The sequence below is a fragment of the Melospiza melodia genome, unplaced genomic scaffold (assembly GCF_035770615.1).
Source record: "Melospiza melodia melodia isolate bMelMel2 unplaced genomic scaffold, bMelMel2.pri scaffold_51, whole genome shotgun sequence".
In the NCBI taxonomy this organism is placed as follows: domain Eukaryota; kingdom Metazoa; phylum Chordata; class Aves; order Passeriformes; family Passerellidae; genus Melospiza; species Melospiza melodia.
The window spans coordinates 4089344-4160177 of record NW_026948797.1 but is presented as its reverse complement, the minus strand read 5'-3'; the positions used below and the strand labels follow the sequence as shown (position 1 = coordinate 4160177).

The following is a 70834-nucleotide window of genomic DNA, read 5'->3' as shown; positions in this document are numbered from 1 at the left end:
ACAGTGGCATTACATAGGTTAAGCACAAAGGCAGTTGCTACATTAGAAAGAGGATCATAGGTGAATTTCACCATAGTCTGCCAGGATTGAAACTTCCTTTCAAAATCAATTGCATTGTCCCACACGATTTTCCGAATTTCAGCTGGAAAATTACCTTCACCCCCTTCCCGTATGATCAGAGCTGCTGTTGCTTGCATCTATAACTGTGCTTGTATACAACTGAAAGCTAAAGACACATTATCTTGAACTGTACTAAGTGCTTCTACTATTAACTTGTAGTCTTGGTTCCCGGCCTTTTCATGCTTTCTTACTTTGGCAGTACTTTTCAAATCTGTCACTGGCTAGTTCCTAATGCCAATAGAGATTACTATAAAGGCTGCTTCAATTTTGTTAGGCTACCTGCTGCAGTGGCCAGTCTATTCATGAGTATTTCTGAATCAATTCCATTAAAAACCTCTAATTCTGTCCCTAATATGCCAGTTAGATGTTTGTTATGGGGAACAGGAACTGCTTTCTGTCCATGACCATCCCTGCCAGAGGGGCTCACACTGCAAATTCAGACACACTTCACAAGTGTATCTGACAGAGGTTTAGGTCATACTTAAAGCAGATGTTTGTTGTGAAATGTAGAGACCTCAGGGAATCTAACCTCTCCTTCCCCCTCCAAAGCACCTGATTTCCCAGATGTGTGGCAAGCAGGAATGTCTCTCCTGGTCTACAAAACTTCACCCACCTTGCCCCTAGCTAAGATCAAGCTGTGGACTGTGTTCAGGGCAGGTCCAAGCCTCAAGTAAATAATGAAGGGGAAATCTGAGAGAAGAGCCTAAATTCATTGCAGTGCCTCAGAAGAAACTGGGATCAGGTTTCTGCTACTTGAAACACTCAGCACAAAACTGATTCTAAAAATCCCACAGCCTGCTGCTGAGCTCTGAGGGGGGGGTCTCTCTCTCCCTCTTTTAAGCAGAATCCAACTGCCTCAGACTGGGACAATCACTGATCCAAATCTCAGGAAAAGGGATAGCTATAAATTAAGAAAATCACCTTCCTTGCTTGGGTTAATAATGCTGCAGTTCAGCACCCTTTACCAGCCATTGCCTGGGTGTTCAGCCAACCAGCTTAGAAAATGACTTAAGGAAACTGATTTCTTGGTGTTCCTGGTTTTAAGCACCAGGAGAGCTGGCTCCTTCCTTTCTTGTTCTGCTCCTGAGATATGCCTGTTTTTGTAACCATATTGTCCAGCCCTCAAAGGAAGTTTTTAGGAAGGATGGGCAGGCTGGTTGGATTTTTGAGATGTTAATTTGCATTATCAACTCTACACGTTTGAGAGACCATTCTGGGTTGAATAATAGCTGTTGTTCACTCGCATTCTTTACTACATAGGGGCCTATTTCATACACTTTGGGTGCAAGTTTGGGTAGACTCTGAACTAGTATGGGTTGTATAAGGCCCTGCTGTGGTAAAAAGTGCAGAGTCCACTTTGAATGCAAATGAAAGTCTGATAGTAACTCAAGCTCAAAGGCAGGTCACTTCTACAGGCTGTATCAAGGTGAAATTACACCAACAGTCTGATTCACTTAGGCTGTCACAGACTTCCTGGTGTTCATATACTACAGGGGAGGTTCAGACACTAATTACATCTGGTCTCCCATAAGCCGTCCTATTGATGGCCCAGCACTTTACTTTGATTTCTTCTCCTCAGATTCCTTGAAGGGTCCACAGTTCCTGTTCCTGCCATTCTTGCTCCTCACATACCTGATTCTTGTGGATTACTACAGTAGATATGTTTAAATCTTTTATCTCAGAAGGTTTTCTCATGGATCTAGTATACTGATTAAACACGTGGGACCAAGGCCATTCACAATTGCTTTGGATAGAGGTACTCTCTAGTTCTAAAACTTCAGTTATAATTACATACAAAGCAATTCTGTAAACTAAAGTATGAACTACTCCCAACCGCAATATACCCATTTTGCCCGAGTAAGTTTTAGTCTCAGTTCATTGTCTCCTGGCATCACTCCTGAAGGGGCTTCTGGGCCTTCTTCACCCGAGAGTGATGGATCCAGGCATTCTGCTCCTTGATTTTGATTGCAGTGAAGGCGATGAGAAGTACTTGCAGTGGTCTGTCCCACTGTGGTTCCGAAGTCTTCTCTGTAAGAGACTTAACATATACATCATCCCCAGGCTATCTAACTCCCTGCTCCAAGTTCCAGCCACATGTTTCTCAATTACTCTGAGCTGTTTGCTTAATGCCACCATGTAGGTGGACATTCTGGACATTCCCTTTGTATTCTATATGGTCTTCTATAAGGCATTCCAAAAGGACTCAGCATTCCTTTAGCTCAAGGTTTAGTTTGAATTTGCAAGAGTGCTAGTGGAAGAGCTTGGGCTAGGGTAGGTTAACTTCTTGCCCCAGTCTTATGATTTGCTGCTTAATCAGCGAATTGGGGGTGGTATGGGGTGTGAAGTTCCTAATCTATGCCCAGATGGCTACTAATCTGTTGCACTATTTTGGAAATGAAATGTGATTCTTTATCTGAGGATATTGTGGCTGGAACTCCGAAGCGTGGTATTATTTCTTGTAAAAATAATCTGGTCACCTCTTGAGCTTTGACAGTTCTGGTGGGGAATGTTTCTGGCCACCCTGAAAATGTATCTATCAATACCAGTAAATACTGATACCCCCCTTTCCTTGGGAGTTCTGAAAAGTTAATTTGCCACTGCGGTACAGGCCCATGGCTTCTCCCAGTCTGATCGAGTTTTGGCCAGGGGGTATTTTGGGGTTAGTCTGGAGGCAAGGATCACATTGTCGGCTTACCTGAGTCATAGTGGCATATAAATTCCTGACAACGATACAACGATTCAACGATTCTTTCAATCAGATGTGTGTTCTAGAAAGCTTGTGGAAATTACTGCTTCAAAGTCAACACTTCATTTCAATGCACTCTGTATCACTCGCAGCCTTGGTCATTTTGAGAAAGGAGCCACACTCTATAAAAGGCTTCTAAGTAGTTAGGCCCTAGTGTGCTTTCTAGTGCCCTTCCTTCACTAGTAACCACGAAAATGGGAAGGGATTACTAGCTCTCCTTTCAATGGTAGCCCACCCCTTGCAGTTGTACGTCTCTTTTGATTAGTATTATTGTATTATGGCTTACCTTCGAGGAAAATCTGTACCTCACCCTTTGCTGCTTTCTTTGCCTCTCCATCCGCCAGCTCATTTCTTTCCTCCATTTTTAAGCTCACTCTCTGGTGTGCCTTAATATGCTTTTTCAGGTAGCTGAACTGCTTCCAGCAGCTGGATTGTCTCTTCTTTCCCTGTGAGGTCAGCAGTCCCCTCTCCTTCCAGATGGCTCCATGTGCATGTATGACTCCAAATGCATACCTTGGGTCTATGTAGATGGTTATTCTCCTCCCTCTTGCCCTTTCCCGGGCACGGGTCAGGGCAATTATCTCAGCCTTCTGCGCAGAGGTACCTGTTGGTAAGGGTCCAGACTCAATTACCTCTGTGTAGGTGGTCACTGCATACCCAGCATGTCGCTTCCCATTGGCAACGTAGTTGCCCTTGTCAGTGAACCAGGTCTCTGCATCATCCAAAGGAGTGTCCTTTAGGTCCAAGTGGCTGGAGTAGGTAGCTTCAATGGTCTCTAGGCAATCATGGTGTACTGCTTCTCTTTGATTTCTGCTGAGAAAAGAAGCTGGGTTGACAACATTAGTCACCACTATCTCTACATCATCTTGCTCTACCATGATGGCCTGGTATTTCAGAAACCTCTGTGGTGAAAGCCAGTGGCCACCCTTTACTTCCAGTACTGCGGACACTGTGTGGAACACTAGCACAGTCATTTTTGTCCCAGGGTAAACTTGCGTGCCTCTTGGATATTCAGCACAACTGCTGCTACAGCTCTGAGGCAACCTGGCCATCCTTTGGCTGTTGCATCTAGTTGCTTAGAGAAGTAAGCAACTACCCTTTCAGTATGGACCCAAGTCCTGAGCCAATATTCCCATGGCAATCCCTTGCGTGGAAAAATAGAAAGAATGGTTTACTTACATCTGGAAGTTTCAAAGCTGGAGCTGACATGAGGGCACTCTCTCTAGCTGGCGAAAGGCCTGTGTGGTGTCAGGGGCAGGGGGGATAGACGGACCTCCAAGGCGCACCCTAGGATTTTTTCCTGGTGGGCTCCGCTCGTCTCCACTTGCCACCTGCAAGGACAGACAAGGACCTGCTGGCCTGTGGAGGAAGATACGGTATGTACTGAGGGGCCCCCGGGGGAGGAAGGAGAGCAAGGGAGTAAACCACCCCGAGACATCTGGGTTCAGCTGATGGAGCAGCTGTATTAGAGACGGAGTTCATCGTTCTGATAGAGCAGACCGCAAGCGGTTCTGGGGTGAGCCGGGTGAACTCATGTATGTGTGTATTGGGGGTTCATTGTTCTGATAGAGCAGAACTGCTGAGCCCGTGTGTGTTTTGTTTGTGTGTGTGTGTGTGATGTCCGGACACTGTGTTGCTGTATGGTCAATGCATTGTGTGGTCAGTGCACTGCGTTTCTAATCCTGCAAGTGTTTAAGTGTATGGTGTATAAAAGGGAGTAGATCTACAGTGCCCTACAGTGCAGGGGGGGGTCAGTACTACCCGTGTTTGAAGCAGCCAAGTGAGGCCTGAGGCGCCGGCTGCAGCAGGCTGCGGGGGCAGGGAGAGAAGTGCCCTGCGGAGAAGTGAGTGGAGGAATGTCAGTGATGGTATTTTTTGTGTTTAAATGTAGTGATTTGTGTAGATTTGGTACATTTTAACTGTGAGTACGAGCTCAGAGAGTTCCTTTGCCTTGGATGTTTGGACTTGTTCTCTAGACTGTGTGCTGTTATTCTGATTGTGTCCAGGAAAAATTGATGTAAGTAAATGCTGAATTATGGTATGCTGTCTTGTGTTGAGAAAAGTGAGCATTTTGAGAGATATGCCCTTTCCCAGTGATTTTGTGTGGTGATTTTCTTCCTCTGCATTGTGGTAATTTGATTCTCAGATTGTATAGTAGTGTTTGTGGAGATTTTAAGATTTCATTGCAACAAGAGTAGCATCTTACACAGGAGAACTATAGTACGGTGATTTTTGCTTAACTACGATAAAGCGAGTTAAAGGAATTCCAAGAATTCCCCCCCTCGCAGCAATTCAAGCCTTGGCTCTAGTGAATTTGAGATAAAGCGGGGGTGCGGGTGGGTGTGTCTGTGTCTGTGGGCATATCAGAGTTTCGGCTGTGACTAGCACAGCCTTTTTGCAAAGCAGTAAAACAAGTGTAAGTAGACACAGTGCTTAATTAGATTGTGCAAGAAGAGAACAAGAAAAGACTGATATTTTGTAAAACAGAGTTTATATAGAAGAGATGAATGAGATGAATTAGTTAATGAGACTTATGAGATTTATGAGACTTCAGTTGGTATTGCAGTAAGTCTGGAATGGAAACAATCTCCTGTAGGGATTTAAAATTCTCTGTAAGAAACAGAAGAGCCTGCCTTTGTGGTTGATTTCGGGGAGCCTTTGGTGCATCGAGAGGCTCGCACGCTGCGTGAGGTGACAGTGGCTGTCCCCTGGGCACAGGGACAGCTCTGGCTGTCCTGTCTCCCCAGGGAACACGGGAATGACCTGTGGGCAAAAGCTGGATGTGCAGGTATTATTGCAGTGCGGTGTTTGTGAGAAACTCTAGTTCTAATAAGGATCAGGGCACATGCCCCGAGTGCAAATTTGAGGTTTCTGATCAAGCGGATTCAGAACCTAAGGTCTTAGAGCTTGTGTGTGGGAATCACATCTGATACCTGCCACCTGGAGCTGTGTGTGTGTAGGAGGAAAACTGAGAAACTACTGTGAAGGTCTGTGAAAAGAGGTTTGAGTGGAAGCGAGATAGAGCAAGAAGAAAGAGGTAATGAGAACTGACCAGAGCAAAGAGTTTCCTAAATTAGCCCCTTTTGGGAGGGGCTCACTGGGAGAAGGCTGCCAGTAGGAGAAGCTCAGAAAATAAAAAGATTTATAATACTTCATTGCAGTTAGTACTGTTTTAAAATAGGAAGATAAATGGGATGGGGTTTTTGTCTGCTGAAATGTCCTTTTGTTTTAAGAAATCACCCAGAATGGCAAAGAGACTGTAAGATCAGACCGCCCTCTGGTCTTGGCCCTTGAAAAAGGAAAACAAGGCAAAGAGAAAGCAAATCAAACATGTTGTTCAGCATGCAGCATAAGATAGCAACGTATGAAATCAGGCAAAGATTATCATGCTAAAATGCACTCTGTCTCATTACTGTGCCTGTGCACACAATTCCTTCCCAGGAGTAATCCATGAAGCAATGCTGACAAATCCACACCAGCAGCTGCTGCCACACAGTCATGAAGCAGAGAATATGTATTTCTGCTACACTTGCACAGCTGAAGATGCCTCTGCTGACCTAATTTTAGTGACTGCCCACGACAGATGAGACCTTGTGGTCAGTCTCCAACAAGTGAGGGCAGTTAATATTCTGCCTAAAAGAAGTAAGTCTAGCAATACATAGACCATGGAGCCTGAGGAAAGCCAGCAGCTGTGCGAGATTTAATTTGTTTCCATACCTTTCTTTTTACTAATTTATTGCAGTCAATTATTTAAAGAATGGAAACTTATGGCATACCATTGGCTGGAAAGTTGGTCAATTTTCCATTCATGACTGCTCTGAAAGCATCACCCCAGTGTTTTTATCAGTAGCTCTTCCATCATCATGGCTCACACAGCATTTCCTGCAGCTCTTGCTGGAGTCAGGGAAAGGCACCAGGAGAAGGGGCAGAAAGCTGTGTGCAGAGACTGTGTCAACTGAAGAGACATTTGTTTCCTCTGATTTGACTGAATCAAATCAAGGTTCCTGAAGCAGGAACCTTGCTAGCACTGCTGGCGGGGTGGCCTTTTGCAGGGCTGGGCAGAGTTTGGGGCCCAGGATCCCTCCTCTCGGTGGGACACCAGGGTGAGCAGCCCCTGTCCCAGGCAGGAGCAGAGGTTCTGTGGCTCTGCCCTGGGCACAGGGACCTGCCACTGCCATGAGCTCCTGCCGCGGCTCCTCTGGGGCAGCTCCTGCTCTGCAGCGATGATGGGCGCAGCTGGGGGTGGCTGCAATGGAGGGGGGCTTCCAGTGGGTTCTGTTGGTCTTTCACACTGGAGCCAGCAGAGCTTCTGGAAGGAGTCTCCTCTTGTGAGCTGCTGGAGCTGGCACTGGCCACAGAGCCGCTGTTTTCATCCCTGACAGGACCAGAGCACAGCAGCCTCTGGGCCTCCTTGCTGCACGATGGCACTGAGGAGGCCATGGAGCAGAGGTTCAGTGTGTATGACTCAGTTTCCTGATAAACTGTGCTAAGAAAACCCTGCATCCCTCCTGCCAGATCTAAGACACTCCAAGAAATCTGTTGGCACACTGGGAACTCAGAATTGTTTGCATTTTGAACAATTGTCTTATGAGTGCTTTTGATTGTTTTTGTCATTTTGTGTTGATTCAGTTGATCCTTCAGAGAAGCTTTCCTAATAATATAAAACACGGGGAATTGTGGAGACCCTGGGGGGGCATTCCCTGGTCTAGGGAGACCCAAGAAGCTTCCCTCAAAAAGCTGTTAGACCCCATTGGTTCCTTCCCCTGTTCCTGTGTCTGCTCCTACGTTCCTGAGCCACACCTTCCCTATTCCCTGATTGGCCTCCTTATCTTTGTACTGCCCCAAGATCAGGGTCAGCCCCCGGGCCCCTGCGGAGACAAAGTGAGACCCTCTGTATGTGGGTGCTGGGACCTGAACATCTCCCTGCACAGCTGAATAAAACATCTGTGGAGATTATGCAAAGGTCCTTTTTGCTTCTTTACCCTGGGCTATGCTAGCAGCAATTCAGATTGCTCCAGAGGAGAAGCTGCAGTACTGGCACCAAGATTTTGGCAACTTGACCATAGGCACAGAGGGCGTGCAGGATGCTGCTCTATCAATTCCTTAACCAGCCATCTCTGCTGCTGGCATATTCCCTCCAGCTTCTGGTGCAGCCAGGGCCACCTTTGGTCCAGTAGATGACATTGTTATTTGAAAAATTCGGCCCACTCCTTGGGCAGGAGGCCATCCACAGGCTCTGGTCCTGCAGCCCCCTGCTCAGCTGGGGACAGTGTTCCCTGTGGGGAAGATGGAGCAGCCATCACAGGGTCTGGGGGGCTGCTTTCAGCATGGTGGCCAGGCTCTCTCCTGGCTGGACTCTAGCAATTGTTTGGGGGAGCTGATGGCAAATTGTATGTAGTCCTGTTCATCCTACTCAGAACACCTGACAGCTTCTATCATTCTTCTGCAGAGTGGGCACGCTGGATTTCTCTCTGCCCACTGCAGGATGTAGCCCAGGCAGAACTGGTGGTGACAGGGCAGAGAAAAATTCACATCCTTCTTAGTGACCTGGCAGATGGGGCAGCTCCGTTCTGTCCCCATGGCCATGTCTGTCTGTCCCAGCAGGAGGGAAGAGCTGAGGACCATGAGCTGCTCTCATCAGCAATCTTGCTTGGCCAGAGCCCAAGCTCCAGCCAGAGTGGTCCAGGCTCTGTCAGTGCCCAAACAGAAGCAGAAAGGGATGTTGTATCACAATCCATTCCTTGGTGAAGGAGGTCCATAGCAGCCTCAAGAGGCACCTCAGACACTCAACAGTCAAGGCAGTATCATATGGACAGGACACAGATGGCAGTTCATGGCTGGGAGAGCATTTGTAGGCATATCCAAGGACAAATTTCCCAGGAGCTCTCCACAGCTCTGGGATCTGCCCATCAGCTCTGTCAGAAGCTTCAGCAGAACAACCAAAGTCCTAAAAAGCAGCTCCCAGACACTTTTCCTACCATCCTGCCTGAGTAGCCGGGTTGCTTGTTGCAAAACACTCTTCTTCTCCTCTTCCCCAATGCCCTGTGGACACTTGTGGCCAAAATAAAAAGCTCCTGGCCCTCTGAGTGATGTGATAATATAGTTTTTATATTACCATGCTGGGATGAAAGAAAGCTGTGCTGTGGGTCAGAAGAGGCCAGGACCCACTTGGCCTTTCCGCAGGCTGAGGTGGTCCCAGCAGACATCCTGCTGCTTTTTTGGGGAATGTGTGAGGGGGAGTGGAGGGGGTGACAGAGAGCCCGAGATCACAGGGTGGAAACTCAGCTCCAGAGAGGCAGTGCAGACTGTCCCTGCTGAATGCCTGCTGGGGCTGACAAAGAAGGAAAATGCCCCAATAACAGCCTGGTGGCACTGTGTCTCAGGGACAGGTACAGGGAGGTGACAACAAACAGCAGCATGGCCCGGTCTCACAGCTCCTAGAAAGCAGTGACAGAGGGGCCTCATGTGCCAGAGATTTCAGAAAGGCTGTCTTCTCAAATGGCCACTCTAAAACCCCTCTCTTTGCCTCTTGGGTTTGTGAATGCTTTTGACAGCCACAGCATCCTGGGGCAATGCGTTCCATGATTTCATTAAGCACTCCTTGAAAAGCACCTCCCATTGTTCACTGAGCTGCCAGCCTGGTCATTTCAGAGGGTGCTGCCTTGGTGGAGAGGAAAATCAAACTTCTGCCTTTCAGGGAGCTGAAGGAGAAAGGACTCTTCACCATCCAACACCTGGCTGGGTCCCATTCAGAGGTCCTGCTTTGAAGCCTCCGTGAGGTTTGCTTGGCAGTTACCAGCGAGGTGAGAACATTGTTCGGAATTGTCCCCCATACTTCATACATGGTGTGTAGAGTAGGTATGTGCTTGTTCATCTCCATGTGTGCTCAGGGTCTGCCTTCATTTCTGGTTTTAGACCTGAGATTTCCAATGTCTGTCAGCTGTCTGTAGGATCTGTGGGCACATGCAGCTGTATTTACTGGCAGGTCAGGTATGTGGCACTCATCTTTGAGTGTGGTGCCTTTATAATGCAATGTGCAAATGCAGAAACTGAGACACTGATGATGTTATTTGCCAGAGTCCCAATCTCTGCCCAAGCTGTAATTCAACACTGCAAATTATTCTGTAGACCGAGCCTGTGTTTTCTGTTTCCTGCTGAGTGCTTCAACTGCTGGTGTTGCTTTTTTGAACAGGAGCACCTGACTCTTTTACCTTTATGACTTGTGCATTTATGATTTGAAAGAAGCTCTTAATTTAATTTTCTAGTAAAAGGGCCTAAAATCAAAGGTGGACATTTTAGAAGTGTTAAGTAGAACACTTAATGAAATTTTTATTTTAGGCTTTTATTTTAGTGAGCAGGTCTGAGGCCAGAAATTGGTGCCACAGTAAGTGCCTTTCTGTGCTGGTACTCTCCTGCTCTTCTTGTACTTGTATGTTCCTCTGGACACAGTGGGATGTGTTGTCATTTCCTGGGACTTCTGTTGAAGGCAACTGGTTTTCTTTTCAAGGTGATTCCTATGTTTCCCCTCATGACTTCCCCAGGTGACCAACCTCTGGTCCAAGGTGGTCTACTCTGCTGTTGTCACTCTGGGAGAGCTCTTTGTGACCTTGAAGAAGGACATGGACTCTGAGGTGGATGAGGTTGCTCGGATCCTTCTCCAGATGGTGTCCAGCTCCCCAGAATTTGTTCAGAAAGCAGCCAGTCAGACCCTGGGGGTCCTGGTGGAGAATGTGACTCCTGCACGAGCAATGACTGCTCTCATGGACATGGGAGTCAAGTAGGTTCTTCTTTTTTTAGTGATATTCTTCACCTTCGTGTGTGTGGGAGGGAGAAGGGGTGAGACAGAGAATGGGAATGCTGGGAGGGAAGGGTCCTGTATCCTGCATCTTCTGTGAACTCAGTGACTTGATTCTCCAACCAACCTCACTTCTTTCCTCTTGTCACCTATTTCTGCCCTCCTGCAGCCAATCAGTTCTCAGAATCACAGAAGTGCAGAATATGGGGAGTTGGAAGGGGCCCATCAGGACCATGGAGTCCAGCTCCTGGCCTTGCCCAGAACAGCCCAAGGGTCACACCAAGTGCCTGAGATTGCTGTCCAAATGCTCCTTCAACCCTGTCAGGCTTGGTGCTGTGACCACTGCCCTGGGGAGCCTGTTCCAGTGCCCAACCACCCTCTGGGTGAAAACCCCTTTTTCCTGATATCCAAACTAAAGCTCCTCTGACTCAGCTTCCTGCTGCTTCCTGGAGTTCTCCCAGTCTGTCAGAGTTTCCTAGATGTGATGATCAGTGGGGAAGGGAAAGTGCCTGCAAAGGCCAAGTATAGAGCCTTGTGCTTTTGTGGGAAGAGGGACAATTGAAATTGCAGCTGTGAGCAGTGTTTGGTATTTCACAGTGTTAACCACAGAGGCCCTGGGAAAACCATGTCTCCTCATGATGCCATTAACTTGAGAAATGAGGAGGGTCCTTGCTGGGGCATGGAGCACATGGGGGACAATCTGCTGGGTGTTGCACAGCCTGCAAAGCAGGTGCAGCTCCTGCCAAAGGAGTCTTGTATGACTGTCCTGGCCTTAGAGCTCTACTTTCTATTCAAACTGATGTTTCACGTTAGCCTTGAGATGATGAATCACTTTACAGGCACCTTCACAGGCTGACTGCCATGGGACAGTTGGAGCAAATGTTGCCTTAAATGTTGGTGCTGGGCCTGATAGTTCCCAAGAGACACTCTCTAGAACAGGACAGCCTGGCTAACCTGCCTGGCACCCTTTCCTCAGCTTTGCAATAGGGTAAAACAGTCAGATGGATCCATTGCCAAGCCCCACAGAAGAAACAAGCTGCATTGCTGGATATTCTGCAGCTTCACGGCCCAGCAACGCTTTTTCCCTGCATTTGTTGTTTTCCAAAGGTCTGCAGATTTGGGGATAAATGGGTGGAAAGAGCCTCAATCCTGCTGCAGCTCTGTGTACTGGGTGCTCTCTGATGGGTCAGAATGAATTGTCCTTAATCTCTATGTAATTAATTCATATGTAATGTATTTCTTTAATCTTTCCCTGAGTAAATACTGTGAAAGAAACCGAGTATCAGACAGTGCAGGGAGACTGAATTCCTCCCTCTCCCGTGCCGGCAGGCCTAGTGTGCAATGCTACCTTTGTGTTTAGCTGAGGACAGAGCCTTGTGCAGGTGTCTGAAGGTGCAGGGAGAGCCCAGGCTCCTTCCCCCAGCAAGGGCAGGGAGCGGCTCTGGCCAAGGCCGGCGCTGCCGCTGCTCCTTGTCCCTGTGCCCAGGGTTTGCTCTCTCCTCCCCAGCAGCCGCCACGCCCCGGTGCGCGAGTGTGCGGCCCAACTCCTCCTGTCCCTGGTGGAGAGAATTGGAGTCACCCAGCTCGCAGGCACACCCAGGGCTGAGAGGCTGCCACACGTGGCAGGGAAGCTTGCTCAGGACTGTCACAAGGACACAATGTAATGATCTTCATTTCACCTCCCAAAACAGGAAAAACATTTTGTGTCTGCCTATAAAGTTGAAACCACACAAGAATGGAAACTAAAGGGAATATGAAGTTACCTCACAGTGTGAATAAGGGTCACAGAATCATGGAATATGCTGAGTTTGAAGGGACCCATTAGGGTCATCGAGTCCATCTCCTGGCCATGTGCAGTGACCCCAAGAGTCACTCCATGTGCTTGAGAGCATTGTCCAAACTCTTCTTGAGCTCTGTCAGCCTTGGCACTGTGACCATTGCTCTGGGTGGCCTGGGCAAATGGCTGTACTGGGAAACCTGAGGTTGGCCAGCAAAAAAGGAGCATTGCCAACTTTTTGCTGTGGCTTGAAGGATTCTTTACTGAGATCAAAAGAGTTCAGATCAGCCAGTCCAACAGTTTTGATTTGCCTTAGGTGCACAAGAGAAAGCCAAAGTGTTGGCTAACCTTCATCACTGAAGGATCCCAAACATGCATTTCTCATTAACTTCAGACTTTCCTAGAAATATTTCAGGGGTCTTTAGCCAACATATTCAGTCTTTTTTAACCTGTTCTGCAGATTTCTAGAATGCTGTTATCTGTGGCTCAGTGAGCTCCACATTTCTTCTTGAAGAAAACTGTGGTTTCCTAGTGGCAAAATCAACCAAAATCCCCTTTCTTTGATGATGAAATTCCCATGAATAGCTGCCAAGAACACCAGATCAACTAGCTGTCCCTGTGCATACACATAGCATAGAATATTCAAGAGGAGCACAAGAGGAGCATGAGGTGATTTGTCCTGGCTTCCCTGCCAGTTAAAGAAAGGCAAATTATTGTGCAGTGGCAGCAGGACACTGCTAATAGGTTCTGACAACAAAGCATATGTGTTTTGCTTGCTCCCTGGGATCCTTTGATGCCACAGAAGCACACCCTCAGTTTCAGAGTGAAATGATATTTTTCTGTTGTCCCACATTCTCCTCTTGCCTCTTGTGTAAATCTCCCTCTTTGCGAGTAGGTAATGCCTTCTAGTGCAGGGATTGCACCTGATGAGTTTAAGGTGCACTCTCCCTTTGTTTGTTCACTTTTCTCCTTCCTTCCTTCCTTCCTTCCTTCCTTCCTTCCTTCCTTCCTTCCTTCCTTCCTTCCTTCCTTCCTTCCTTCCTTCCTTCCTTCCTTCCTTCCTTCCTTCCTTCCTTCCTTCCTTCCTTCCTTCCTTCCTTCCTTCCTTCCTTCCTTCCTTCCTTCCTTCCTTCCTTCCTTCCTTCCTTCCTTCCTTCCTTCCTTCCTTCCTTCCTTCCTTCCTTCCTTCCTTCCTTCCTTCCTTCCTTCCTTCCTTCCTTCCTTCCTTCCTTCCTTCCTTCCTTCCTTCCTTCCTTCCTTCCTTCCTTCCTTCCTTCCTTCCTTCCTTCCTTCCTTCCTTCCCTCCCTCCCTCCCTCCCTCCCTCCCTCCCCCAATATGGACAGGAGATGGTGAAGATGTTGCTCAATCATCAACTATTTAAAATGCATCTGGAACAATGTCTTTCCCCCCATTACCTGGAAGATATTCTGACAAGAATTAAGAAGAAAGTAAGTGCTTGGCAGGAGAAATGTCTCCTTTGTGCAAATATTACCACTGCTAATATGAGATCAAACATACCAAATCTGTCTTAAGCTCATTCCTCTTCTGCTGAATCATTTTGCTCCTGGGAATGAGCTCTTAATCCTCAGCCAATTCATCTGTAGACCACAAAGGAACTGATATTATTAGGAAAAAGTGGGGTTTTGAATATTTTCAATATCAGTCACAAAGAGGAAAGGGAAAGAGGAGAAAATGGGTTAACATTTAAGCGTAAGCCCCCACCATGCTCTCCCTACTCTGCCCCCTGTAAAGCAATTAAGTGAGAATTGTGCTTCTGAAGACAACAGTCTTTGCAAAGGACACTGGAAGTAGTAGTACCAAGAAAATTTCCAAATTTACAGCAGATGTCCAGGTCAATCCTAGTTCCTACAATGACGGTCTGCCTTTTGGGAATATTGCCCTGCTGTCAAGCCCTGTGGAGCTGGAAGAAGCTTGGCGAATTCAGCAGCATCCACTGGAAAATCCTTTGTTTGTTTGAGGGGGAGGATTTTATTTTTTTATCAACATTTTAGAAGGGAGCCTGCCTTTGTACAGGCACAGGGAGAGTGAGTGTTGAACCAAATCAACTTCCAACACAATGGGCCAACCCCCAAAGAATCCAGTGATTTCTGCTGCTTTCTTCACAAACACTCATTGCCTGCAAATTTGCATTATTCCCATTTCTGCTCAAGACTAAGGAATTTGGGATTTTAGATTGCTGCTCAGACTGGTAACACCCATAACCTGCCTTGGGTATTGAAAACAAAGAGTTGGCATCACTGAATCTCTGGTCTGTTTCCATCTGTAAGTTAGGAAGTGTTTCCCTAAGCCTTGGTAGCAGTGATCCTGGTTCTAACTTGTGTTCTCAACAGGGAATTTCCTGGTTTATATTCTAAAGATTGATGGGGTTTCTCTATGTCTTTGTAGGGGATGGAAAACCAGAAGGCTGAAGGCCCATCTTTCAAGGAGCCGGTGAAGGAGAGAAACAATGGCTCAAAGGAGCCCCAGGCCACATTGTCTTCGAGCAAACGGTACTGAGCACTTTTGTCAGATGTGACAAAGCACATGACAAGCTTTACATGCCTCTTCCTCAGGAAAATCTTTCTGGCAGAGATGACCAATGCCACAGATTGTTTCCTTTCCCTACAAATGCTCTAGGATAAAAAAATGTCTACTTCTGCATTGTGCTGACCACAACTTCTCTGGAGGGCTTTCCACAAAAATGGAGAGACAAAAAGACACCCATTGGTGGCAGCTCAGACGATCCAGTGCAGTGGCAAGGGCAGTGTTGTCGAGGCTGTGAGAGGGTCAAGTCTCTGCTGCCTGACTTGGGACAAGTAAATTCGACCAGGGCTTTTTTTTCATCTTAGTGGAGTCTTTTTCAGATGGGTGTTGTGATGAGAAATCTCAGTCCGGAAGCAAGATGGCATTCCACAAAGATGCAGTTCTCATCCATGTGCTTTGGCCTGGCTGAATCATGGTTTTCTTACCCTCAAACAGAACCAAGCTTGAGTAGCAAGGAGCAAGACAATTCCTGAACAACTTCAGTCAACAGGTGTCTGAATGTGGACTTTTTGTTTTGATATTCTTTTCCTTCATGTAATTTGCTTGATGGACAGCATGTTTGGTTTATTTACCCCTGTGCTGCAATCAACATTTAAGACAGGAATTGCTCCTTGCTGTCTCTTCATGGCAGTTGTACCTGTTCTCCTCTGCTAGCAGAGAGGATTTATTTAGCTCTGTCCTGCTCAGCAGTGGCAGGAAAGTGACCACATGCCTCAGTAGCACAGCTAGCATCTTCCCGTGCTCATGGAAGAGACAGGTTGATCAGGAGAATTGTTCCCAGTGGGGTTGTTAAGTTGAGCATCTAGTATGTAGGGAAGCAAATGAAATCTGAGAGTAGTTCTGGGATGTCTGACTTCTGTTTTTATCTCTCTTACTGATTTTCTGAATCCTTCAAATGTGGCCCTGTTCATCTATTCAGGTGCATCTGAGCTACTTTTCCAATTGTCATGCCTGGTTGTAGAGACACTTCTCCAGAGTGATGAGTTTCCTTATTCTAAGACACACACGTCCCATATGAGGAGGCATTTAAACTTGGCAGTAGTGTCTCTCTTTCTCCACAAAGCAATGTGACCTGTGTTCCTTGGCAGCCATCTGAAGACAGATCAGATGCATCTCATCCTTGGTTTTCCTGAGTTAGCAGTGGTGAGAATGTCACTGGCAGATTGTCTCCAGTAATGATTGTCATGAGGTCCACGTTGTTCTTCAGACCCTCATGACTTTCCAGCTTGAAATCACATAATTAGGAAAGCTGCTCAAGATGTTTTGCTCACAATTAACTGAAAGCATTGTCTGTGGCTGCAGCTCTCTCCATAGAGAGCAGCAGGCACAACTTTGCCAGGCATTGTCCTGGGGAAGGCTGTGAGAAGATCAGAGAAACGAATGAGAAACAATTCTTATCTTCACTTGCTGCACCTGTTGTTGTGAACATGTGGAATGTGTTATGGAGATTTGTTTACCAAAGGGTGATTTCTTAATTGGCCACTTGTTATGGTGTTTTGGATTCAATTGTCCAATCTGGTCTGTCTGTATCAGACAGTCTGTAAGGCCAAGGAGTTTCTGTATAGTATAGTATAGTATAGTATAGTATGGTATAGTATAGTATAGTATAGTATAGTATAGTATAGTATAGTATAGTATAGTATAGTATAGTATAGTATAGTATAGTATAGTATAGTATAATAAAGTGATTGATCAGCCTTCTGGAATCAATGCTAATTATTTCCACTATGGGGATGCCATGCTATGATAATTATCACCACCAGGTACTCATTTGGTTTTATTTTCCAGGGTGAAATCTCCTTCTGATGGACACCTCCTACACTGTGCAAAAGCCCAGGTCACATCACCTACAGCTGTGGAAGAAATGGAGCTGCTCCAGAAGCTTTACAATCTCCTGGAAGCCAAGGGGTTTCAGGAAAGGATGGAAGGAGTGGAACTCCTCCATGCCCTGTGCAAAACCAGCCCCCAGCTCATCTCCACTAACATTGCCCAAGTATGTGGGGTATCTTCACTGCTCCTTTCCTTTAGCTCCTTTCCTAAGCCTGTAGCAGCAAAGTTAATTCAGTGTGTCTTGGCACTCTGTGCTGGCTGTTTGGGACATGCTGGTCCCTCTTACCCAGACAAATGTAATTCATGTCCAGGCTTCAGGACAAGTTATTTCAGTCCAGCTGTTTTATGTCTGGCAGGTGCCTATTGATGCTGTTCATCAGATGATGGCAGAATTTTCTGCTGGTGTAACTGCTGCTCTCTCCTACTCTCAGTTGGGTGAAGTTAAGGGAATCCAGTCCCTGAAAGCATGGTAATTGTTCTCTAGACCAAAAATGGGTTTGCATGGGGAAGAGAACTATCAGGCTGGGTTGGTTAAAACCCAGTTGTTTTTTTTTAGAATACTTCTATATACTCCATCTTGTCTTACACAGGCACAGATCTGGCTACTCATTTCCATCCTTGTTCCTATTTCTCTTTGTAAAGACGGTGCTCACCCTTCTTAGGAGATCTTTCTTTCTTTTTGCAAAAGGAGGAAAACAGCTAAGGACTCATTTTTGCCTTCTCCTCCCAGTAGCTGCTTTTTCCCTTTTTCCAGGGAAAGGTGCCTGATAATGTGGCTGTCAAGGGACTGAACCTGCTCTAATGAGCACTGAACAGTACATTACATTTCAGATATCTACCTATTACTTAGAGAAATGATCTGCATCCTGGAAGAGTTGATCAGAGCCCTGCACTTTTCCAGACACTGGCTCTGAGACAAATAAAAGAAAACTTAGATCTCCTCTAGCCATAGTTTTAGCAAAATCATAACTGCCCTCAGTACTTGAGGCAACTGTATAGAAAACCAGGCATTGTAAACATCTGCTTGCATTCAAAGCAAAGGTACTCTTTAGCATTAATAAATGGAGTTGATTTGATGATAATAGATGGAGAGAAATAACATAGGAACTATTTTGTCCCCAGCCAAACCTCCAGAAAACAGAAGAAAATCTTTCAACTAGCATGAGGTTGTGCCACCATTCCAGTGAGTGGCCCACAGGAAAACAGTGAAATTGTGCAAGCAAGGGCTGACCTGACAGAAAGGATCACTCTCATCTTTGACATTGCTGACTGCTACATCCACTCTTCAAACACGGACATTTGAATCCAGCTTTCACATTGCTTGTTCTCTTCACAGCTTTTTGATTATTTTGTCCTGAGAATATCTGACAGCCACAAGAAAGTGAAGCAGAGGGCGCTGGACGTGCTGGCTGAAATCACAGGAGCCCTGGAAGATGCCTTGAACCCGGTGATCATTGGTTTAGTGGAAGGAACACCAAAGAACCTGAATTCAAAGGATCCCAGGGTTCATGGGGCAGCTGTGAAAGCACTGGAAGAATCCATTGCTCATTTGGGTAAGGCTGAGCCCTGGCAGGGACTCTCCTCAACTTCGTCTCTGTCTCTCCTGCACAAGTGAGCGCTGAGTGCCTTGACAGCTGCTTTTGTCTGTGGAACACTGCAGCTGACACCCACCAGAGGCTGTGCAGGTGCAGTCCTTATGCACCATCCCCAACAGGCTGGAATGGGATCAGCATTTCCCAACAGTCTCACGAGCCCTTGGCTCTGTGCTGCTTGTCTGAAGAGCAAGTCCTGGGCTGCAGCTCTGCTACAGTTCAGGGGCAAAGGGGGTTTGGAGTTTGCTTGGGCCCCGTCTGACTTCCCAAATGAACAGCCTTGCTGTTGGCATGAAGGGACACTCACCCATCAGAGCTTCTGCAGAGCAGCCACCTGCAAGGCTCTACATTAGCTCTGCATTAGCTGCCTATTTTCCACTTTTCTTCTTTGTCTTCTATTTTCAGAGGGGAACTTATGATACAACAAGCTAATTTCTTTAGTACAAACAGGCAAAAACCCAGCTGTCAATGATGCCATTTTCCACATGTTGTTTTGCATGGAGCAAGATGGCCACAGCAATTAACTACATAGGCAAGGGCTGCTCTAAATTCCTTTGCCACACAGATTTATGTCAGCTCTGAGAATACTGCACTGGGGAAATATGCCTGAAAAAAGGAGTGTTGAAGAGGCAGGTCTTCAAGAGGAGTTTCCACTTTCTCCTCCCCAGCTGCTCTGTGAGCTCAGGAACTGCCTGACTCAGTGCCTTTCTGTGTCCTAAGTATGGGGCTCTTCCTTTTAGCTCTGGAATGCAGAACCTTTTCACTGCTTCCATGTGACTGAACTCTTGAGGTCCCTGATGTGAAATGTTTTAACACAGCTCCTGCTACAGCAGAAATGTTTGGATTTACAAATGTGAAAGGAGAGCTTTGCTTTTGGAATTTAAAACCCTGCCAAGTAGGCTGGAAGGAAGAAAACTATTCAAAAATCAGCAGAAATGTACATGATTTTATAAAATGTGGTTGGCCCTGCCCTTTCCCTCCCCACTGTCCTTTCTCCTATGACCTAAGAAAAGTGAGCAGAAATGTGTGTTTTCCTTGTAGATAAAGTGTCCCTGCTGAAAGAGTTCAGCTACCAATGGAATCACCTGAGTGGCCAAGCCCTGCTGGATGTCACCGAGCGTATCACAGGTATGGCCTCCCCTTCTGAGCCAAGAGCTCTTCCCAGGGAGCATTTACAGGGAATGCCTGTGAGCAGACAGCAGAGCAGCTCCTCCAAATCAGGAGGTGCTGAGCTTGTCCCTGCTGCCCTATAGCCAAGGCAGGTGGGTTTGGCAGGTTTTCCCTGGCTGCTGCAGAGCTGGGCAGCATCTGAGATGGGGGCAGCGCTCGGCCTGGGGCTGAGCTCTCACTGGGGCATCTCAGAACCACCTCCAGCAAAGGGAGGGGCTAAAATACCCCAGCTGGCTCCTCTCTGGGAAGCTCAGGGACATCTGTGACCTTGAGGGGAAATGGTGGCAAATGCTGTCTCAGGGCATCAGTTTGTTTTGTCCTCACAGAATTCTTGCTTTTCTCTTGGAAAGTTTTGAGGCTGAACCGTGCAGAGCCTGGGGGTCACAGCTTAGGCCAGAACTCAACAGAGGTATCAGAGGCATGGGTTTAGTGCAAGGCAGCCTCTGGGGCACAGGGACAGAAGCAGAGTGCTGAGCTCCCTGCCTGTGCTGTCAGAGGGGCCTTGGACTGAGCCTTTCAGGGTGTGCAAACAGTGTCTGCCTGTGTCAGCGCTGTCCACAATGCTACAAATGCAGCTGATAATTGATTCCTCAGAGGAGCTTGCTATGCCAGCAAGAGCCAAGAAATGGAAAAATGATAATCTCAATATATAGTAGAGAAGACGATTGATAGCCTTGCTTTTACTGGGGCTAAATCCACTTCTAACTATGCCAATGTCTTTGAATGCAAGGTTTAATACACTTTGTGTCTTCATTAGGAATCTCAAAAGGGCATGTTCAGAGATTGGGAATGTCAAAGGCCCTTAAAGAGCATTTGAATAAAGTAGATCTCCAGGAACAGGGAATTTAGTTTAACAGTTCTTTTGATCTCTTTTTCAAATAAAGGAATTAACCATACATTAGGACTACTTTAGAAAGTGCAGATGTTCTCTCTAAGGTTTAATAGGAACAGGCAGCTGTTCCTCATGTTCAGTAGTCACCGATGCCTTTAATTATACTTAAACTCAAATGAATTCCCATTTTAAAATGGGTACCATAACCCTTTCCTGCTTAGCAGAATTGGTTTTGGGTACTTGCAAGAGCTCTTTCAATGTTGATGAGTGCTGGTGTATTAACAACATAGAGAAAATGAAGTCTCTTCCACCACAGAATATTAAATGGCTGCTAGACAACATTTTGTCTGATCAGAAAATAAGAATGGTCTCCAAAGCATTTCAGGTTTTGATCTCTCAGCCAAATCTGCCATGCAAGAAGCCTGTTGGTAGTAAGTATTTGTCTGTGTTTCATACAGTTCACTTCAGAAACTGGGCTGAGATTTCAGAGACAATATGAGAAAACACTCATGTTTCGATTACATTTCAGTCCCCCATGTAGCATTTTTCTTTCTCTATGCCCCTATTTCAGTGGACATTATAAGAAAAAATGCCATTAACTTTGAGAGGCGAAATGGCATTAAAATGTGGAGATGCTCAAATGCCACAGCAATGGGGTCTGGGTAATTCTCTAAGACACCCTGAGGTTTGAAACAGCTCTTTGTTGGAAGCCCCAAAAGCATTCTGCCAAAGACACCAGCTGGTCACTGATGTTTCTCATCCAGCTGTCAGGCAGCAGCCATCTCTGGTGGGCTGGAGTTTTGAGGTGTGTTCTAATCCTGCCCTTTGCTGTGTGCCGCTGAGCACAGGGAAGAGCCAGATTAGACATTTGGCACTTGACATCAAAGTTACAAAAATGGAATCATCCCTTTTATTAGGAATCTCTCCATTTCCTCTCTACGGTGCATTTCCAAGTCTTCAGTGTGGGTTTAGACAACTTCCTAATGGAAATCAAAGGCAATTGGACATTTCATTTATTGTTCATACAGAAAGAGACTGTGAAATAATTTATTAAAGGTAAGAAGTGTGCAACAGGGACAAGGCTCTGGTTGGAGCAATTAGTCCTGAGGGGTTGGTGGTTCTGTTTCCAAGATGATCAGCTGCTTTGCCTGTTTCTGGATCAAGGGGCTGTGGGTGCTATTTTGCTGATCTTGGCCACAGAGGCTGGCAAGAAGCAAAAGCAGAGGTAGATCCTTGTTTGCAGTGAGGCTGGTGGGTAAGGAGCTGTGTCTCTGTCCCGGCAGTGCTTGTGCAGTGGGTTCATGCCAGGAGCCCTGAAGTCGTCCAGCGTGATGCCCTGCCTGTGCTCTGGGCCTTCCTGGGGAACAAGGCGCTGCCTGTGCGGAGCGCCAACGTCCGCACCGTGGCCACCAAGCTCGCCTCTGCCCTCTACAAGTTGATGGGCACCCAGCTGAAGGAATGTGCTGCCAGCAAGCCTCCACATGTGCGGGAAAACCTCTCCAAAATGTTTGGCTGGTGAAGGCGAGATGTTCTCCAGAAGGCTGAGGAAGCACTGAGTTGGACACCTCTGGATTTGCCTTTTGAGCTGTGCCAAAAATGATGAAATCATAAGCAACAGTGTGCATCTGTCCCCAATCTCTCCATTGCCCTTCCTAGTCATGGCATGGGGGGCCTGAAGCAGCTCAAGATTGAGAACAAGGTGAAGGCAATCATGGCTCAGCCTCACACAGAGGTGAGGGGGCAGCTGGACCAATCTCTGCTGGGAGGAAGGGTCTTGTGGCAGCCCAGAGAGGCTGTGCACATTGCCAGGGAACAGCTGTGCCCTGCATGTGCCCCTGCAATGAGCTGTGCTGCTGCCAGTGCCCCTGGAGCTGTGGGGCTGCTGAGCTGTGGGGCAGGCAGAGGAGCAGGAGGGTGCATGTGCAGCTGAGCCATTCCTGGGGAGCACAGGGCTCTGGGCTCCCTGCTGTCCCAGGGCAGCCCAGAGGCCAGGCTGTGCCTGTGCTAGCCCTGGGCGAGTGGCTCAGGGTTGTGCCCTGGCCTGCCTCAAGTGTCTGCCAGCAGGAGCATGTTTCCCTGTGCAGCTGTTTAGACATTTCCAGAAAAAAATATGTCCCATTAAATAGGGAGCTTTAGCTGCTTTACGTTTGCATGGAGGCCTCTGTTTAACTTTGTGTCTCCACTTTGCAGATCTGACTGGTTACAGTCTTACCGAGAAGTTTTCTCAGGACTTTTTTGATGTTCCCTCACCCACAAAGTCCTTGCCTCCCGTCCAGAAAAGCTCTCTGTCCTCCAAGGTCAGGAAGAAGCTGCCGCCTGTATGAAGAGTGTTTGAAGAATACGATTGATGCGTTAGGCTTCATAGTTACAGCTATACATATGTTCTGATCTTTAGAGGTAGTTTTGAATTAATGTGTTTTGATTCTGTCTTTAAGTTTTGATGACATATTTATAATTTTATGTATTTTATTTTGATGATGAAAAAAAAGTAAATAAATAAATAAAATTAAAATAAACCAAGAGGAGAATGTGAGACCAGGACCTGCTAGCCTAGAGATTATGGGAGTGCAGCTCACTCGATGTGCCAGTGTCTCACCACATCCTTTCCTCATTGGGCCTCTTCTCTTCCTCTTTGGCCATGTTTTCTTTGTGTCATTTGTGCTGCTCTTTGTTACTTGGCATTACAATGGGGTCACCTGTTGACCTGTTTGGGGGACAATGGATCCAAAAGATCCTGTCTAGTCAAAGGTTTTCTACCTAGGTGTGTTCTGTACTCACCAAAGGCCTGAGCAAAGAAACCAAGAGAGGTGTGCCCAAATCCCAAATCTTTGCTCCTTTGCAATCTCCCACAGATCTGGTTCACAGGTGTCTTCAATCACAATTCCATAGGTAAGAAGAGGTCATGTATTTCACTGGGAAATGATGCACTGCTTTGGCAAAGTCACCTGTATGTATATTTACTGGGGACAGAAGTCCAGCTGTGTTGTTTGCACCTTGTCTGCAGAAGGATAAGTGCACTGGGAGGCCAATAACAAGTGACAAGGTCTCCTCAGATCTGCACTGCAGCCTGGGTGCCATTCAGCCCAGAGTTAGGGGATCATTTGTTCCCATGGACAGTGCTTGCCAGTGGAATGAATTCCTGCACAGCTGGAAGAAGCAATTCTGGATTCAGCTCCAGCTCTTGGTGGGCTGCATGATCATTGACAATGCTGCCCTTCCAGAAATTATTCTGCAGTTTCCTTTCATAGTCATTTGAAGCTTTTAAACTTCACATTTCAATTTCCTTTGCCTTAGGGAAAAACACTTCTGGGCCAGTGCAGACTGTAACCTTTTGACAGCAAAGTCCTCATGGTTGCCAGCTTCTGATGTTACACTGTGGAGAGCATTATTAATAATTGGTTAGCTGAGAAAGGCCACACTGATATAATGCCACTGGTTAAACTGAAGGAGAAAAGTCAGCAGTCAGCAAGCTAAAAGGAAGAGTCAGCAGCGACCTTGCTGCAACATGAGGATAGGGAGTTGAGATTAGTCCTGAATACATCCTAAGAATACGTAGAAAGTATCAAAAGTAGAACCATAGGAATGTAGAAGTAGGCGTAGGTGCTGATATGCAAGCTGACCAATCCTGAGCTCAACTTTTGCAATATGTATGAAGCTCATTATTAACTGTATTTAACCCGCCGTACTGATCAATAAAATTGAGCCTGTGATGATCAAAATGATGTCCTGGTTCCCTTCCGTCGACAAATGGTGGAGAATGCGGGCATAACCGAATCTCTGCCCTTTTTCTCGGATTAAAAGAAAAAGGGATTACGCCACGGTCGGGAAGTTGGGTTTGGGTCCCAGCAGCCGGGACGGTGCCGGAATTTGAAGCACCCTTAAGGTTCACAACTGTGACTTAAGCCAATACGTGTCCGCCGGAGCCTGGAGAGCTGCAACAGCGCGCGCTGATTAATAGGTATGGATAGGCAAGCGGCATATGATTTATTTACCGCCTATTTAGAGCGGCGTGGGATAAAAGGGATAGATTTAAAAAAGGAGTTACCAGGGTTATTAGCTTATGGCCATGCTAAGGGTATCTTTTCTAATCCTCATACAGTTCATGAGTTATCAGAGTGGAGAAAGTTTGGGGAAATATTGTGGGATACAGTACTAGACGATGATAAGTCAGCAAAGAAATTCGGGAAGTTATGGCGGGTGGTGTATAACACGTTACTTCAGCAGGTCTCTGAGAGAAAGGCAGCAGAAAGGGCAACAGAAGCTCATAAGAGGAATATAGGGTATGGTCGTGAAGATGATCCCCTGGCACCCTCTGTAACTAAAGTACTTATGCCTAAGAGTCCCCAGCAAAGTGGTGTGGAGGATTTCTCTATAGGCGCAGTGGAACCGTCTGCACCTTTCCTGTCAGAGGGGGAGGGCGAATCGGATGGTGGAGGTAGGAGCAAGCCAGCTTTGCCTCCGCCACCAGCTTCAGGCGGGTCGGATGATGGGAGTAGGGGCAAGCCAGCTTCGCCTCCGCCGCCAGCCTTGCCTCCGCCGCTACCCCTCCGTGAGCCGGCTCAGGTTACAGCCTCGGTGGGGGGGTCACCTCCCCCGCCCGAGGCGGCTCCATCGGGGGGGCGGATTGCCCCCCGCAGGCCTGCTCCGCTTGAGTCGGCTCCGGTTTCACTGTCAGCTCCAGCGCGGCTTCCCCCGCGCGAGCCAGCCTCTGCTTCACTGCCCCCCCCGCGCGAAACCTCGGTGTCTGCACCGAAGCGCCAGCAGCATAGCACCCTTAAAGGGCCAGATCCTATCCCAGGGGCACACCGTGATCCATGGGGGGAGATGGCTAAACAGAGGAGGGAAGCTTGGGCTGCTTTGGCGAAAGAAGTAATGCAAATGGGGGATGGTGAGGTGGTGGAAATAGCTTCTAGTCTTGCATGTCCGGTCACATACACACCACAATATGATGCGCAGGGGAACCTTACGCATAATATAGCAGAATATACTCCCTTAGATTGGAAGCTGTTAACTCAGCTACGTTCTACGGTTAGTCAGTTTGGAGTAAAAAGTGAACCTGTTAAGCAAATGTTAGATTATCTTTTTAATATACAGGTTTTATGTCCTAATGATTTAAGAGGAATAGTTCGGTTGATATTTACTCAGCATCAGCAGTTATTATTTAATGCCCATTGGCACGCGTTGGTAAATGAATCGGTTGCTGTACAACGAGCCCAGGGAGACCCATTACATGGGGTGACAGTAGAGGAGCTGATGGGCTTAGGGGCATATTTACGAACAGAGGCACAGATGATATTGGGAGCTGATAAACTTAGAGAGTCTATGAGGTTGGTGCGTGCTGCAATAGATATGGTTAAAGAGCCAGGAGGGTTACCGGCTTATATGGGTATTAAGCAAGGAAGGGAAGAATCATTTGGAAATTTTATCGATAGAACAGCTACTGCTATAGATCGGGCTGGTGTTGCAGGGTGCTATTGAAGCAGGTGTGCTTTGCAAAATAGCAATCCAGCAACCCAAAGAGTGTTAGCTACTTTAGGGGCAAATTTGACTATTGAGGAAGCATTAGAGTGAATGGCATTAATGCCAACAGCTTCACAGGCATTTATAGCAGAAGCCTTAAAGGAATTAGGATTAGGGTTGCAAAAGCATAGTCTACTCAAAATCAAGTGTTAGCTGCTCTTGCTCCTCTCCAAAGCGGCTCACTGGCAGTCACGTAAAGAGGCTCGAGACCATTCATCAAGTGTTACCGATGCGGCAATGAGGGACAGACACAAGTTACTGCCATGACATCGCTGCTACCTCCTGTCTGCAACCCGCAACAACACAGAACTTCGGCTTGGACTTATCAGCAGCAGTAGAGGTCACACTAATGACGAACCAGCCTGAGAGGATACCCACTGGAATAAAGGGCCCTCTTATATTAAATGGACAAACATGTGGAGCATTATTGCTGGGACGTTCCTCTATAACTATGTTGGGATTATTTGTTTTGCCTGGTGTTATCGATGCGGACTTTACCGGGGAAATACAAATTATGGCTTACACCCTTTATCCTCCGATTAAAATTACAAAAGGACAACGCATTGCACAATTGGTACCACTGTCACAAATGACATCGGGAATACAATCATTTACTGGTCAAGCACGGGATGAAAAAGGTTTTGGCTCTACTGGTGTTACACTTTTAACTGTGGATTTACAAAATAGACCAAAACAAAAGATTGAAATTACCTATGGGCATCAAAGCATAACCCTTTATGGATTATTGGATACAGGAGCAGATACTAGCATCATTTCTCCAGAAGCATGGCCACAACATTGGCCTCTATTTCCTTCATCAAACATGTTCACAGGAGTAGGAGGATTTACATTGGCAAGCAGGTCGCCGTCTTTGTCTGTGTGCATTGAGAATCAACAAATATCTGCTGTGTTTTCAATTGTTCAACTGCCTCCTACAGTTTCCTGCTTAATTGGAAGGGACATTTTAACACAATTGGGAGTGGTGTTAACTAATCAGCACCCTTTGGGGTAATTGCCATTGCTTGGACTTTCCCCATTCCACTCACCTGGAAAACGGATACACCGGTGATGGTTAAGCAATGGCCATTAAAAGGGGAGAGTCTTATGCATGCCCATGAATTGGTACAGGAACAATATACAAAGGGACACCTGCGACTGTCCACAAGCCCTTGGAATACACCTATTTTTGTAATCAAAAAGAAATCAGGGAAATATCGTTTGATACATGATTTGAGGGCTGTAAATGACCAAATGGAACCAATGGAGGCCTTACAGCCTGGTCTTCCAAATCCAGCTATGATTCCAGAACACTGGCCACTTTTAATTATTGACCTAAAGGATTGTTTTTTCACTATTGGCCTGCATCCTGATGACATGAAGAGATTTGCTTTTACTTTACCAGCAATAAACCGTGGGGAACCAGATAAAAGATTTGAATGGACATCTCTTCCGCAGGGCATGCGCAACTCTCCCACTTTATGTCAGCTTTATGTTGATGCAGCATTACAGCCACTACGTCGTAAATGGCCAGCAACTATAATATATCATTACATGGACGATATTTTGTTTGCACAGCAACAGCCATTCTCCTCTTTACAGATTAACACCATTAAAAATACTCTTGCTGCATATTCACTTGTTATTGCTGCAGAGAAAATTCAGACTACAAAGCCCTGGAAATATTTGGGATGGACTTTGACGGATCAAATAGTGATACCACAAAAATTGGAATTACAATTGGACATTAAAACTCTACATGATGCACAGAAGTTGCTGGGAGACTTACAGTGGCTGAAGCCTATTGTGGGAATACCAAATCACTTATTAGAAGCCCTACGACCTTTGTTAAAAGGTGTGGACCCTACTACTCCTGTACACCTGACAAAGGAGCATCATCTTGCCTTGCAGCAAATTAGTAACTGTGTACAGCAAGGGTATGTGTCTCGTCGACAACTCGACCACCCCATTGACCTTACAATTTGGAATAGCCCTTGCCACTTGCTTGGTGCTCTCTCTCAGTTGCAAAAGAAAACGGGGGAGATACGGGTGTTGGAATGGTTATCACCACCACTACAGCATAAGAAAACAATATCTTCAAAAATTGAACAATTGGCTGCATTAATCAAAAAGGGGCGTCTCAGAATTCTTGAAGTGGATGGTAGAGAACCTGCTACTATTAGATTACCTATGGAAAAAGAAACCTTGGACTGGTACTTGATAAATTCAAAGAATTTACAAGAAGCATTATTGATGTCACCTGCTAAAGTAGAGACTAGTAAATTAGTGCCTAGAGTTTTGCAATGGATGACAGAATGGAACTGGATTACTCGACCTTTAAGAGAAGAAAACCCCATAGAAGGAGCTATTACAGTTTTTACAGATGCAGGAAAGAAATCAAGGCGTGCTGCTGTTACCTGGCAAGAAAAAGGACAATGGAAGCATCAACTCCTCACAGCAGACCCTGCAGATAGCTTACAAACTTTGGAATTGTTAGCAGTAGTATGGGCGGTGTCCAACTTACAGGAGCCTTTAAATGTGGTCACAGACTCTATGTATGTTGCAGGAGTAGTCAAACGAATAGAGGAAGCAGCAATTAAGGAAGTGAATAATAAACGATTGTATGAGTTACTGATACAGTTAAGGAAAGCTTTACGGGAAAGAGCAAACGGTACCCTTAAGCAGTATATTGAAAAACATCAAGATTTGACAGATCCACAAGCATGTTTGGCTAAGGTTTTGTATGTGATTAATCATTTATGCATTTTTGGGGAAGACGATACCCCCCCTGCAATGAAACATCATCCGAGGTCAGGTCAGGAAAATACTAAGGAAACAGAGGTCTGGGTTAAGTATAAGAACCCAAGTACAGGATTATGGGAAAAACCTGCAAAAGTATTATATTGGGGTCGGGGTATCTTTGTGTTTCCTCACCTACAGGGCCTTTGTGGGTGCCTGCTAATTGGACTAAACCTGTTTTTGATGCAGCCTCTGGTGGATCACCTTACGGAGGAGGACAAGGAGCGACTGGGGAAGAAACTGCTTCTAGTCCTACAACCACTACTGTTACAATTGAAGGGGTACTCGGAAGCGGTGGACAGAGCACTGACACGTCACTACCGGACGGTCCAGGAGTTGATTGGTTTCATTGACTCATTATCAACTTTTCACTTAACAGATCCAGCGAAACTACATTGCCTTGACTGTCACAATCCACATTGTGCTGCCTGGATAGCTCTACGTTGTGGGGGTTGTAAAAGAACTTTTTGGATAGAACAATCATTATTACGGGATTTGTGGTGTCATACTTGTGAACACGAGCATACGTGGGGAAAAAGCTGGCAAGATGAATTAAGGAGACAAACGGGGCAAAACGCATATATAGCTTTAAATCTTTATGAGTCTCCTGAACAGAAGGTTCTTGCTTATTATCGATGGGAAATACAATGTATTGTAAATAGAATTAAGGTTCAAAGTAAATCACGTATAGTTTCTATAAGGTGTAGGAAATTAGTGCCTTTAACACAGCATTCAGTTGTAGGACCCTTCCAAGGGGATCCTGATAGAGCATTAGATTGCTGCATTGATAAGTTGCAAAAATTAAGTTTGAAAGTGGCAGGACCAGTGAAATTAGGAGCAGCAAGATTGAAGACAGATAAGAAAAAGAAGGCAAAAAAGGGAACGGTCTCATTTGAATAGGGGTATCAGTGATTGCTAATTAATTTTCTATGATTAGAACAATTTTACAGTTGTGGGACCCTCGGGAGGATATAGTTGTTGAGGAGGATAACGAACAAGAACTACGATTACGAAATAAGATACACCTTGTGTTAAAGAAAGACCTTGAGCTGTTAGCCTCATATAGTAAAAAGGCTGAAGAGGCTTTGCGATCACCACCATTGAATTGGTTGCTTTGGGTTGAAGATACACAATTTTATACTGGTCCTTACTTACATTCGCTTCCTTGTTATGTTTGCAAAAAGGATAAAGATAAATGCTATGCATGGGTAGCTTTGCATTGTGCAGATTGTAATCAGATTTATTGGTATTCACAGAAGTCATTGGGATATTTATGGTGTACATCTTGTTTTGGAAAGTGGATTCAAAATCATATCTGGGTTAGAGCTCTTGAACAAAGTACTGGCCTGCCAGGACGGACCGGATTACAGCTCTTTGAGAGTGCAGAACAAGTGGTTATAGCATATCTTAGGTGGAAGTTACAGGAAAGCCTTAGAATATTTGAAATTACTAAAGCCTCACGCATCATAGCAGCTCGCTGCAAAGCTGATTTGCCTTCAAACTTACCTCGTGCTATACCTGTGAGCAAGGATGCTGATTTAGAATTAGATCAGTATATCCAAGAATTGACTCAGCCTTACAATAGACAATCTAGCAAACCAGGGAAAAGACAGCGAAGAAAGGAAAAACAACGTAAGCAGAGGGAAGAAAAGGAGAAGCAAAGCAAGCAGAAATAAAAATGAGGTTTGTTTTTGTAATACTGCTCAATGCTGTAGCAAGTGAAGCAGTAGGAGTAACACACTTTAGTCAACCAAGGGAAAATTTATGGGTAACGCTTGCTAATCAAACTAACCAATCATCACTTTGTCTTAGCCTCGGAGGAGTCACTAACCCATTTCGAAAATGCCTGGTGGGACTTCCGGTGTGGTCTCCTGGAGAATTTTGTAGTTTGATAAACAATCAAACCTTATGTATGTCTAACATGTCAAACATCACATTGCCAGTGCAACAGGGGTATACTGCAGGTCAGAGTGATGGCTATCGTCAATGCTTACTAATCCAATCACTTAACACCTCTTTGCATTCTCCTCCTGAAGAATTGGATCTTTTTGGAAGTACAAATGCCAGCATATCTAACACTACAGCTGGTGGATGGTTTAGCTTCAAACTTTCGGATGCTCAGAATTTAAACCAGCCTAAAGAAACATGGGCCACCCTAGATTCATCCCTGAATGTGAGTGAATTCTCTCCACAGCATTACAGTCAATGTAACGGCACAAATATCACAGCACCAATGAAATTACCCACAGGAATATTTTTGATTTGTGGAGACAGGGCATGGAATGGTATACCAGCTAAACCACAGGGTGGACCCTGTTTTTTGGGAAAATTGTCACTGTTTCATCCTAATGTGTCCTTGCTAATGCAGCTGAGTCAAAATTCAAACAGGAGAAAACGTAGCATACATGACTTAGACTGCAGCAAGATAGGAGATCCACGGTTTTGGGGCACATTCAAACAGGTGGTGGTTTCAACTATCTTACCAGGAGGATCTGCCAATAAAGCTATGAATTTAGCAAAACAACTAGGATGCTGGGCAAAGAATGAGCTGAACAAGACATCACAAATTCTAGACATGCTAACTGCAGATGTGCAAAGTGTTAACCATGCTGTTTTGCAAAATAGAGCTGCTGTAGATTTTTTGCTCTTAGCACAAGGGCATGGATGTGAAGAGTTCGAGGGAATGTGTTGCATGAATCTGTCTGATCATTCAGTGTCCATTCACACTAAGATAAAAGAGTTACAACAGGGACTTCACAAACTTAAAGAAGAAGACGGTTTAGGAATTGACGAATGGCTTAAAGGCTTAAGACTCGGACCGTGGCTGAGGAACCTTGGGATCTATGCTATAGGATTGCTGGGTGTAATTTTACTGTTTTTGCTTATTTTGCCTTGTATCTTTAACTGTATCCAAAACATGGTCAGCCGTACAATAGCAAAAACATGGCAAACTAATCTCCTTGCACAAGAAGAAAACGGGGGAAATGTGGAGAGCATTATTAATAATTGGTTAGCTGAGAAAGGCCACACTGATATAATGCCACTGGTTAAACTGAAGGAGAAAAGTCAGCAGTCAGCAAGCTAAAAGGAAGAGTCAGCAGCGACCTTGCTGCAACATGAGGATAGGGAGTTGAGATTAGTCCTGAATACATCCTAAGAATATGTAGAAAGTATCAAAAGTAGAACCATAGGAATGTAGAAGTAGGCGTAGGTGCTGATATGCAAGCTGACCAATCCTGAGCTCAACTTTTGCAATATGTATGAAGCTCATTATTAACTGTATTTAACCCGCCGTACTGATCAATAAAATTGAGCCTGTGATGATCAAAATGATGTCCTGGTTCCCTTCCGTCGACATTACACAATGTCACCTGGCTGTATGTGTTTGCTTAGCTCTGGGTCTAGTCCCAGTCTAGTAAAACAGTTGGTAGCTCTATACCTTCCTTTCTCTTCCTCCCTCCTTTTCCTTATTTTTTCCCTTTCCCCCCAGTTTCTCCTCAACACATTTTGTTGTGGATATTCAATAATGGTACATTTGTTTTGATTATCACAGCAACCCCGTGTACCGTGTCGGTGTTTTTTGCACTCTGAGATCAACCCACAAACCATCACAAAACCAGTTCATAAAGACGGATCATGACACTTGTATACATACTATAGAAACCTTCTATCAAACCTTAAAAAATCTCTACAAATTCATTTCCAACATTACTGGGTCTGGCACCGCCCCAATCTGGTGTTTGCTGCCACCACCAGTGCCCAGATCTGGAAACTCCCTTGTTCTGGCAGAGCCAAGTTCAGCAATTTTCTGGTAAAGAAAGCCAAAATCTGGCAATTTCCGCTGCCAGCACTGGCAATTCCAAGATCTGGTGTTTGCTGCCACCGCCCGTACCCCAATCTGGACATTTCTCGCTTCCAACACAGCCCAAGTGCAGCAATTTTTTGGAAAAAGGAGACAAAAGGCAGCAATTTCCTGGTGCCAAGACTGTCACCACCCAGACCTGGTGTTTGATAGCACCGCCCATGCCCAGATCTGGACATTTCCCTGTGCCACCACAGCCCAAGTGCAGCAATTTGCTGGCACGGAAAGCCCAAACCCGGCAGCTTCCTGGTGCTGCCACCAGCAGCACTGTCTCTGTCTCTCTGGGAGCCCCTCAGGATCTCCGGCCAGTCCCGAGTCGGCAGACACCTGGGGGCAGCCCCGACATAGCCGACAATGGGGAGACGCTCTCTGTGCCTCGAGGGTACTGAGGGCACCTGGGCTGGGAGCCTTTGCAGCACAAGAGACACCAGAGACATCGGTAGGAGATAAAGGGCCGACTCTTAGCAGGGGTTAATCCAAGGTTTTATTCTAGGAGTCCCAAAGGAGCCCCTACACTTAAGGGGGCTTCTGCTGAGAGCCCCTGGAGATGTGCCAAGGTTACATTTAAAGGGAGGTGGAAACCAAAAGTAGATAACATTTTACTGACCAATAAGTTACCTTAAGGGATGGGTACTGGGGGATTGATATTTAGGACAGCATATGGGGCAAGGCTTGGGGCACTGACCCCTGGCCTCTGGCTGATCACTCAACATCCTGGACCGAAGCTTCTAGATAGAGGGGATGGTATGCTGTGCAACTGACAGAGAGCCAGGGTGGGGATTTGGGGATGATCTCAGCAAGGGAAAGGGGTTACACAGGTAAAGGAAGGGGTACACCATCTGGGATGAACCATTTGGGAAAAATACAGGGATTCAAAACCAAAACTATTGCAAAGTATTACAAAGTATAAAACCCCACTACAACACACCACCCAGGTCTGGTGTTTGCTGCGCAAGTGCCCAGATCCGGAAATCTCCCAGGGCCAGCACAGCCCAAGTGCAGCAATTTGCAAAGCCAAAATCCGGCAATCTCCTGGTGCCAATACAGGCACCCAGACCTGGTGTTTGCTGCCACTGCCAGTGCTCAGATCTGGATATTTCCCTGTTCTGGCAGAGCCAAGTCCAGCAATTTTCTGGTAAAGAAAGGCACAATCTGGCAATTCCCTGCTACCGTCATTGGCAATGCCAAGATCCAGTGTTTGGTGGCACCACCAGTGCCCAGATCCAGAATTTTTCAGATGCCTGCACAGCATAATTCCAGTTATATGCTGGCGCAGAAAGTTCACATTTGGCAATTTCTTGGTGCTGGCACATTCCCCACCCAGATCTGGTGTGCGCTGGCACTGCCAGTGTCCACATCTGGCAATTTCCCTCTTCTGGCACCGCCCATGTCCAGAATTTGCTGGCAAAGAAAGCTAAAACCTGGCAATTTCCCCTTGCCAGCACCGCCCAATCTGGAGTTTGCTGGCAGCAGGACCCCAGGAAGGAAGGAAAGAAAGAAGGAAGGCAAAGAAGAAGGCATCCAGATGCAGTCCTGCCTGGAGCCTGAAATGGGCTCTTTGCTGGCACTGCCAGTGCCCAGATCTGGAAATTTCCCTATTCTGGCACAGCCCAAGTGCAGCAATTTGCTGGCACAGAAATCCAAAACCCGTAGCAGCTTCCTGCTACTGGGTCTGGCACCACCCACATCTTGTGTTTCCCGTACCAAAACCCAGATTTGGAAATTTCTCAGTGCCAGCAGAGCCCAAATCTGGCAGATTTCTGTCGCTGGCGATGACATCACCCAGATCTGGTGTTTGCTGGCAGCGCCAGCGCTCAAATCTGAAAACTTCCTGGTGCTGGCACAGCCCAAGTCCAGTGATTTGCTGACACAGAAAGCCAAAATTTGGAAATTTGCAGGTTCTGGCTTCAGCACCATCCAGCTCTGGTGTTTGCTGGGACCGCCAGTGCCTAGATTTGGAAATTTCCCGGTGCCTTCACAGCCCAGGTCTAGCAAAATTTTTTTAGCTAGCTGGGGCAGAGAATTTCCTTGGACTGTGACTTTCCTTTTTCTTGGAACTGTTTAAACCTGCTCTGGACTGAAAACCCAGAAAAACACCGGCAGCAGCTCACACCTGTGGCCCACTGAGCTCTGGGATGCTGCATTCCAGCACCAGAGGGACTTAGAAGAGACCAAGTGAGCCAACTACAATGCACAAAAAGGACTTTCTGAATTTGCCATCTCTTCGGCAGTGTCAGAGGTTTTTGTTTAATATTACTCATTTTTCATGCTTGTGAATACTTTACTTGTTAAATAAACTGGGTTTTTTTCACTTTTCTCAAGGGAAGTCTTTTCCTGAACTAGTAGGGGGTGGGGACGCTTGAACTTGCTTTCTAGACGGACCCCTTTTGGAGATTTCCTCCCAAAATTTGCCCTAAGCCAGCACAAACAGTCACAATGAAAACTTCACCAGTGGCACAACTCCCCAGCCCACCAGGAAAAAGAAATGACATGTCAAGTTCTCCAAACATTTGTCCTGCTTTGCAGCAAAAGTCCTGCTGCACACATTGTGCAGTGTGGAAAGTCAAGAGAAGCTGCAGCTGGTGGCAATCTTGTGACAGAAGCTTGACCTTGTTCTCTATGAGAGATTCTTGAGAAGAGCAGACAGGAGAAGATTCCTGGAAACTTGAAATGGCTTTCTGGAAGTGAAATGAAAATGAAAGAAACAATCCAAGATGTTTTCCTCAATTTATTTCTATACTCCCCTTTTCCATGTTGCATCCCAGTAATTCAAGATGCACAGCACCTCTAAGATCGGTGACTTAGGGATTTTTAGACACTCTAAAATACCATGAGCCACACACAGTTTTCCTTCCCTGTTTTTACTGGAAGGCAACACTGGAGGTGCAAGTGCAGTGCTGGGCTCAGGTAGGAATCCTACCCCAAGGGAAGGTAGCCCGGCAGTGTCTGACCCTCAGCAAGGACAATGCACAGCAGCAAGCGAGGGGATCGCCGCGCCAGTGTGCAGGAGTCAGGGCTCTGCATCCGGGCTCAAGGCTGCAAAGTTCCCGTGTTTGGACAGACAAAGGGGCTGTCCCCGGGGCGCGCGGGGCTCGAACGTGGGGCTCGTGGGGCGAGCGGGGAACGGACACGGGGACGAACGGCCCCGGTGCTTCAGTTGCAGCGGCGGCAGCGGCGGCAGCGGCGGCAGCAGCGGCAGCAGCGGCAGCGGCAGCAGAAAACAGATAGTTTTGAATACTCTTTCTCTCTTTCTTTCTTTTTCTCTCCCTTTCCCGCGGTCGGGCACCCTTCTCTCGGGGTCCCTTGCCCGGCATCCCTCTCCTCTCCCCGCCTCCCTCCCCCCTGCAGGGCTGGGCCATGCCCCCGGCCCGCCCCCGGCCCCGGGCGGGGCTGCCCCGTGCCCGGCCCCGGCCATCCCGCCGCGGTCTCGCCTCCGCCCGGCTCTGGCCGTACTGGCGGTGGCGCTGCCGGGCGAGCATCAGTGCCGGGGGCCGGGGCGGCATTGCCGCCCTTTGCCTCCGCCTGGCCCGAGCCCGGCCCCGGACCCGAGGCAGGCTCCAGTCCCGGCCCTGGCCCCGACTCCTCCCGGGGCCCGCGGAGGACACACGCGGCGCGGCCGCTCCCGCCGCCTCCGCTGCGGCTTCCCCGGCCCGAGCTCCGCCGCTCGGCAGCGCGGCCGCCGGCCCCGGGCCTCCCGTTCCGCATTCCAAGGAGCGAACGCCGGGGCATGGCCGGCCCGGGGCGGGTGAGGGGCGCTCGGGGGCCCTGGCTGGCCCCGGGCCGAGCGCTGACAGCCGCGTCCCGCCCGCAGGGACGGCACAGGAGGCCCTGCAGGAGCGGCACCAGCTGGGCTCGCTGCTGGGGCGCGCTCCAGGCACAGACATGGAGCAGAGAGCCCCGAGAGTGCCCAAGCTGGCCTGCGTGGAGGAGGAGAAGGAAGAAGGCCCTGGAGCTGCTCCAGCGCAGGACACGGAAGAGGTGGTGCCGTTTCCTCCACCGCAGGAGGGTGAGTGGCAAAGCTGGGCTGCAAGGCTGGAGCCTGCAGCCAACCTGGCCCCAAGCCATGCCATGCCATGCCATGCCATGCCATGCCATGCCATGCCATGCCATGCCATGCCATGCCATGCCATGCCATCCCCTGGGGAAATGCTCAGGGACAGCACGGAAGAGGGGCCGGACAGACACCCCGCAGTGCCCTGCTCCATCCCCCTGGAGCATCCCAGGGCTCTCTCTGCCTTGGCAGTGCAGGGCTGGGCTGTGTTCTCCGGCCTCTCCCTCAGCCCCTCAGCTCTGGCTGCACTTGCTCTTTGCCAGATGCAGCCCTGGAGTGCACCCAAGAGCAAGAACACACCCCTGGCTGCTTCCGAACAACAGCGCAGGTACCTGCAGCCACCCCCACCTGGGCTGGGCCTGCTGTCCCTGCTCAGCCCAGCACCGTGTGTGCAGCGCGTTTTGCAACATCCCCAGCTTCTTGCCCTTCTGCTACAGCTCATTTGCGACTTCATCAGGAGCATTCGGCAGGAAGAGAGCAGCACCATGGGCGCTGGGCTCAGAGCACACTCCGAGCTCCTCAATCATGAGACCAGTGCCGCCCTGCTGGATTTGCTTCTGGAGAAGGGTGTTGCCAGGGCAGAACAAGTAAGCAGCCTGGGGCCAGGCTTCAATTCCCCCATGAGTCCCGTGGCTTCCCCAGCCACGCCTGCTGGTCCCTGGGAGCCTTTTTGGCCATGGCAGTGCGCTGGGAAGGGAAGCATTCTCTGGGGACCCTGGGGACATTGCTCCCTCTGGCAGCTTTCCAAGGCTCCCCATGCCCTCTCCAGGTGCCCGCCATGGTCAGGTACATTCACCGATGGCTCAAGGCCAACGATTCTGCTGAGCACAGACTGGACAAGGCCCTGCTGAAACTCACCAAAGCACACCTGGATGACGCAGTGGTGACGCTACTGCGTGTGGCCCCGTCCTGTGACAGGTATGGGGCCCACCTGCCCAGAGGGCTCAGGCCTCCCAGCCCATCACCCTGTACAGCCTGTCCCAGGTGTCTGACCAACAGAGAGTTCCAGGGCCCTCTGGCTGCTGCCGTTCCCAGCCCTGGCACGTCAGCCCCTGGAGCCTGCTGCCATGCTCCCTTGCTGCCCCTCAGGGCCCTGTCTCCACAGAGCTGGGCTGCCTGGGTGCTGCTGGCAAGGGCCAGTGGGCAGAGGCAGAGCTGGTGCTAAGCCCAGGCCCCTAGGGATGCCCAGGCCACAGTGCTGTGTCTGAGACACCCCTGAGCCAGAGCTCTAACCCTGCAGAGCTGCCATCACCATGTGGAAGAGCATCATGTGCTCGCCCAGGACTGCGGAGCCAGTGCAGCTGATCCTCCTGGATGTGCTGGGGAGCTGGCCAGAGCGCAGCACGTGCACCTCCGATGGGGACAAAACGGGTGTCTTTGGCCTGGCTGTGAGTTTCTGCAACTGACCTTTGCTGGCCCCAAGGCCTCCTCTCCAGCAGCTCTCCTTCCTCCTTCCCCCACTGCATCTCCCTGCCTCAGGCGCTGGCCTGAAACCCGGCCCAGGGGCAGCTTCAGGCCCACCAGGCCCTGTGCTCCCCCTGCTAAGGTCTCTCGGGGCCTCTCCCTGCCAAGCTCAGGCCCTGCCACATGGACACCTCGGCACTGAGCGCTGTCTCGGGGGGCTTTGTCCTTTGCAGGCAACCGTGGTGATGTGGAAGATCCTCCAGGAGCCCCCTGTCCCACGTGTTGTGACGCTGTATTTCCCCCACCTATTTGTTCATCTGCTCTTCCAAGTGTTCTTCAGCACAGAAGAGATGCCAGAGGAGGTGGATACCTTCTGGAAGGGATGCCAGGAAGAGCATGGCCTTGCCACCAGCCCCAACAGGTGCTCCATGCCAGTCCTCCTGTCCGTGCCACGTGGCCCGCAAAGGAGCCAGTGCTACCAGTGTGACCTGGGCCTTTGCTGTGCACACAGGTTTGCAGTGCAGACCCTGAAGTCCCTGCTCTGCCTTCTCCAGTGTGAGCATGTGGTGGTGTCAATGGAAGGCAAGCGTGGCTGGGACACGCTGCTCTGTGTTGATACCCACCACTTTGCTGTGGCTCTGCTGGCCAGGTGAGACCCCCCTTCTCCCCATTGCTCCTGGCATTTGTGCCCTGTGCCTGGGCTGTCCCACACGGTCCCCGTGGCGGTGGGCCAAAGGGACGAGGGACAGCCAAGCAGACTGGAAAAGGCTGGGAAAGAAGGGTGCCCAGGAGGGACCACATCTCAAAGGGCCCAGGTCCCCTGGCAGGGTGTTAGGGAAAGACAAGAACTGTATGATTCAGTGCTGGGAGAGGCTTCCCCCCCTGGCTCAGGGTCTTAGTGCCATTTTCTGCCTTCCAGGGAGATGTGCCATGCATCCAGGCCCTTGTGTAAAAGGATCTTAGACTGCCTCCTTGAGATGCTCAGCAGAAAGATGCCATACTGGGATTTCCTTGCTCTGGCATTCCTTGCGGAGGTGAGCCTGAAGGCCAGCGCTGCCTGGCTGAGCTGCCTCCCCGCTCTCTGCCCTCTCGTCGCCGCAGCCGCCTGGGACGGTGCCCGTGCCCTGCGCTGCTGCCTGGGCCCAGCCCTGTGCGGCTCTGGGCTCCTGCCGGCTGGCTCCGCCATCACTGCCCTGTGCCTTTCAGGGCCTCGAGTGCCTGGACTTGAGGGAATGCAGGGACAGCATCATGGATGTCTTGCCAAGGCACCTGCGGAGGGAGCGCGCAGACACTGGCAGCCAGCATCTCAGGGACCATTCCCCGCTGGTGAGAAGGGGGCAGTGGCTGAAGTCGTGCAGGCAGTGTGGGGCTGGGCAACGCAGTCGCTTGGCCTTGCCTGGGCTTTGGGCGCTGGGGCAGCTGCTCCCAGCTCTCCTGCCTCCCGCTTCAGCTGCCCAAGTGCTTCAGTGTCGTAGACATCTTTTTGTGAAAATCCTTTCTAAGGATTTTTTCCCTTCTGAGAAGCTGAGGCCTCAGAAACAAAATGTAAACGACGGTTATCTGCTGCTGTGGAATGCAACAGGTGGATCCGTGATTAGTCTCATGTGGATGTTTGGAATTAGTGACCACTCACAGCAGAGCTGGCTCTCGCTCTCTGTCCGAGCCACAGACTTTTGTTTTCATTCCTTTCTATTCTTAGCTTAGCTATCCTTCTGAGATGAACCTTTTCCTTCTATTCTTTTAGTATAGTTTTAATGTAATATATACATCATAAAATAATAAATCAAGCCTTCTGAAATATAAAAGTCAGATCTACATCTCTTCCCTTATCCTGAAAACCACTGTCACACTTCAGGAGAGGCCTTTGGCTCTGGGCCCTGCGGCAGCAGGGTGGCCTTTCACAAACTTGCCTTCTGCTCAGGCGGAAAGAAAGCGGAGCCTGACCGAAAGGCTCATGGACCTCCTGCTCAGGATGACCACCAGGATACTGGGCTATCTCTTCCTGGATGATGGTGCCGGGATACCCAGCCCCGTGGCCCTGGACCTGGCTAAGCTGTTCCTGCCACTCTTTGACAAAGTAAGGCTCTGTGCCCCCAGACACGGCCACTGGCTGCTGCCCAGACACTTGGTGCCCTGTGGAGATGCAGGTCTGCGCCAACGTGGGCCAGAATCAGCTGATGCTGAGCTCTTGCTGCCTTCCTGTTCTACAGGGTGATAGCCAAGTGCAGCAGCTCTCCATGATTCTCTTTCACACTTTGATGTCTGCTGTAGAAGAAGAAGGAAAAAAGCCCCTGATGACCCAAGTGTGTCAGAGCCTGCTCCCACTCTTCTTCCACTGCCACAATGAGAATCTGCGTGTGGCACTGGTGAGGACTCATGCGCTGCTGATGTCCCCCTGGCAGGGGGCTCGGCTGCCTCCTGCCCTGTGCCTGCCAGACTGCAGCCTCCTCAAGGCCTTGGCACAGGGACGCGAGTCCTGTGCCCTGGGCTGTGGGGGCCATCTCTGCATCTCTGCTGCTCTCCAGGCTTCTCGGGGAACGCTGCTTTGTGCGGTCAAGTTCCTGAAAAGGAAAGATCATGAAAAAACAGTGAAGAAAGAGAAACTCTTGAAGTTAGCTGAGCTCCTGGTAAGGACGGCCTGCAAGCCCCAGCCTCAGCCTGGAGAAGGCCCCTCAGTGTGCAGGGCTGGCAGCTGTGCCCCTGCCCGCTGCTGCAGCCAGAGGCCACGTGGGCTCTGCTCCAGGCTCCCGTGGGCCCGAGCTGGGTGCCCATGGAGCCCCGGCCCGGCGGGGCTGTGGGGTGGCACCGCGGCTCCCCAGGCAGCAGCCGGCCCTCTTCCCCTCCCCTCGGGAGCCCTTGGGCAACGGCTGCTGGCCGTGCCTCAGGGCTCTGCGGCCAGGGGAGGCCGGGGCTGGGCGCAGGCAGCTGAGTCCGTGCCAACCCTTCCCTCCTGCTGCTCTCTCCAGCTGGCAGAGGACAGGAGCCAAGTGACTGAGCACCTGCGCCAGGCCCTGCGCTACGTGGAGAACCCACAGAAGCCCCTGCGAGAGGCGGCCATCAGGTTCATGGGTGAGCCACGAGCCCGGGCTGCCCTTCCCCTCCCCGGCCCACCGCAGCTCGGCCCCAGCCCTGGCTGCAGTCCTGGCAGCGCCAGCTGGGCCCGGCGCCGTGGAGCCCCGCCTGGCCTGGGCATTGCTGCTGCCGCCCTCTGGCAGCCGGGCCCTGGGGCGGCAGCGTGCGGCAAGGGCCGGGCTGAGCCCTGCCGGGCCAGCAGCCCGTGTGGCCACAGCGCCGGCAGCGCCGCTGGCAGGGATCTGTGCTGCTGGGGCCGTGACAGGTTCTGTGTTCACAGGAATGGCTGGGCGGCGCCTGAGGGGGCAGCAGCAAGAGCTACAGCTGATCTGCACTGGTGAGTGAGGGCAGCGGGCTGACAGCGGGGGCTACCGGGGGAGAGCTGCAAGCCCTGCCCCAGCTGTGGAGGGCTCTGCTCCCGTGGGCAGAGGACACGGAGCTTTCAGGGCCACGTGGGCCATTGGTGGCCAGCAGCTTCGGGCTGATCCCCTTGCTCCCTGCTCCCTCCTGGCCATGGCAAGAGCCGGCTGCAATGGCCCTTGCAGGGGACTCTCCTGGGCTCCCCGCAGGTCTGGCTCTGACCGTGCCTCTGTTCCTCTCTTACAGCCCTGCAACGCCTGACGAAGGGCAGGAGCAGTGCCGTGTCACAGCTGGCACTTGAAACACTGCATGTCCTCCTGGCAATACAGCGTGGGCGATATTCCACCATCCAGAGGCTGCACGGTCAGCTGCGCAGGGCATGGAGGGCTCGGCCTTGCCTGTCAGGGCTCGGCTGCCTGCTCTGCCGGATGACTTGAGGAGGAGACCTGATCTGGGAGGCTGTCTTTGCTGGGGCAACCTGAGCGACAGGGGTAATTTTCCTTTTCTTTAAGATTTTTCTTTTCTTCTTTTCCAGTTTTTATCTATATTATAAATAAATAAATTCTAGGGTATATTATAATTGTATATATTATTATATGTTATAGATTACTGTAGATAAATCAATTCTAGAATGTGTTATGATACACAGACCGCCAGGAGCTTTTCTTTGCTGCCCAGGCTCTGCAGGGCAAGAGGCCGGAAAGGGTGAAAAGGGTGCTTGTGCTCAGCAGCACAGCAGGCTGAGGGGTGGTGAGGCCCTGACAGGGGAGAAGGTTGCTCATGCTAAGCTAGTTGCCTAGGCGTGCAGTGGGCAAGGGGAAATGGCCAGAAGCCCCTTGGCCTGTGGTGGCTCTGCTGAAGCCTTTGTGCTGCCCACAGAGCGGCTGGGCAGGGGCCAGAGCTGCAGGGATCCCTGTGAGAGCAGTGCCTGGAGATGGCCACAAGCCCTGTGCCTGGCAGGAAGCGCCATCTGTGTCCTCCTGCCCGTGTGCTGCTGGCTGCCTTGCTGAGGGCTCCCCGGTGCCTCTGGATGGGGCTGCTCTGGAGCTGCTGTGGGACTGCGGCGCTGCTGCCGGGCAGCTTGGCCGGGCTGGGGCAGAGCCTGCGGGGCTGGGGCGCTGGCAAGCCCTGAGCAATGGGCTGTCAGAGGCCATAAGCAGCCCTTGTTTGCTTTGGGATCACCGTGATTTTGGGGGGCAGTGCAGGGGGGAAGAGAGAAAGTGTGGGCTTCCCTCACCCATGGCCGGGTTTTTCCCTACCATGTAGGAGTTGGGCCTTCCTCAAGGCCCTGACAGAGATAAGAGTTTTTACCGTTTTTCTTGTTTTCCCTTTTTGTCTCTAATCTCTTTTCAATAATGTGTTGTCTGTTTTTCCAGAGGAAGCATTCTAGGTGGTCCAGTGTGGATGGGAAAGTGCTTGGGAGCAGCTATGGCGTGGATGGACCGTGCCCTTGGAGAAGGCTGAGGCCGTGGTTTGGGAGCAGCTTTTCTTCCAGCCATGGGTGGCATGAGGTGGGTCCCTGTGTGCTTGGCAGGGTGGGATCAGAGCTTTTGGGAGATGGCAGCGAGCACAGGAGCATCCTGCTCTGGGCAGCTGCTGAGGGCTGGATGTGCTGTGGCTGGCTGCAGGCTGGGCACATGTGCTGCCCTCCTGCTCTGCTGCCAAAGGCAGCAGGGATGGGCAGCTCTGGGCACAGCTCTGGGCACAGCCAACATGGCCTGGGCACCGCAGGCCTTGGCACAAGGGGACAGGAGCCCTCAGCTGACGGGCGGTTTCTGCTTTCTCTCCTTGCAGCCGGGCTCTGCGGGTGCTGAGGCTGCTCTGGGCTCTGCCAGGGCTCTGCTGGGCTCTGCCCTGGGCCCAGCTGGGCTGGCTCTGCCCTCACATTGCTCTGACAGCTCTGCATCAGTCGAGCCCGTTGCGAGCACAGCGCCTGAGCTTTCTGCTTTGGCAGGTGAGCGAGACTCTGCTGCAGGCCCAGAGATTGCAGCTGGGGGACACACATCCAACTGGCAAGAACCCAAACTCTCCACAGCCCCAGCTGAATTCTTGGATCTGCACAGGGTGTTTCATCTGTCCCATTCTTCCTTCTTGATTGGCTGTAATTGTCAATTGCACTTTCTTCCTCCTCTAGAAGTGCCACAAGTGGGCCAAAGCTGGCGAGTTGGCCATGCTCTTGAGGCAGTGCAGTCTGGAGCTGATGGATGGAGTATTGCCCTTCTGCACTTCCAAACCAGAGCAAAAAGCTGTAAGTGGGACTTCGTGTCTCTAAGAAATCCCTGACAGTTTCAAAGGGAATGTGCAGCTCATTCCCAGGCTGAGAAAGAAAGGTAATCTTCTAAAGGATTTGGGCTTTGACAGAGTTTCCATTCCCAGTCCTTCTTGAAGCTGGAAGGGCGCAAAGCAATTTCCTCTTTCTTCAACTACAATTTCAAATACCAATGTTGGAAACAAAGCCCAAAATCTTTTAAGAGGCTGCTGAGGTCAGTAAGGTGGATCCATGCCATCAGCACATTTACACTGTAAATAACTGAGTTCTCTTTTTGAAAAGATTATTTACCTCTTAATGCAAAGAATGTAACTTTGCATTTATATTAACTAACATTATGTTATGTTTTTTCACTAACACTTGGATTTTATTCTTATATTTTACAATTTACCTATTTTTCCCTTTTTCCTTTTTTTTTTTCTTTAAATAGAAAACATGTCATATCAAAGGAATGTCCTTTGCTCCTGGTTCCCATGTGGAGCAGCTCCCTTCCTGCTGACTGAGCTGCTCAGGCAGAGCCCGACAGCTCCTGGCCTGCAGGGCTGAGGCTTTTCCCCGTTGCTGGACACAGACTGATGGAGCAGCACTGCTGAACACTGGGGCACACAGAGGGACCAGCAGCAGCTGCCTTTGGCCACCTGAGGCTCCAAGGCCCAAACTCTGAGCAGACAGGGCTGGAAGAGACTGGCATGATCTGATCCCTGACTCTGGGCCAGGGCTGCATAAATGACCCCACAGCAGCAGCAGCAGCAGCAGCAGCAGCAGCAGCAGCAGCAGCAGCAGCAGCAGCAGCAGCAGCAGCAGCAGCAGCAGCAGCACATGGAGCTGACTTTGAGCACAGCCCCTGCCCCTCTTCCCTCCCGTGGGCAGCGGTGTCACAGCAGCCTGAGGCACCTGGGAGCCCCCAGTGCCAGCAGGGACTTGAGATGGCAGCCCTGGGCTCCTGGAGGCTGTGCAGGGAACTGAGCTGGGCACTCCCTGTGCATGGGGAGCTTCCAGATGGAAAAGGCTGCTGTGCCCAGGCAGCTGCAAGGGCACAGAAGGGAGGCTCTGGAGCACTGGATCTGTGCCAGTGCCACAGTCCTGGGCAGCAGCCAGCGAGCCCTGGGGGAACAGAGGGCACAGCACGAGGGACAGAAGCAGGCAAGGTCAGAGACTGGGGAGAGCCAGGCCTGGGAGCAGGAACAGCTGCTCCATTGCACTCTTGGAGAAAGCTCTTGGCTGGTTCAAAGTGCTGAAAGGTGTGAAGGGCAGAGAGGAGGCCACACCAAACAATGCTCCTTTTTGCACAGCCTCCCCTCTCCATGTCCCAGAAGGAATTGCATGGACTGTGTTCTTCTCTCCATGTCATCTCGTTCAGCATGAGCAGCTCAGCACCAGGAGCCGAAGAAGCTGAAGCCTCAGGCCATAGGAGCTGGGCAAGAGGGAACTTTTGGAGCAAAGTAATGCTGCTAAAATAGCCCCAGCTGAATGCAGTGGATAGAATCATGGAATCACAGAATCCTTTCTGTTGGAAAAGCCCTCTGAGCTCACCCAGTGCAGCCGGTCACCCAGCAGTGTCAAGCCCAGCACTAAACCACGTCCCTGAAGTGCCAAGGCCTGGACACCAGCCCTGAGTGAGGCCTGGACAGCAGCCCCTGAGCCAAAGGTGGCCTCTGGATGAACCTTCCAAGCAAAGGTTATCTTTGTATCTGCTCCCTAATGAAACATGCAGGTCATTAGCACTGTGATAGATGTAGCCACTCATTAGTGAAACATGGATTGACCTTTGTGTATTTAGAAGCCAGACAAGGCCATGAAATCCGACATCTGGCCTTGTTTGGGGCTGTATGGTCAAAGTCACCTCCCTTTGTTCCTCCTTGAGCCCTGGCCAGGCTTTGGGAGGGACCCAGGAGGAGGATGAAAGCAGATGTTGCCACACTAGCAGTGCTGTCAGTTTGTTCATTCAGCACTGTCAGAGCTGGGCCCTCTCCCAGTGGGGTTGGAGCCTCTCCTGGGGCTGGAGGCACCTGCAGGAATTCCCAGTGCCCAGGAGTGGCTCTGCAGCCCTTGGCTGTGACAGCTTCCCCAGATGCTGTGTGGATCTGGGGGATGGTAAAGGTTGAGGGTAAATGCCGTTGGATCTTTCTTAATCACTGCAGGCAATCATTGGTGGAGATGGTTGGGTGCATTGCTGAGCTGCTCCTTTTGTGATTCTTTGCTGCTCTGAACTGCAGGAAATGACACTGATTACTTCAGTTGGAGTCTGTGTCTTTGGTGCTGACTCTGCCCACTGGTAAAACAAAACTGGCACAGTCTGGCCAGATCCCAACAAAATGTCACTTGTTCAGTGTAAATGTGAGCAATCAGTCCCATCAGAAATTCCCAGCTGGGAAGCCCTTCCCTGGAGTTCCCTGGCTCTGGAGTGGGCTGAGGTTGGAGCCCTGTGGGAGCAGTGGGGCAGTTGGGTAAAAGAAGCTGCACCCCTGCATGTCTTCAAATGCATCCAAAAATTGCATATGGAAAAGGAAAAGGCCGTGTGGGTTTGGGCAGACAAAGATGAATTTGTTGAGAGTACATAGGAAACAGCACCTTCAGAAGGAACAATTATTGTTGGAATGCTCCCACATGGAGCAACAGAAGAAGGTTTTAATCTTGAGCTGGTATGCATTTGTACAAGTGAAATATTGGTATCATAAAAATCTAGATATATATTTATAGTATAATGAGACATATATATATATATATATATATATATATAATTCATATATATAATTCATATATATATTAATATATTCACATAGATATATATATGGCTATATGTATCTATTTCTATATCACTATCTACATATAAAATAATAATAATGTGAAATAGTGCTGACAATGCTAATTTGGTGACTTTGGCTTCTCAGGGATGTAACACTAAATACCCTACAGAACAGAATTGGCCAGGACCCTAATGTCAGTGGTCAACTTTGTGAGATTGTATACAATGGAAAAAGGAGGAAGGCAGGAAATTGGCTATTTTTACAGAGTGTGCTGATACTGTGATGCAGAGTGCTTTGTCTGTTCCTGTGAAAAATACAGTGATTTTGCCTGCAGGGTTTTTCATGTACCAGACTATCCACAAGCTGCACGATTGGTTGAAAGGGTGAAGGGGTTGTTAAAAGAGCAGTTGGAAAAATGAGGAGATGGGAACCTTTGCCCATGGAGAACCCATCTCCCAGATGTGCTCCATGCCCTTAACAATGGCCCATGGGGGAAATGGAACCGCCTGGCTGTGCACAGCTGCCCCCAATTTGCAAATCCAGCCATGGGCAGTGAGACTTGGGCTGCCTGGGAAATTGTTCTGGCTGTGATGGCCCCTGGCAGGGCCAGCCCAGAGGCTGCAGGGCTGGGACTTCATGCATAGGAATTCATTAGGATAAATTCAAAGCCAATGAGAGCTATCAATACTGAAACAGGAATTCAGATTCCTCCAGGACACTTTGCTTTGGTAACTGCTCCCTTGGAGCTTGGCCTTGCAAAGTGTTCCTGTCATGGCAGGAGGAATTGATGCAGAATATCCAGGAGAAATTACAGTAATTATGTTAAACAATAATGAACAAGATTGGATTATTCGACCCCATGACAGAGTAGCACAATTATTGATCTTGCAATTTTAAGAACGATTGTGAAAAAAGGAGATCCACCTCCAGTCACCACCATTTGTGGAGATAAAGGATTATTAGGATCCAGCAGCCCTAATAATGGAGCCAGAGTGTGGGTCCAAAGGCCAAAAGGCCCTCCCAAGGCAGCTGAAGGAGCAGCTCCTAGGAAAGACAACTCTGAGTCCTGAAACCTGGGCAGGAACAATGGGAATGTGTCCCTAAGCCAGGAGTCTGTGTCAGGAGAATCTGACAGGAGATTGCTTTACACATCCTGCCAGACCAAATCTCCCTGTTTGCCCCAAGGGCCCCTTTGGAAAATGCTCTGATCCACGGGGCTCCATGTGAAGGCTGCTGTGACACTGAGGGACTTGCACAGGAATTCCATCCAGGAGCCTGGGTGCCCCTCAGGGACTGGGACCCAGCCCCTTCCAGCCAGAGGGGAAAGGGCCCCCCAGGCCTTGTTAGCCACAGACAGCATGGGAAAGCTGAACAGCAAAGGGTCTCGGGGCATTATTCTGGAATTAAAAAGGTGCTAACTCCGTGGACAACAGAATTCTTGTTCCTAATTGGAATGAGATTGAGAAAAAAGAATGAAGAATGGTGTCACTAAAGTACTACTGATGTCTGTAAGGTGTACCTTGATAGTCAGCCAGAATCTTTGTCTACCACAATCACCTCTAGTGTTTCACCAAGGGATTGGTCATCAAAATGTAATGATGGGTTATGATGGATTGCTGAGCTTCTTTTGTAATTCTTTGCTAATGTTGATGTACTTTGCTGAGCTTATCCTTTTGTCAATCTTTGCAGCTGTGCATGATATAAAGGACACAATTCCTTAAGTTGGTGTCTGTGTCTTTGGTAGTGACCCTGCGCACTGGTGAAACAGGGCCCCCTCTTGCCTAAGTGTTACCTGGGAAGGCAAAAGCCCTCCCTCCAAAATTCCCCCCTTCACACACTGAGCATGATGTGCTCTGCTCTGGGCTATGCCCAGGTCAGTTGGGGTCCCCTGTCCTGGCTGTGTCCCTTGCCCAGCTCCCCCGCAGCCCCAGCCCCTCCCCAGCGTGGCTGGACGAGGGGCAGGACAGGCCTTGGCTGTGCTGCAGCTCAGCAAGAACAAAACCATGTCTGCGTGCTCAGCCCTGTGCTCAGCACCCCAGCAGTGTCTCAGTGCCAGGGGCTGTGCCCTCAGTCCCTGCCGGGGGTTTCCATGGCAACTGCCAGGCCAGGTGACCCAGGTGTCCCCCCAGTGCCGGTTGCCATGGAAACAGTGCCCAGCCCTGCCCCTTTCTGTCTGGCTGACCTGGCCTTTGGCCCTGGCAGTGCCGTTGGCTGCTGGTTCCTGGTGCCAGAGCAGCCAGCGCGGCACAGGGCAGGTGGCCATGGCACAGCCCCCAGCAAGGGATCCCCTCTGGCTCTGGGCACTGACACCAGCCCTGAGCAAGGGGCCAGGGCAGCTTTCCATGCCCACCAACCATCACAGCAGCTCCGGGCATTGGTTGCCATGGCACCAAACCAAGGACCGGGTCCCCGTGGCTGTTGCCATGGCACCTGGTGGCACCAACGAGTGTCACTGCAATTGTACCTGGAACAGCCCTGGCACCGCTTTGTCACAGGGTTGCTGTGGCAGCTGAGGACAGCAGCAGCTGGGGCTCTGCAAGGGCCCTGGGGCAGACGGGAAGGAGCAGCAGAGCAGGGGCTGATCCATCCCCAGTGCGCTGCACAGCCCAGGACAGCGTCCCAGAGCGTCCTGATGGAGCTGCCAACAACATCCCCCTTCTGCAGCCCTGGCCTCTCCCCCAGCTCACACAGGTGCCCCATCCTTGCAGGCACAGACATGGCAGCACTGGCTCAGGAGCCCCTGTTTGCATTGCACAGAGCAGGGGGAGCACCCCAGTGCTGTTGCGGTGGGGACATGAACCTGAGGGAGCACAAATGCCATCAGCCCCTGGGGCCAGCAAGGGCTGGGGGACACCAGGGAAACCAATCAGCTTTGTCCTGGCCTCTGCAGTCAGCCAGGAAGTTTGTTCCCATCAGCTGGGAGTTTCCTGTCCCACTGCAGATGCTGTTGCTCAGAGCCAGGGCTACCTGGCAGCCACCCCCAAACTGCCCTGAGCATTTTCTGGGCTTCACCTTTGCTTTCTTTCCACTTCCCTTTTATGAATTTCTTCCTATTGCCCACCCCTGTTCCCTCCCCTGCAAACAGCCCATCCCTGTTTGCCCTTTCCTCTCTGGCCCCACTCCCCATTGCAGTTTCTGACTTGGCACCATGGGAACATCCCTTGGGCAGCAGGATCATCCTAAAAGTGCTGCAGGAATTGTCTCCTGCAATGCCTCGTGCTGCTCCCTTGCCAGAGGCACCCCAGGCCAGGGGGCCACATCTGGGCTGCTCTATCTGGCTCTGGGGCTCCCTGTTCTGGGCAGTGAGGAGGAGCTGCAGAGGCTCTGCAGGACTGACAGGATGGGCTTTGGGGCTGGCAGGAGAAGCTGAGGGACCTGGGCTGCTGGAGCTTCTGAAGAGGAGGCCCAGGGCTCCTCCTTCAACTGCTCCAAGGGTTCTTTCAGAGAATCCCAGAATCAGCAAGGGTGGAATAGGCCATGGAGATCATCAAGTCCAACCTGTGCCCTGAAACTGCCTTGTCTCCCCTGACCCTCCTCCAGGATAAACAACCGCAGCTCCCTCAGCTGCTCCTCAAAGCTCTTGTGCTCTCTCCCCAGCCTTGTTGCCCTTCTCTGGACATGCTCCAGCCCCTCCATTTTCTTCCTAAATTGGGGGCCCCAGAACTGGACACAGCACTCAAGGTGCTGCCCAAGCAGTGCTGAGCACAGGGGAAGAATCCCTGCCCTGCTCCTGCTGGCCACACCATTCCTGATCCAGGCCAGGAGCCATTGGCCTGCTTGTCCACCTGGGCACACTGCTGGCTCATGTCCAGCCTGCTGTCCATCAGTCCCTGCAGGTCCCTTTCTGCCTGGCTGCTGTCCAGCCCCTCTGTCCCCAGCCTGTAGCGCTGCAGGGATTGTTGTGGCCAAAGGGCAGGACCCAGCCCTTGGACTTGTTAAACCTCACTTTGGGCCCTGGATCCAGCCTGTTCAGGGCCCTGTGCAGAGCCCTCCTACCCTCCAGGAGATCCACACTCACACCCAGCTTGGTGTCATCGGCAGATTTGGTGATTTTGTATTCTTTTTCACACATTTGATAATCATTTCCCCAAAATCATTAACATATTTCCCCTCGCCTTAACCTATGTCTTCTTCTGTCCTGGGGGTCTCTCTGGTGGTCCCTGGTGCTCGTGGACCCCAATGTTCCTGTGGGCCTGGCTGAGCTGGCAGGACAGTGAGGGTGGTGAGCTTCCAGTTCCCCTTCTCACACAATGGGCATTGTGTGGTTTCAATAGGCCTGGGGTAGTGGAGAGCAAGCTCCAAGTGTCAGCTCAGCTGGTGTAGACAATTTATCATCTGGTAACATGAGGTGACAGAGTGGGCTGTGACATCACAGAGTGGGTTATGTGAGGTCATTGAGCAGCTATGACATCATAGGCCATCTCTGTGACATCAGAGATCCAGCTGTGAAATCAAAGGGCATACTATGACATCACAGACTCTGGTGTGACATCAGAGACCAGATGTGTAACATTAGAGAATGGGCTGTGACATCACAAAGGGGGCTGTGTGACATCCCAGCAGGGCTGTGTCAGGTCACTGGGTTGGTCACTCTGCCCCAGCTCCCCCTCACAGTTTCTCCCAACAAGTCCAATGCTGTCCATGCCCAGCAGGGTCCCTGTCCCCCAGGATCCTCCCGGCCCACCTGGAGCCACAGCCTCCACCAAAGGATGTTCCACAGGATCCACCCCAGAGCCTGACAGGGGACAAGGGGCCAGGGCTGTGTGACCAGGACACCAAGGACGGGGATTATCCAGGTCACTGTGGCCTGGGATGCATTCCCCAGGGCAGGAAAGATGTCTGGCAGCTGGTGCATGGTCTGGGAAGGGCCTCCAAGGTGGGGCTGGAGCCCTTGGGCTGTGAGCAGAGGCTGAGGGAGCTGGGCTGGTCCAGCCCAGAGCAGGGAAGGCTGAGGGGCTCCTCATCCCAGCCTGGCAGTGCCAGCCAGGAGGGGATGGAGAACACAGAGCCAGGCTCTTCACAGGGGGGCTGGTGGAAGACAAAAGCCAATGGGTGGGAGGGGAAAGAGGGGAGATCAGCCAAGGCATGAGGAGATGAAATGAGTCAGGCTGCTTTCAGCACCAGGGGTCTGAGTAAATGTATAAACATCCAGCCCTCAGCAGCTGAGAGAGCTGGACATACTGAAACATGAGTGTATTTGAAAATTTAGTCCCAGGTACAATCTGGCTTGTCAAAGGAATTTATGGACCAAGAATCAAAAAGCAATGGAAAAATAGAGTTCTGACAAATTTCTCAGTTCTTGCCACTTTAATTACTACTTAGAATAGCTCACACTGTGTTCTTGGACAGAATCCACTTGAAGTAATATATTCCTCTACTCCCTTAGAAATGAGTGACAATGTGCCCCATCCCCAGAGCAGTGGTATGGGAAGGAGGGAACATAACTCTTAAGCTAACCCTTTAAACTTTAATACAGTGGCTGATCATTTTGTAATTTACCTCTAATAATTGAACAGCAAGGAGTTCATTCAGGTGGAATAATGAACAAGGATGAGTAGTTTTATAGTATTTTTTTCCGCCTTTCAGAAACCTCCAGTACATTCCCTCCCTTCCTCCTCATCTCTGAATTGCACATATATAGGGAAGAATTTTATTTTGTAACTGATGGGAGCTGTGTTTCAAGATGTGACTTTTGACTATGATATCTCTGAATCAAACTCGAGATTCCCAAGGATGCTTGATTTTAACTCTGAGGGATGCATCCACAGCAGGGATCTACCCTGGAGCTGTTGGTCCTAGAAGTACATAGTACCTTGAAGTGGTGTTTCAGATGCTATTTTGTAATTTAATGGATCACATTACTTTCTTTTCAAGAAAAATTAAGTTTCTTGTGGGCTCAGTCAACAAGATGGAGCCATTTTAAGAATAACCCAGACATGACAGTACTGCACATGTATGTGGAAAACTCATTTTCCTAAATGATTCGTTTCCCTGTCCTGTCTTACAGGAAAATTAGACAGCTGGAAATCAATTCCTACAATTGAGCTGAAATCCTGCAAAGTAACATTTACTCTGAAGTACAAATTTAATAAAGTTACATATAAAGCATAAATTGAATATTGCCAGGGCATCTTTATAATGCTATTCTACATACTTTCTAATGCTGGGAGAAGTTCCTCTGGTCTGTTTTCAGTCCTACAATTATGAAGTATGCTATAAAGCAGAGCACAACTGACTATTTCCATCTCATGCAAGAAAAGTTACACAAAGTAGCAGAAACAGGTGCATTTTAGCTGCATTTCTAAAAGAGTTGATCTGCGAGTTGATCAAAAAGCTGTAAGGAAACTTTGCTCACAAAGCAGAGGTAAAATTGTAGAATTTTGAGAAAATCCATTTGTGCAATCCCTGGTTTTGAAAGTGTTGGGTTACAAAGTCAACCTGCAATACTATGACTCAGAATGGGCAATCAAATCCTGGGATGTCTTCAACTCACTGCTACTTGTGAAAAATCTCCTCAAAATAAAAAGTAGCTGACATGTCCTGGGATGCTAAGGCAAACCTATTTCTTACTCACATGCGCTCTTCAGATCTTCCTCATGGCGGAAGTGCAATCCAATCCTATAAATCCAAAGTCTGATGGGCCCATTCTAAAGCTCCTCAAAGACACGGTCCTGTCAAACATCAGACGACATGTCTGTGCTGAGTCACCACAAAAGAAAGCTAAGCCAAGGCTCATGATTCCATGGGTGAACAGAGTTGATTTGCAGAGGAGTTGCATGCCCTTTATTCCCCCTCCCACCCAGGATTTTGTTGTGCTTTCAAGATGCCTTCTGGGTTGGCCTCAAGATTTTGACAGAGAAGGGAATGACTGCATCTCATTTGTACTGGGATGTGGCTATCCAAATTTCTGCAGGGAATCTTACAGGGAGCATGGAGCTTTGGCAAACATCTGTCCCACTGCAGCTTTGGACTCTTCCAAAGGGGGCTCCTTTGGGCTTGACGTCTGCAGGCCATTGCAGAACAGCGGGCTGCAGGCCGCTGCCAGAGCTCTGACACAACCAAAGTGTGGCAGCCCAAGAATCAGCCTATGTCTCTTTGGGATGTTCTGGGATTTTCAGTTGCCAGAAAAATAGCAAGCAGGACCAGAGGAGCTTTGTGCCAAGACCTAAGCCAGCGTGTCCCTGACAAAAAGGGAGGACAGCCTCCAAAGCGAGTAAGAGCAAAGACCAGCATGCACCCGTATGCTCAAGAAGTGATTGCAGCCTAAAATACTCCTGGAAATTTATTATCTTTGCTTCTTTTTTCCCCTAAATGACATTGAAGAAGTGAGACTTTTCAGAACCAGATATGATGCCACCAAGAAGAAGCAGACTTGATTTCAGGCAAAGCTTTTGGGACCAAAAGGCATGTTTGCTTGGATTCCTTGGATGTCGTTTGGCTTGGCACATTTTCTGAGTTCCCCTGGGATGCCTTGAGCACTGCCTTATGGACTGGGAGGACATTTTCTGCTGCTTTATGAGTGAGGAGAACTTGCCAGGCTTTTCTTTGGCATCAGCTGTACACAAGGTTGGCTTGCTGGGCACAAGAAAGCCACAGAGCAGCTGCTATTGTGAGGTCAAGCCAGAGGTGCCACGTCACAGTGCTGGTAGCACAGCGTTGTCCCGGTGCACGCAAGGCCTGCTTGTCCAGACCGGCTCTTCCACTCGCTCCCTGCAGGAGGATCCTTGTGCTCAAGGAGTTCTCAGCAGATGGCCTGCAACCCGAGAGGAGTCTGGTGTTTCCTTTGGGTGGCATTCAGTGTGCATACCCGCACAGCACTGCCAAAATGATTGGGCAGGTCTGTGCCGCGGTTTGCACGGTCTTTTCTGTTGTCTATTCTGGCTACTACCTGACCCAGCTGACTCGTAAGTAAAGGTTTCTCCTGGGGCTGGCATCACCCGGCTTTTGCTTCACTCTGCTCTTCATACCACACTAGTGACCCAGTGTATTTGGGAACAAAATGGCCATGAAGATGCCGCCGCTTGGGTCAATGTCCTGCCAGCAGCATCAGCTAAAAAGGGGGCATCTCTATACTGGGTGGCGGGTGCAGAGTATTTGCCGTGCAACCTGCAGTGCTTGCCTTCCCTCCCCGAGACAGTGCACGGCAGAGGAGTCTGTCATTTCCTCCGCTTGCTACCTCAACCAAGAGACAAGCGGCAAATTGCAGACTCTGCAGGGAGATCCTCAGAAGCACTTCTAGCAACTCAGTGGTTCTCTCCAGGAGTGAAGGAAAGCACCTTTCGCTCCAAATTCTGCCCCTTAGAGGCCTTGGCTGGGTGACTTGATCCTTTGACATTGTGCCCAGACACAGACTGTGATTCCCTTGGCCATGCAGCACAAAATCCAGTGCAGGGAGGGTTTGCTGCTGAGCCCAGCAGCTGTTCCTGGGCTGATTCAGCAGGGAGCTGCCACAAGGAAGGGGCCCTTTGTGGAAGCTTTGCTGGGCTACCATCTTCAGCCCAGGGATGGGAATTAGGGCATGCCATTTAAAAGAATATCTATCTAAAATGCAGGAAAGCAAAGAGGAAAATGCTGCTTGAGCTGTTGGGCACAACAGAACCTCAGAGTGTTGAAGAGCCATGGGCATTTCCACCACCGTATTTCTGATTCTCTCTTGACAAAAGAGGCCCAAATGTAGACAGAGCCTACTATAGCACCCTTGTTGTTCCCTTGCTTGCTGTGGGAAAGAGCTGTTGCTCTGGGAGGCATGTTTCCCCTGTGGGAAAGGGAAATGCTCTCTGTGGGAAATGCTCCCACTGCCTTGTGCTGTGGGAGTGGCCAGCACAGGGCCTTTTCTAAGGGCCTTTTGCCTTGCTTGCTGCAGGTCACCTGACACACATATGGAGGTAAGCCTGTCCTTTGGTGAGTGGCAAAGGAAGCTGTGACGTTGCTGGCGTGTGAGAATTGTGCGGCAATTCTGCCAGCTTGGCCTGTTGCAGTCGAGTGTGGAGTGCCAGCGTGGGAGGCTGAAACAAAGACCAACTGCCCAGTGACATCAGCAGCAGCAAAGGGAGCACTGGCTGTTTGCTGATTTTCCAGGGAAGAGCCTTTCAAGAGATGAAAGGCAAATGGGACAGCTCCAAGGCATCTTGCTGCTTCTAGGCAGCAGGGAAGCTCAAATGCACAGCAAGATGGAGTAGCACCTCATTCAGCCAACTTCCTCGAGTTTTCAGGACTCAGAGTCCCACTTGTATCAAGGTGTATGATTTCCCCTTCTTCTGGGTCCTTTCCCAGCTCAATAGAAAGCAGCTCCTAAGAGACTGGATTTTGCCCATCTCTCTCACTTCTGTCTGTCTGCAGGGCTCAACAGCAGGGTCAGCAGCTCCTCTGGCTGCCTCTGTCATTGAGGAAGAGGCTGAAGAGGAGCAAATGAACATCAAGCCTCCAGCTGCTGTCCCTCCACAGCCTGAAAGTGCAGAGCCAGTAAGTGGCAACTGAGCTCGGCACTACCTTTGGTGCAGGGCCAGGCTTCCAGTTTTGGAGCAGCCCTTGTTGCTGGTGGCTGAAGATGCTGGTCGCTGTGTGCCTGTCGTGATGTAGTACCGCTTCAGGCAAGCCAGTGAGCCCTGCCCAATGGGTTCTTAAGTCTGACACTTAAGCTGGGATGCTGAGAGGGCCCGAGAATGTCTCTTGGGATCAGACAGGAGGCAGCATTCAATGATTCTCAGTGTAGGAGTCAGCCCCTTGTGCCCACTGTCAGTGCAGGCTGCCTGTGGTCAGCGGACAGAGCGGCCCAAAGGCGCAGTTGACAGCCTTGCAGGGGACCTGGGAGACACTGGCTCCTGGAAGGGCCCTGCTCTCTCCATGGACTAATTAACTTCAGGCTGTGCTTCACTTCCAGCTGCTCAGAGCAGAGTTTGGAGCAGAGAATCCTTGGTAGCCCTACCTTGTAAAGGGCGGGTGGGTCTGGGCAGGGCTGGAAGGCGTCTCCGAAGGGCCGCTCCCTAAAGGCTGCCATGGAGAGGGGAAATCCGTGAAACAGATCAGAGAAGGGACATGCTGCGGGCTTCTGAGCAGACCACTGCATGCCAGCTCTGGGCTGATTTCATTGCCCAGGGAAAGACAGGAGGAGGAAAGCAACGAGGCTCTAGGGCCCTGCTCTGATCTCTTTCTGGATCTTGGCAGCTCCATGGCTACCTTGTTGCCAGTGTCTTGCAGAAAAGCTGCAAACATGGAGCATGGCCCTGAGGGGCTGAATCCAAGCAGCCTTTGGGCTTTTCCCAAAGTTGCCTTTGAGAAGAGGACATGGGAAACGCCCAGGCTGGAGAGGCCTGGCAGTGGCTGACAGCACCTTGCCAAGGCTTTGCTTTGGCCGTGCGCTGCGCGGGGCATGTGTGCCAGCCACCCTTCTGACGGGCAATCCTTCCTTGTCCCAGCTCAACACAGGCTCTGTAATTCAACCTGGTGCCGCTGGAGCAGCGTGGCCTGCAGCAGCCCGCTCGCCCCCAGCTGCTGGCACTGCCTGCAGCAGTGCAGCCCAGCAGCCCGAGATGAGGCAGGAGCAGGGCCTGAAGGCACTAAGTCGGGTGCATTTCTTGTCTGCCAGAGCAGTGTGTTGGGTGTGTGTCCGCGTGTAGGCTATGCCAGAAGCTGCCCTTTGGTCTCAGAGGCACTCAGGCCTCTCTGCAGAACCTGTTGTTGCGCTTTGAGGCAATGCGGCAGCACTCAGGGATTTCCTGCTGTCGGTGAGGGCAGCTGGGCCTGGCTTGGCTCTGCCTGGGCTGCCTTCTGTGCCAAAGACAAAAGCAGAGATTGTTTCTGCTTCAGCAAAAGGCTGGCACCTAGCAAGTGACTAGGCCCCAGGGAGCTCTCTGGCCCCAGCTGTTTTCGGGCTTCCATTCTTACTCCTCCTCCAGCTCACACACTTTGTGCCCCTGGCAGTGAACCTGCCAGTGATGGTGGCTGTGACTGCAGAGGCTGCAAAGGCCCTTGGTTACCTCTTAGGGCCCACTTTATAAGGGCTCCTCATTTCGGCTTATGGCATGGGATGCAGCACTTGAAAGAAATCAAGGCCTTCTTGGAAAGGCCACCTGATGAAAGGTGGAGAAGATGGCCCTCCCACTTGCTGGTCACAGCAGCTGGAAGGCAAAGGACCGCAAAAGGCCCAGAGCTGTCGGCAGCGGGGCTGCCTTTGGGAGGCTCTGGGCAGCGGCATCTCTGGGTGCGAGTGAGAGCCCTGCACTGCTTTGTCTTTCAGGGAGCATTGTGAGTCTGGGCCAGCCAACGAGCAAATACATGGCATTTGAAGAACTGGGCCGAGGGTAAGCGTGGCGTCAGCTCCTTTTACAAAAGTGTGGGCCAGGTCTTTGGCTGGTGCAATATCAAATGTGAAGTCAGGCAAGCTCCAATCACGGTCAGGCTCTGGCTTGACCTCCTGTCGCCAGCCTGGACTGCTCGGTCGGAACAATCTGAAGGCCTGACCAAACACAAGTTGATGCTGGTATTGTCTTGCTTGCAGCAATGAGGAGCAGGACCTGGGAAACGCCCTGGCCCTGCAGCTTTCTGGCCTGAAAGAGCACCTTGCCATTCAAGAAATGTCAGATTCTCAAGGACAGTCTTCTGACTCTAATTGTTCTCACTTTTTTGACACACCTGCACAAGGAGGAGAATTCCCCTTAGGTTTGGAAATGACCTGGCTGGGCATGCGCCTTGGAGATTTCCAGTGGCCCTTGGTCTTCATGCTGCACCTTAGTGTTCCCTTGGACAGGCTGCCCCGCACGGCAGAGGGCTCGCGGGCTGACGTGCTGTTGGCCGAAGAGTGCCGCAGCCAGGCATTTTCTAAGGAAGGCATGCAGGCAGCCTGGGGAGATCTGCTGCCTAGGCTTGATTCCAGTGCCAAGGGCTAAAGGGCTCTTTCTGCTGCTTTTGTCTTTCCAGGGGGTTTGGAGCTGTTTATAAAGCCCTTGACACCAGCAGTGGACAACAGGTAAAGTGCCAACAGCCCCATGCCATGTTGCAGCTCTGGAGCCCTTTCCCTGCTGCTGTGAGCTCTGCCTGGAGGTTTGGCTGGCAGCTCCATGTGTGCAGCAGAGGCTGTTCCTCTCAAGTACAGTCTAGGCTCAGGGGGCAGAATGCGTTTGGGATGGCCTTTGGTGCTTCTGCTAAGCTCTGCTGTCTAGTGACAAGACACTTTGGCCCAGCCCACTGCCTCATTGCACCAGCACTCGCTCCATGCTCCTTGTGATCTCGAGCAAGGTGTGTCTTCTCAAGGGAATGGTGGCCAATGTCATTTCAGGTGGCAATCAAGATCATGTCACTTGAGGAAGGGATGTCTGAGGAGCTGGCTGCCAATGAAATCCTGGAAATGTGAGACAACAGGTGTCCCAATATTGTTACCTACTTAGACAGCTTGGCGTATTCTCTTGTCAATGTAGCTTTAGGTAGTGCAAGCCTGAAGAGACGATGCCCTTTGGTCACTGGCAGAGAAGGAAGATGGTGATGATTTCTCTGCTGGTCTCCAGAGCGTGGGAGGAGGTGGAGCTGGTGTTCAATAATCTCTTGTGGCACACGTAGCTTGGAGAGCAGTTGCAAAAACCTGGTTCAGGCCCTGGGGTGACTGAGGCTGTGCCCATTGCTGTCTCTCCATGCCATGGTTTCCTTCTTTCATCTACCTGGTGGATGCGGAGCTCTGGCTGGCCATGGAGTTCATGGATGGCAGCACCTTGTTTGATGTGCTCGGGGCAGTGTACCTGGAGGAAGGACAGATAGGCGCTGTCTGCCAGGAGGTGAGGGATCCCGCTTGTGCTTCCCCGAGCCTGCCCAGGATGCTGCTTGCCAGCTGGAGGTTAAGGAGAGCCGAGATTTCTTGCTCTCAACTTTCTTTTGCTGCTGCGGCTGCTGCTGCTGTCACAACACATAGGAGAAGAAAGAGCATGGGAAGTGAACTGCCTGCCGGTGTCCCTGCACTCCTCAGGCTCTGTTCTTGCACTCTTCCATCCTGTCTGTCCTCTGGCACTGGTGCTCACTCACTCGCTTGGTTTCACTTGCTTCCTCTTCTCAGCTTTGCCTGGCAATGTTTGCCTGGAGCCTGTCTGTCTGTCCTACATTCCTTACCACTGGAAGGCAGCATGCAGGTGGCAGAATTTCAAGCTAAGGGCAAAAAGCCATCCTCAGCTTCAAAGGATAGCATTGCAGCCCAGATGGCAACGAATTCTGGAACAGCTCTAAGGTGCTGCTTCCTCCTCTGCTGCCACTAGGCTCCCCCAAAAATCTTTGCCGTGTCACCTCCCAGCCAAAGGTAACGCGCTTCCTACCAAAGGCCAGTGCAACTTTTGGGAGCCCAGATGCCTTCGCTTGGAAATCGAGAAAAAAACTTCCAAGAGTGTTGAAGCAGCAAGCTCATCTTGGTGACAGAACCATGATGCTACGCCCTCGCTCACAATTGCCTGAGAAAGCCATCAATGCTGTCGAGCTCTTTCCTTTCTGGTGGGATGAAGTCAGATCCTGCACGTTCACTTTCCCTCCCTCCTTTTTCTCTCTGAGTGCCTGCAAGGACTGCATTTCCTTCATTCCCACCAAGTCATCCACAGAGACATCAAAAGCAACAACGTCCTTGTGGGCATGGATGGATCTGTCAAGTTGGGTGGGTATCCCTGCTGGGCTGCAGCATTTCCAGCACATGCCGTGCACTTGCATTTTGGTGAGTGCCACTTGGGCAGAAGCGCCGCTTGGCCAGTGTGTGAATGGTGAGGATATTTTGGAAGTGGCCAATGCCTTATTTGCCTGGCTCCAGGCACGTGGAAGGAGAGCTCAGCTGCTTTTTCAGCTCGATTCAGCATGGCCTGGTCAGGCTTGGAGTGGGCAATGGTTTTGGCCACTTTGCCAGTGGTAGCTGGCTTTGACAGGCTTTGTTTTTGTCCTCAGGTGGCTTTGGCCTCTGTGCTCAGCTCAGCCCTGAGTGCAGCAAGCACAGCTCCAGCGTCGGCACTCCCAGCTGGATGGCACTGGAGGTGGTGAGAGGAGAAGCATACGGCCCCAAAGTGGACATCTGGTGCCTGGGGATCACGGGGCTGGAAATAGTGGAAGGGGAAGCTCCTTACAAGGGAGAAGCCCATCTCAGGGTAAGGTGCAGCTTAGCAAGAGGGCTCTGTGTGGAGAGAGCTGATGTGGCTAGCAAAGGAGCAGGTGCAGTGCCCTCTTGCATCCTTGTGCTGTAGGTTGTTGAACTGATAGAAAGGAACGGTCCCCCAAAACTGCAGAAGCCCAGGCACCACTCAGCTCTCCTGTGCGACTTCTTCCACTGCTGCCTGCAGGCAGACGAGGACAGGCACTGGTCTGCCCAGGAACTCCTGCAGGTAAGAAAAAGCAAAGGGGCAAAAAGCCCTGTCAGCTGAGGACACCTGCATGAAGGGATGAGGAGGAGTGTGGGCCACGTGGCGCACACAGCTCCCAGGACAGGAAGGTGCAGGGGGACATGCTGCCCTCGGTGCTCTTTGTGTGTCTTGCTGGTAGCCAGGGAATCCTGCTTGAGCCCATGAGGATGGGATCCTGGAAAGTAAGAGTTCCTTTCTTTGTTCTTTTTTCCTCTGGGAAGCATCCCTTTGTGACCTCAGGCGATCCTGCCTCCAGCCTGGCTGCTCTGATCATCTCAGCCAAGCAAGTGCAGGAAGACTGGAGAGGAGACACCTGTGCCTGAGGAGGCCCCTATGCCCCACCAGCCGAGAGGAGGGAAAAGGGGATGTGTCATCTTTAGGCAGAGCTCCAGCCACCCCTTGAGTATTAGGAGGAGCTGTGCCATAGATAGGGAATGTGATAGGTTTCATATTTGCTCAGTTTAGGTCTTAGGTTAAGTTAGTTTAGGTGTTAGGTTAGGTTAGGTTAGGTTAGGTTAGGTTAGGTTAGGTTAGGTTAGGTTAGGTTAGGTTAGGTTAGGTGTGTGTTAGGTTCAATTTAAAGCTCTGTTGTTTTTTCTTTCTCAAAAGGATGAAAGTTTAAAAAATTAGGAAATATAGGGATCAATTTTTAAGCACTATGGAACATAGGTAGCTTAGATAATAGAGGATTGTTTAGCTTAGAATAGAGTATTGTTAATTTAGGGAAGCTCCGAGGTATCTTTTAAGTAAAAATCAAAGAATTGTCATAATAAGAATTCAGCTGTGAGTGGAAAAGCTGGGCTGCAGCCCAACTGGAGTCGGCAGGTGCTCCAAACTGTCAGCCTGAACAGGCCACCTGAAGGACAGAAGGATGAAGATGGTGAAGTAGCGAGGGGATTCTTTGTTTCAGCCTGAGTGCCAATAAAAGTCTAAAATATCCAGAGTGTTGTAAGACTTCCTTCCTAGCCAGGTGGTAGCTAAGTGGACAGTCCCTTTCAGAGGCCCAAAGAACATAGTGAGGTAAGCAGCTTTGCTTACCTGAAGTGTGGAATGCCCGTGGAAATCTGCAAGACTTGCGGGTAATGAATGCCAGGTAATGAGCTCACATTCAGGACAACACTAGGAGGTAGATGTGCAGTCCTTTCTGGGCCTCTTGTCTTGAAGATGTCAGGGTGATCAGCAGGAATCACCATTTTGTTCCCACCCTCCTCTCACTATGTCACCTATGAGATGGAATGGCATTCTCATAGTGGCATCTGGCCCTTCCTCCCTGCTTCTCTTTTCCCCCCTTTTCAGCCCAGAGACCCAGGGACCATCTGGGCCAGCCACATCCCCCATGGGTGTGTGCAACCACCAGGGCCTCCTGCACAGCCCCATTCCCACTCTGCTGCCTCCTTGGCCTTTTCCCACATCTGGGCCAGCCTGTTGTTGCCAGCTGTTGGACACACACACACACACACACACACACACAGAGAGCATACCACACCTCTCAGGGAGCAGTTTGATGGAGGAGCCCCTGCTAACCACGGCTCACCAGCCGGGCACTTTTCCCACCCATCTGTTGCTCCATTTGGACTCCATCTGCTGGGATACCCCCTGTGAGGGACTACTCAGGGCCTGGATGCTCCTTGAATGGCGCCCACAGGCCTGATTTCCACACCTCCCCATTCCTCCTACCCCTAAGGCTGCCTCAGCCTTCTAAACACAATTGTTCTTACTCCAATGGCTTCCTGTGCTTTACTCCCTACTGTAAGCAGGAGTACACAGTTTTGATTGTCTTTATTCTAGAATGTCATGGTTTAGGCCTGGCACAGAGCCAGTGCCCCCATGAGAATACCCTCTCCCTGGTGTCTGCTGTGAGATGTGACCAGGAATAAGCAAAGCAGGCTCCAGCTTAGAAACAGAGAAAACTTTACTAACTAAACTACAAGAAAATAAGAGGGGAAAAACTATAAGGAAAAAAAATGAAAACCTTACAAAAGCACCTTCCTCCCCCACACCAAATTTCCCAATGCAATACATTCCCCCAAATCATCAACTCTCAGTCCAGCACCACCCTTTAGAATACTCAGTCTTCAGTTCATGAAGAGGAGAGGAGTCCTTCTTGCACCATAGGCTTCCCCTGGAAACACATTGAAACCTCGTGTGCTCCCATGTCACTCAGCACCGCCCAGAAAGTCCTTTGCCATTGTGACATCTTCCTTCCATGCCCAGTGCTCTCACCACTGTGCATGGACCAGAGCTGCTTTTAGGGTTGTCTTTCAAGGATGCCTTGTCTCACTCCAAAAAAGGCACAGTCTCTCCTTCGGGACATCTGTCCCCCCCCATTTTTTTCACCCCCTGGGGCCGAGGGGTACTCACACTGAACCCTCCCGGTTCTGAGGCACTGTCTCCCCCTAAATGCAGTCTCTGTGTCACAGGAATAAAAATGGTTCAGTCTATGAGCACACAAGAATAGTCCAGCCAAAAGGCCACTCCGTCATCTCTCCCCCACTCAAGAGTCTTCTGCACTTCCCTCGTGGCCCATTCCCTCTTATCTCTTATCTCTCTTCTCATTCAGCTCCAGGAGGATCAGCATTTTGCAAGGTCTCAATCATGCAAGAAAAGGGTTAAAAATTTCAGTCTCTGCCTGTCCCAGAGCTCCGGAACTCCCACGCTGCCCTGACCTAGCATTCCCCCCCTTCTCCTCCTTGGCCAGCGCTGCTATCGAATTCAGATGCTGCCTCTCCCTCTCTCTCTTCCCTGGCCGGGGGGTGGCTGCCCAATGTCTCCTGGGGCTCTTCCACCCTTCCATCCTTGGGCTGGGCCTACCTGAGGGCTGCGTGGCTTTTCCCCTCCCCCCGCCCAGCTGTCACTTGGACAGGGGGAGAGATCCAAAGCCTTTCCCGACGGAAGTCCAAAAGAGAGCCTCTCAGGCGCGCAGCTCTGCTTTTAACGCCTGTGTGTTTTCAGAGGTGTGTCCAAACCCCACTGGCCACATCAGGTGCCAATATCAAAATCTGAGCACCCATTGGTTTGACCACAGCATCCCAGAATTCCCATTTCCTGGTTCTGGTCAAACCAGCACATAGAATTAATAAAAAGAAGTTGGAAGTGCTGCTAGAGTTTGTCATTTCAAACTTGAAGCAACTTCAAAAAGTAGAGAAGCTTTCTGTGCAGCTTTTCAGTTAATTTGAAGTCTCCTTCCTCTTCAATCAGTTTCAGCATACCTTTTGATTCTCCTTTGCTGTCATTTTTTAAGCTTCATCACTTGTCTATCGATCTGTAAAAACACCCTGTAAAAAAACCCAAAACAAATTTACTATCCTTTGTATTTTGCCTCTTCTGGAAAAGCTGAGGCTCCTGTGATCTTCTCCTGTGATCTAGACTTTGATTCCCATCTTGACTCTGGCCAAGAGCAGAACAAATGGAATTTATTACCTGCTAGTAAGATCTGCTACCAAAGGTCACAGTTAGAGCTAAGCATGGTGCTTCTCTCCCTCCATTGAATACACATCTTTGTGTCTAGGCCTGGTGATTTCCAGGAGCACCTGGAAGCTACTGCCAAGGACAAAAGTCTCACTCTTGCTGGTTTGGACATGGATTTTTTGGTAGGATTTTGATCTACATCTACAGTGACCTACAGGAACTGGATCTTTGACAAAAAGTGCCTTCAAGCAACATTTCTAAGCATAGTGGGCAATGAAGTCCAGATACTAATGAGTTGTGGTTTGTTTGAACTCTGTGTAACATATGGTACAATATCCTAAAACATAATTTTTTTGAGTGTTTCAGGTGTTTAAAACTTAGGCTTATTCTTGTCAACACTTTTCTTTCCTCCCTTCAGAAATCTGCATGCCCAGGTACTAATTTCTTTCTCAGTTTGTTGACAAGTTACCTGTCAGACAATACTTGTTTCTTGACTCAGAGATGGGGAAACTGTCACCATTAGGCCGGACGTGACATACACACGTGATCAGGGTTCAAAAAGAAAAAGTTTTTTTTTATTCTGCGTGTTCTCCCCCTTATACACTCTTAACAAAGCGTGATCTTAAGTCCGCTGCCGACCTTTGCTCACAGGTGGCCATCAAGCAAGTGTCCCGGGAGCGCATCTCGCAGTGGACGTGGCTGGTGAGTCAGCGGGGCCAGCGGGGCATGCCGGGCGGGGCTGAGGCGAGGCCCGGCAGGGCGGCAGCCGGAACGCTGCGAGGGCAGCGAGCGTGGAGTGAGCAGGGGCCGAGCAGCGCCCCGGGCCGGGCTATGGCGAGCCGCAGCGGGGCTGGGCAGGGGCTGCCCGAGGCACGGCGCAGCATTGACCCCACTGACGGCATCGCGCTTCCCCCGCAGCGCAAGGGCGCCCTTGTGCCCCTGGAGCTGGCGCTGCTGTGGAAGGTGTCGCGGCCTGGCTTCCGCGGCATCGTGCAGCTCCTGGACTGGTTTGAGGTGCCCGAGGGCTTCGCACTGCTCATGGAGGGTCCGCAGCTCTGTCAGGACCTCTGGTACTTCCTGCACGAGTGGCGGTTCCTGACGGAGCCCGTGGTGGGAGGGGCTGTTCTGCCAGGTGCTGGAGGCCGTGCGGCGCTGCAGCAGCCGTGGTGTCCTGCACCACCACATCAAGGCTGAGAACACCCTTGTCCACGTGGCCACGGGCAAGGCAGAGATCATCGACTTTGGGTGCGGCATGATCCTCCAGGACACGTTCTACACCCGGATGTCAGGTGAGCCCAAAACCAGGGCACAGCCGGGCAGCAGAGGTTCCCCCCTTGGCTGTCAGAGGGGAAAGAGGGAGAGAAGGAAGGGGGGAAGGAAGGAGGGGGAATCCTTCTTCAGCCAGCTGCTGCCAAGTTGCTTTTTGGCAGGGCAGGGACTGGCTGTTGTGGAACAGGAGCTGGCTGGGAGGGAGGGAGCAGCATGGGCCTGATGAGCTGCGCCCTTGTCCCATAGGAACACCGGAGTACAGCCCACCGGAGTGGATCCTCTTTGACTGCTACCATGGCCAGCCAGCCACCATCTGGTCCCTGGGCATCCTGCTCTATGAGCTGGTCTGCGGGCACCTTCCATTCCACAGAAACGAGGACATTGTCCGGGACCAGCTCTTCTTCCTGGCACGGGTGTCTCAAGGTGGGGATGTGCCTTCAAGGCACGAGGGGAAGAACGGGGTTGGGAGGGGCAGCTGGCACATAAGTGTCCTGCCCTTGCAGCTGGTGAGGAGGTAGATCTCCTGGGCTCAGCTGGAGGAGGTGGCACCTGTGCCTCTGTGCTGGTGTCCTCGGCAAGAGAGGATCGATAGGAAGCTTTTGAGTGCAACTCTGAGCACTCCTGGTGTGGCCTGGGCACTGTGGAATGTGGGAGAGCATGGACAGGAGCCTTGTCCCGCTGAGCGGTGTTTTCTGGTTTCTCTCCGCAGAGTGCCAGCACCTCATCAGGTGGTGTTTATGTGTGGACCCCACAGACAGGCCATCACTGGAGGACCTTTTTGAGCATTCTTGGCTGCAGGAGCTGTGCCTGGCCCAGAAGACAGCAGAAATGCATCCCTGTGCACAGTAGGATCCAGGAGCCCAGCAAGTAGCAGCGGTACGCGTCTCGTGGTGCTGGAAGAAAATGGAGCGTTTCCCTGTGACCGTGGCACAGAGGAGAGAGCACAGCCAAGGAGATGCTTCTGCTGCTCCCCACAAGCTGTGGAGGGAGCGGCTCCGTGCTGCCTGTCCCACTGGAGAATTGGTGGCAGTGCGGTGAAGGTGCCAGGGACTGGGACAGGGGAAACATCCCCCTGCAGCTCAATGGCATCGTGATGTCCCCGCAAGCTGAGGCACAGCTGGCGTGTTCTTCTGGAGCACGACGTGGAGCTGGGAACACCATCCTGGAGCTGGGAACACCATCCTGGAGCTGGCCGCTGGCGGGACAGTGCCCATTGTCTTTGGCTGCGGCCCCTGCCTGAAGGACACGTTCTGCGCCCCAATGGAATCAAGATGAGTACCCAGCCGGTGCAGGGGCGGGGGGATGCTGGTGCTTCCAGGCACAGCAGGGCTCAGCCTGACTACATGCCAGAGGTTCCCCACTTGGCGGCGCTGGGGAATATTAAGTTTTCTGCTGGCCGCCGAGCTGCTTTTTGGCGGTACAGGGGACGAATGTTGTAGAAGCGGAGCCAGCTCCTGGCCTTGCTGACAGCTTCTGCTAGCCAGCCTGGCACGGGCTTAGGCGGGGGCAGCCAGCCTGACAAAAGCATCCATCCATGTGCATGGGGGGCGGCAGGAGGGGACGGGTTCCGAAGCCATGCCTCAGCTGGTCTACTCTGCAGGCCCTCGAGGAAGGGCTGCGTTTATGAATGGGAAAAGTTGGGGAAAATCCCCACCTGTGGACAGGTTTAATTCTCACATGGAGTAGTCAGACCCTCCTCAGGTCCATGAAACAGTGACAGGCTTTGTGCTTTTTCTTGTTTCCAGGTCTTGTTTTGAATTGACTTTCATGCAATTGTTCTTTGTTTTTCCCAGGAGGATAACACCTGGTGCCCGGACCGGACGGGGAAGAGCCTGCAGTGTCCATGGAGTGCATCCAGTGCCAGCGCTACCCCAGGGGCCACAGTCTGCACGGACAGCCCCTTCTAGAAGGACAAGGACCTGGTGTGGGATTGGCTCCTCTCCTGGCAGCAGCTCTCCAGAGGTGGGCACCCGGCTCCACAGCTCAGCTGGTAGAAGGGCTCTGGGCAGGTGGCAGCGGGCACACAGGCATCCCGCTCTTGCAGCTGCTGAGAAGGTTGCTGCTCTGATTAAGCAGAGGAGGTGGAACGTGGCCTGCCATGCTGCCCTTCTCTAAAAACAGAGAATGGGTCGGGAGGTTTGGGCTCTGTGCACAGCCAGCAGCCTGGCCCGGGCACAGGCCATGGTGGGACAGGGGGACAGGAGCCTGCTGCGACTGACCGTGGCTCTCTGGTTTTTTCTCCACAGGCTGTCAGCACCTCATTCCATGGGAATGGCCCCACTAGGCCTGCCAGGCTGGGAGGACTGGAGGGCGGCCGACCTTCATTTGCTATCAAAAATAAATTGGGTTTTTTTTGTCATCGTCATCATTGGAGCATTTCTTTCATCCTTTTCCAAGCTTTTGGCCTCCTGTGATAAATGGATGTGATTAGTTCTAACAAAATTGTAATTATTTCAATATATTTGGGAAATAATTGGAAAGGTATATGTGTTAATATTATGAAACAAATGTGTTTCTTTGTAGATGATACATGTGGGAAACAGGATACAGGAGATTGGAATTGGCCTTGATGAACAAAATTTAGGAAGACTCCCAAGTCAGAATTGGCATAAAGACAAAGTTAAGACAACTCCCAGGACAGGATTGGCTGTGACATGAATAAAGTTGGGACGATTCCAGACAGGGAGTCTAAAATAGTGTTCTTATCTGTAAAATAATGAGGCTTAATTGGAACATAGTTCTTACTTACATAACACAGGACTTGGGGCACGTGCACAACCTGCCAGGTTATTCAGAGGACAGCAAGGAAGACTGTTGGCCTTCCTCCAAGAAGAGCACCAGAGAGCCAGAAGCCCCCTTAGCCACAGCGGGAGCATGTGCTGTGTGTGTGGTGACGTAGATTTCAAGAATCAGAAATAGGAGGAGATTTACAGGAAAATATTGATGAATATGGATTGGCACACAGTATGTAAGTTGTGTTTGGATTCTTTTGCCTTTTGCACCTGAGGCAGGGTGGCAAGCCCTCCCCACACCCCGATCAATCGGTTTTGCTTATGCTTTATCCGAACCGCTGCCAAATTTCTTTTTGTAACTACTGAATTCTATTTGATTGTATTATTTTATCTCAGTTAAAACTGCTGCTAAATTTTAAGATTGTGGTTTATTAAATTAGACATATGGGACCTCATTTATAACATGAAAAATATGACTTAATAGTTTACAAAACCAAAATGAATATTATTCAGCTAAATTAACAAGGAGTAAAAAAGCATTCAAGACTTAATCACAAAGGATAAAGTAACAGAAATTATGATACTTGATTAAATGAATACATTTTTACTTGAGGAGTTAGTAGTTCAATCACCTCTGGCTTTTGATCTCCTCCCCAGAAGGGGTGCAGTTCGTTGATCTCCTCTTCAGAAGGGGCACAGTCCTTAGGGGTTTGGTCTTGGCTTTGGCAGGGGGTGTTGTGTTTTGGATGATGATGACTGCCAAAAACCCCCATAAAATCCCCCCCAAAACCCCCAAATCCCCTCACCCCCCCACCCCCAAATCTCCCCGCAACCCCTCAGGATGAATATTTGGTGGATTTTTTGGGGTTTAGGTACCTCATGCATGCCAAAGTGGGCATCGGATTCAAACCTACCCAAAATTCCCCCTAAAATTCCCCTAAAATCCCTCTATATCTCCCCCAAACCCCATCAGGGTGGATTTGGAGGGAATTTTGGGGTAATTTCAGGTAATTTTGAATCAATTCTGGGTAGATTTTGTGTGGTTTTCATACCTCCTGGACACCAAATTTGGTGTAGTATTCAATCCCAGCCAAAATCCCCCCAAATCTCCTCAAAACCCCCCGAATTGCCCCAAACCTCCTGGGGATGGATTTTGGGTTAATTTGGAGGAAATTTTGAGTGGTTTTGGTGCCTTGTGGATGCCCAAGTACGTGAAGGATTCAAACCCAGACAAAATCCCCCCCAATCCCCTCAAAACCCCCCTCAAATTTCCCCCAGAGCCCTCAGAATGGGTTCTGAGGTAATTTTGGGTGGATTTGGGGTAATTTGGGGTCCTTTTGTGGAGCGGAGAGGGCCCTGGGTGCAGGGCTTGGAGCGGGGCTGAGCAGCAGGGCAGGAAGGGGGGAGGGAGGGAGGTGTGAAACCCCCCTGAGGATCCCCTGATGGGGAGACCCCTAAAAAGTTCTGTGCCAGGACTGCGAAATGAATGGGACTTTTGGATTTTTGGTCTTCAGGCTGTTGTTTATTTTTCTCATATCAACAGTTCAGCACGCTGGCTGCACACCAGACTTAGCATACAAAGTGAAGGCACCAAAAGTCACAAGACACACAGGTTCAAGGTCTTTTAAAATGACTTTGTCCAATTAACTCTTAGAATGCATTTTATTTCTTTCTACCAGTAACTAATTCTTTGTCTGCCACTCAGCATCTGCATTGCAGCTCTTTCCAACTAATCACCCTGTACTCCCAACACAGCACAAAATGGAGTAGATGAAGAACAAGGAGATCAGGCAATGCCCAAAATCCTCCATCCAGTCTTCTGTACACCCTCATACTAAAATCCCAAAGCTCTCAGTTTTTCACCCTGTGATAAACTACACTACTATCTATTTCACACACGTAGATTCCAATTCATCCCAAAGTCTTGGAAGTTTTCTCCATGGACAAAGGTCAAAAGCAGTGCTCTCCTGGGGATCAGGACTTCTCAGGACAGGCAGGGAGACACTCCCTGTGCCCTGGGTTCCAACAACAGGGGGGAAGGGGAGGTTGGGGACAGGAAAAGAAAGACTTAGGCAGGAAAAAGGGGAACCTTAAACAGCATGATAAGTGCCATTTCTAGAGGGAGAGCCCAGGACGGTGCGGCCGTCACCTTCCCGGGTAGGTATGGATGCACAATCCAGGTAAGATTTTCCATGGATCAGCCTGGGAAACATCAGGGAGCTGGAGATGAAGAATTCTGAACAGCCTCGCAGGTGGTGTTTGTGACAATTGTTTTCCTTCTGGATTGTTTACCCCAAGGGGTGTTTTCTTAATTAGCCAAGCATGTGAAATGTAAAATAAACAATCAGGTCCACCTGTATTGGGACCAACTATAAAAAAATGGGTTTCCTAATGAAGATGATTATTGGCCTTCTGAAGATTCATGGAGTGTGTCACTCATTTATCCGTGTCATTTCTGACTCAACAGTGACAGGCAGGGAAGGGGGGACATGGGAAGATGGGGGAGGAAGGAGGACACAGGACGGAGACGGGATGGAAATGCTCCCCTGTCACCTCTGGATGGATTCTGTGCCTTATTCTGCCCTC

General features: G+C 50.1%; 1 protein-coding gene and 1 pseudogene across 1 annotated transcript; both read left to right on the top strand.

The window, feature by feature from the left end:
* Positions 1-32939: 32939 nt before the first annotated feature.
* LOC134413776 (serine/threonine-protein kinase PAK 3-like) lies at positions 32940-60996 on the top strand (annotated as a pseudogene).
* Positions 60997-61921: 925 nt separating this feature from the next.
* Positions 61922-66387, top strand: LOC134413775 (serine/threonine-protein kinase pim-1-like). The gene is given in 8 exon segments (XM_063147810.1): positions 61922-61932; positions 64348-64429; positions 64899-64949; positions 65172-65360; positions 65362-65536; positions 65763-65939; positions 66226-66353; positions 66355-66387. Coding segments are annotated over 8 exon segments (846 nt in total).
* Positions 66388-70834: the final 4447 nt, after the last annotated feature.